The sequence below is a fragment of the Emydura macquarii genome, unplaced genomic scaffold, assembly GCF_026122565.2.
Source record: "Emydura macquarii macquarii isolate MOO-44397 ecotype Brisbane River unplaced genomic scaffold, CSIRO-AGI_Emac_v2 contig_1790, whole genome shotgun sequence".
NCBI classification, from domain to species: Eukaryota; Metazoa; Chordata; order Testudines; family Chelidae; genus Emydura; species Emydura macquarii.
Window position 1 is genome coordinate 9,998,987 of NW_027131927.1, and position 72,089 is coordinate 10,071,075.

The window sequence follows — 72,089 nt, forward strand, 5'->3', positions numbered from 1 at the left end:
CAACTGTCTTATACCACTGCTTTATTAGTAAATTGAAAGACGTGGATGGCAAGCACAATTATGAGCATTTCACAAGCCCCTAGAAATTGTAATAAGCTTTCAGAGAGCAGTTGGCTCTGCATGCTAATCTGAAATGGATATGTTAACTCATTCACCCAAAAGCCAGCGTGCTCTGTCATTGAATTTCTAACAGGGACTGTGACTACAGATAACTAGGCCTTCCAAAACAGAAAGTCATTTAAAATAAATTGCTCTTGCATTTTTTTCATGTAGCTCTCCAGTTGGTAATATTTCTGAAACAGTTTCATTTAGGTCTGGCTTTGGGAAAATGCTCATGTCTCTCTTTTTAATTCCACTATCCATCAACAAACCCCATTATCTCACCCTGAACACCAACACCCCTTTCTGTCCAGATTTGATCTGAATTTTTTTCTGGAACTACTAAGTACTAGGAGCTCATTCAAAGGCCCTAATAATAAACAATACCTCTTTCCAACTTACTTGTAACTATGACATATTCCAGTTTTCTTCTGTGTTTGCTGAATTAAAGATCAAGAAAGATGTTCTCTGCATTTAATTTTTAATTTTCTTATTTCAGTGCAGCGTGGTTTGTTTTTGTTTTTTGTGGATCAATCTAATGCTTAAATTTGCTCCAAAAAAATAACATTCAGCGTATAAGCTGCGAGGAAACCAGTAGGTGGAGCCATAGTGGTGTTGTCAGACAGAATTATTTCATTTCCCAGCTTCTTTTGAATGGGCTCAGACACTTTTGGCATGCACATATTTTTCATATGGAGAAAAAACACCTGGCTTTGCCTGCAGAATCTTAAACCGTATCTCACTATTATCATCATGACTGTATTTAGCCATGGCAGAGAAATATTTCTGCAGGAAACAAGCTAGGTATTTCATGGTGACACACCAGTAATAGCCTCTGCAAGACCCCTGCTAAATATTCACCACCATGCCCCTGCAACCAAATCATGAGACTGGGGTTTGATTATTTCAGACTATCTATGCAAAAGAAGTTCTATACTCCGTCACTCTCACTGGATGGACAGATAGCCATGCACTACATAGGTGGAGGTAGGATATCCATGATAAGCTGCAGAAGCAGGTGACGCATTTCCAGAGCGGCTGAACATCAACAACTCCTACTGAAGTCAGATTTATCATGCCTCCTCTGCCTGCCTCACTTGCACTCTACCCATTAATCCATCTTCTCCCGGTCTCCTGATGATGGGACCAGCCTCAGAGCAGCCCCAGCCAGCTGCCTATTTTAGACCCGCTACCTGCCAGAGATGCTTCCCCTTCTCACCTCCAAAATGGAATTTCCCCCTGAATTTCACTAGACAGAGGCAATACCCAGGCACTAGGAAGGGCAGTCGTCAGCTGGGGACAGTAACAGGCTTGGCTACTTCTTGTCCCATCAAGGCTTGGAATTGGAGATGTCCACCACTGGGAAAGAGGGCGGGTCTCAGCACTAGGGTAGCTGTGGTGGGTCCTGATCGGCTGGACCCCAGGATTAATTCAGCAAAAACCACTGCGCATGCCACGTATTGGGCCTTTGTGGTGGTGTATCTGGGATTAGATGGATGGGTGAAGTCCATGCCCTGTTGCCAGGACGCAGAGCCACTGGATAGCCACCACTGCTGCGCCAGCTTATGGGCTGGGCTGGGCTCACAACAAGGGAGACCTGCAGGAGGGGGCTAATGATTCTGCTCCCAGCATTTAATGCCAGGGGAAACTTATGCTGTGCCTTTTCTATGCTGGTGAGTGCATAATGCCTCCGGTCACCACTACCAGGGCAGTTCACCTCCGCCTGAAGTGGGGCCCACGGGCCAGGGACCAGCTAGCGCTCCGCATTCACACCAGTCCATCGGCTGGGGCCTTGATCTCTCCCAGACGGAAAGGATAGGGCTGCGGGGGTTGCATGGAAAAAAAAAACAACCCAGGTATGAGGATCCACCTCCCCTAGGAACAAGGCAGATATTGCCAGAACTCCAACGAGCCTTCATTTTGTTCTGGTAACCACTGATGTTGGCCCTGATCCTGCCCATGGCTCTGCATCACGTACCCTTCCAGAGGCGTGTGGACTTCCATGAAAGTCAGTGGGGCTCTGTGGGATATCACGAAAGAATGAGTGGTCAAGAGAGGGTGGACCAGGAGCTTCTGATATGCCTGTCTCACAACACAAGAACCAGGGGACATTCAATGAAAGATGGCAAATCCAAAACCAAGAAAAAGAAATACTTTCCCCACACGACACACATTTACCCTGGAATTATTTGCCATGGGTTGCCATTGAGACCAAGAATTTAGCAAGATTCAAAGAGGGATTGGATCATTAAATGGGTAACAAAAGGATCCAGAGTTATAACAGGATAGGGATACAAAGCTTTATGCTTCATGTTTTAAATCATTTTCTAACAATCTAGGTATTAGGATGGGACCCTCATAGGTGCCAGTTATCCACTAACTGCTACTGCAGGGCTTCTTTAGCCTCCCTCTGAAACATCTGGTTCAGGCCACTGCTGGAGACAGGGTATTGAGCTAGACGGACCATGATGCTGATTGAGTCTGTCAATCCCTATGCAGGAGCACAAAGATCTACACATGAGGGTCCAACAGTCGGGGCTTTGGTTCCAGTTCTGCTTTTACTGATGTCGATGGCAAAATGTCTATTAACTGCAGTGGGAACATGATCAGGCATTTTAACTGGCTTTCCACCAATGGAGATATAGCTACTCTAACAGCCATCCGGTCCCCCAAGTCACAATTTTACTGAGGCAAAATGAGCCATGTCTTGATACATAACAGATTTGCTTACATCACCTTTATTCCTCATGGACATAAGATTATTTAATGCTTTAGAGAAAGTGTCAGTACTAACTCACATACTTTCCCCTGACTGTGCTATCAGGCAGGCTGCGAGACAGAAACACCTTTGTATTCCTAGCAGTGACCTGCTACTTTTTATTTGTGTGTTAGGAGCTGATTTTCAGGTTAATTGCTGAATGTAATAGCCTGTAATAAGTCAAACCAAGCTTCGCTGTTAGGCATATGATTTTAAACTTGCCGTCTGAGAAAAGGAGGGAAAAAATACATTTGTAGGCACAAAAATCCCTTGACAGTGTAAAAACGATAGTCCATAACTTCAGCTTTGGTTCATTATTGAAGTCAGTGGAGCTATGTTGAATTAACAGCAGCTGATTACCTGCCCGTTGTTTTCATTCTGAGATGCTGCTGCCTACAAAGAAGTGTTTGGCTCCAGAGGCAGTTGCATTTTCAGTGGTGTCTGAAGTGAATTCCTACACTGGATTTGGATCTCATTTAATGGGGTTTTGTGAAGTGCTTTGGGACACCAAGACATGAGAGACACTACATAAAAGTAAGAGGATGTTACTATAGTGCATTCAAACTTGAGAGGCCTCATTAATTTACGCAATCCCATTTTTGTTAAGTCGGGTTGTTAAAAATCTACTGTCAAGTGCCAGCAATTGTTTTCTATAGCACCTGAATGTGTCTGGATGCACTTAGCACCTCAGCGGTGCTGAGAACAAAGAAATTACCTTTCTAACAACCACCATGTCACCTGAATGCAGAATATGCCGTCTCAAGGTGTTGAGAGCAGGTCTGGCATGGTATGAATTAACTGTTTCACAGCATATATTTTCAGTACCTTATGGTTGGGGCTGCACTGGGGAAGTTTGCAAAACACTTCCCAGCGGTTCTTGGATCAGTGGTAGTCCCGGATGATCAGACCTGTATATGCCATTTGCTTTTCAGCAGGTTTAACAATGTCTAATTAAACCAGTGATAAAAACGACTCTGTCTCTTTGATCCTTATCTTCACTAGGCTTCCAGAGGGTTTAATACTGACTCAGTTGAATCAGTAGGATTTTTTTTTTACTTCCTTAATGTTCTCGGTTGTCTTTGTGAAGCAGGGCCATTGCAAAGAGATCGCGTGTGGGCTGAAAGTGTAGGGTGCAGAACGCTCACAGTTCACATGAAAAACACCTGGTCTTGCCGCTTCTCAGCGTCTTCCCTGAACAGTCCCTAACTAAGTAAGATCATTTCTCACAGCCATTTTGTGATCCACGAATGGATATTTCCACTCTAGCAAACAAGAGATGGGGCCAATAGTAGAACGCCCATTGATTTCAATGGGCTCAGGGTTGGGCCAATGACACTGTTTCTACCAACTGGTGGGTATGCACTCAGTGGACTGAACTATTCCTTGGGTGGGTTGGCTGCGGGACTATTTGTGACTCCCCTGATCAAAAAGGATTCTTCTATTCCCCAGAAAGCTCCTCCGTCATGTCTGCAACAAGGAAACTTATACCCACTGTATCTAAGAGGTGGAAGTGCTAATTAATCTGGTCTAAAGATGAGCTCATTCGCTTTCTTTGGGTGTAGGGGTGTGTGGGGAAAGAGGGGACAGAGGGACAGCAGAATACTTAGTTGGAAACTGATGATTTGGGAACACTGCAATTTGCAGAAATTTCCTCTACTTCCGCCCCGAGTAATTAGGAGCCCACAGTCAAATATCTTTCTAGGTCCTTACTAAATAAGCCAAAGCCCAGCTATGTTTGCCAGCCAACTAAGCCATCTCTTTTGTAAGTGGTGAAAGAATGACAGGGGAAGAGTTGATGTATTCATCATGTTGTTTTCCCTGATTCCCATTGCTCATCTGAACCTGACGGCCTGCAGGGTGGTTGAGCAACGTCCTTTCTAGCTATCTCTGAGATTCAAGGACAGTCCTGTGTTCCCTCTCCATTTTGTGTGCATGTGTGCAGAATCTATATTTCTGAGATTTCTGGGATTCTTTGAATATGTGCAGTTTTCTATCATGCAGGCCCCACAATGCTTATTACTCTGTGGATGTGGATTTTAGGCACGTATGTTGATTTTGGATATTTTGTGATTAGTGTGGATATTAGTGAGATATAGTACGCTTGATTTGTAGATTAATAAGGTTTAATGTGCTAAGTTTTTTATAAATATATTAGTTAGATATAAAGTTTAAAATTAATTATAATATATCTATTAAGTGTGGAGAGTTAAGCAGTTATTTAGAAGGCTGTATATAGGAATGGCTTTTTTTTAGGGGCTTTGCTAAGGAGTTAGTGGATTTTTGTATTTAATTGGCAGTATTATTTGCCGAGCTAGGTGTTGATGGAGTGTGGGCGTTTTTTAAGTGGTGATTTTTTATATTTTTATAAATAATTTATTTAATATTTTTATTATTATGTATGCTAATTATTTATATTAAATTTTATTTTTAATTATATTTTATTTTTATTACAATAATTGGGGTTGTTAAAACAACATTTGGTGATAAAAGGGGCAGAGTAAAAGAATGCCCCTTGGCAATGAAACAGTGTACCCCCAGGGGTTTAAGGGTAACTTGTTTTTATTACTGTTATTTATGTGCCACTACAAGCATACAATATTTATGTTTTGTCTTATTGCATACCATAGTATGCAAAAATAAAACATTTATAAAATTACAAAACAGTTCTTTTTTTTACCAACTAAAAAATATTACGCTACAAAAATTAAAATAAACAAACAAGCAACTAAAACTATACTAAGCCTGTAAAACAATAATCAAGCAACTCAAATTATACTAAACCTTCAACACATACACCTGCATGAATTAAAACACATTTTAATAGGCTGCCTTTGATATTCATCTTCTTTCTTACATGCTAAGGCAGAGAAATGACAGAAAAAATAGAGGCAGCCTACATGTTATGGCAATGAAACCTGGAAGTGTTTATCATACCGCTCTATTCCTAGCAGTAAAGCCCTTTAGAGTCACTAAGAGGAAATCAGAACTCTACTTGCAATGCTTTATGAGGGGTATAGTGTACAACAAGTGAGCATTTTCAGTATGTTTTTTTGCAGTACCCTGCAATATCACATAATTCCTAGAATACGAGAGACAATATTTGATATGACATTAAAAACAAGGTGGCTAAACAGCACCCAGATATCACTGTGATGACTATGGTATAAATATCTAAATGGAGAGAGAGGGCTCGTCCACACAACCTGGGTGCGAATAACAGTGGTGCATCAAAGCGTTGTGCTGTTATTCTCCTGTGTGGATGCTATGGGTGCCAGCTAAAAGGTTCCTAGTTCACATTAACATAGTATTGTTTGAAGAATTTGGTGGGCACTGCTCTTCACCCTCCCCGACTCAGTAGTTTAAACTGTGGGACAATGTAGACATGGCCAGAGAGAGAGACACACACACCATGGTGATGTAGAGTTAAATATAAACACAAACTATTGAGATCAGGGACTATGTGTTTGCACAGTGTTTACCGTAATGGTGCTTCATTCACGATTAGGACATCTGATTGTTATCACTGTACAATTAATACTTTTGGCCTTCACAGCATCTCATGGCAATAAGTTCCACAGATTGACTGTCTGTTTTATGAAGAAATACTTCCTTTTGTTTGTTTTAAACCTGCTGCCTATTAATTTCATTGGGTTCTTGTGTTATATGAAGGGGTAAATACCATTTCCCTATTCACTTTTTCCCACACTATTCATGATTTCATAGACCTCTATTGTATCCCTCCCTTAGTAGTCTCTTTTCCAAGCTGAATAGTCCAAGTCTTTTTTATCTCTCCTCATATGGAAGCTTTTCCATATCCCTACTCATTTTCGTGGACTTTCTTTGTATCTTTTGTGAGGTGGGGCAACCAGAACCGCAAGCTGTATTAAAGTGTGAGCATATCATGGATTTATATAGTGGAATTATGATGTTTTCTGTTTTATCATCTATCCTTTTCCTAATGGTTCCTAACATTCTCTTACCTTTTTTGTCTGCTGCTGCACATTGAGAAGATGTTTAGAGAGAGCTATCCATGAGGCCTCCAAGATTTCTTTCCTGCGTGGTAACAGTTAATTTAGACTCCATTATTTTGTATGTATGGTTGGAATTATTTTTTCCAGTGTACATTGCTTTCAATTATCAACATTGAATTTCATTTGTCATTTTGTTGCCCAGTCATCCAGTTTTGTGAGATCCCTTTGTAACTCTTCGCAGTCATCTTTGGACTGTGTTGAGTCAACTATCTTGAGTAATTTAGTATTGTCTGCAAACTTTGCCATATCACTGTTCATCTCTGTTTTGTGATCATATATGAACATATTGAAAAGAACTGGTCCCGATACAAATCCTTGGAGGACCCCACTGTTTACCTCTCTCCATTGTGAAAACTAACCATTTATTCCTACCCTTTGTTTCCTGTCTTTTAACCAGTTACTGATCCATGAGAAGACCTTCCCTCTTATCCAATGGGTAAGCTACTTACTTTGCTTAAGAGCCTTTGGTGTGGGAACATGTCAAAGGTTTTGTGGAAATCCAAGTTCCCTATATCAACTGGATCACTCTTGTTCACATGTTTGTTGAACTCCTCAAATAATTCTAATAGATTGGTGAGGCATGATTTCCTTTTACAAAATTGTGTTGACTCTTCGCCAACATATCATGTTCCTCTATGTATCTGACAATTCTGTTCTTTACTATAGTTTCATCCAGATTGCCTGAAGTTAGACTTACTGGCCAGGATCACCTCTGGAGCCTTCTTTAAAAATTGGAGTTACATTAGTTGTCCTCCAGTCATATTGTATAGAGTTCGATTTAAGCAATAGGTTACATATCACAGTTAGTAGTTCTGCAATTTCATATCTGAGTTCCTCCAGAACTCTTGGGTGAATATCATTTGGTCCTGTTTAATTTATCAATTTATTCCAAAACCTCCTCTATTGACACCTCAATCTGGGACAGTTGCTCAGATTTGTCACCTAAAAATAATGGGTCAGGTGTGGGAATCTCCCTCATGTCCTCTGTAGTGAAGACTGATGCAATAATTCAGTTAGCTTCTCTGCAAAGGTCTTGTCTTCCTTGAGTGCTCGAACACCAATGGCTCCGCTGGTTGTTTGGCAGGCTTCCTGCTTCTGATGTACTTTAAAAAATGTTGTTAGTTTTTGTATCTTTATTTAGCTGCTCTTCAAATTAATTCTTGGCCTGCCTCGTTATACTTTACACTTGACTTGCCAGAGTTATGCTTTTAGAGGATTTGACTTTCAATTTTTAAAGGATACCGTTTTACTTCTAACTGCCTCTTTTACTCTGCTGTTTATCCATGGTAACATATTTTGGCCTCTTACTGTTTTTTAGTTGGGGTATGCATTTAGTTTGAGCCTCTATTATGGCGTTTTTAAATAGTCTCCAAGCAGCTTAAAGGCATTTTACTCTTGTGATTGTTCCTTTTAACTTCCATTTAACTATCTTCCTCATTTTTGTGTAGTTCCACTTATTGAAGTTAAATGCTACTGTGCTGGGTTTCTTTGGCATTTTCCCCCTACAAGGATGTTAAATTTAATTACATTACGGTGGCTGAACCGAACAGTTCAGCTATAGTTACCTCTTGGACCAGATCTTGTGCTCCATTTAGAATTAAATTAAGAATTGCCTCTCCCCTTGTAAGTTCCTGGAGAAGCGTCTCCAAGGAGCAGTCATTAATGGTGGGTGTCTAGATATTTTGTCTCTGCATCACATCCTGAGTTGACACGTACCCAGTCAATATGAAGATAGCTGAAATCTGTCATTATTATTGTCTTGCATGTTAGTATTAGACCTGTTAGTCTGTTTTCAGCAAAACTACGAGAGTCCTGTTACACCTAAAAGACTAAAAAATGTATTTGGGCATAAACTTTTCTGGGCAGAAACCCACTTCGTCAGCTGCATGAAGTGGAAACTTTAGTTTGGTAGGTATATACCCACACACAAGGATGGATGGTGGGTAGTTAGCAGGTTATAGATTGTTGTAATAATCCAGTTTTTCTATTTAGCCCATGATTTTTTATGTCTAACAGAATTATGAAATTGAGCTCCCAAGCTCATCTTTGGAAGGTGTTATGCAGGTTTTCTTTGAGAAACAAGAACACGGGCTGAAAGGTTATATATGGAACGATCACTTTCTGAAAAGTATTCACCCATGGGCGATAGGGTTTTTGTCTTTTATCATTTTTCTGTGTGAGTTCATTCAAGAATGTGACAATTGTCTGGTTTCATGCACATAGTTGTTATTGGGGCATTTAGTGAACTGGATGAGGTAAATCAAATGTTGTGGTAGGCATGTGTAGGACCCGGGAATCTTGAAAGGTGTGTTGTGGGAGATGTTGATCATCATAGCTGTGGAGATATATCTACAGGGTTGGCATCTTTTGTTCTGGAAAAGTCTGGTGCCACTTTGAGTTGGTGTGTCCTGGTGTATGAGGAGCTTTCTTTTGATGATGAGCTTGAAGATGTTGGAGGAGGAGTGTTTGAAGGGCAAAAGAAGGGGTTCAGGGAAGATTTCTTTCAGGATATGGTCCCCATCGAGTATATGTTGTAACTGTTTAATGATATTGCATATGGGTTCCATTTTGGGGTGGTAGGTGACAACTTCAGACTTCTATTATGTAAGCACATGAACATTCTGTCAATATTACTCTGTCAGGAATCAGGGTCCCCTTGTGTTAGGCCCTGCACACACATCACAAAAGAAATAAAATAATGATAATTAATAATAGACTTGCTGTTGATATGGTTGTTTGTGCATCACTAGAAGCAAATGAACCTTCTCTAAGATTGTCCTTGATGAGAATGAAAGACAATTCTCATGCTCTGCATGCACGTGAAACCTATTTGAACCTGCTGGCTTTTGTGCTGACAGGAGCGGCTGTGGTTGTGTTCATGATTTCATAATGAGATCTCAGCATCTGTAGCACGGTTTTCAGAACGGTGGATCTATGGCTTGAAACTTCTTTTTTATTATTATTTTTCTCTTGCTCTGGGCAGACTCTCCCTCTTGCCCACAGTCTTCCAGGACAGCTGAACTTATTCAGTACTAATAAGCGTGGTTCCCTCTGAGGGTATAGACAACAAAAGGTAATAAAGAGCAGTTCAGCCTTCAAGCGCTGATACAGCAAAGGGACGGATGCAATGAAAACAAAAAAACATACACACCAATGTAGTCTGTCCACAACAATCCCCTACCCCAGTTTGCGTGCATGTAGGGCTGAGCGTGGGAAGAAAGAATAATTGTTCTGTTTTCTCTGGAGTTGCTGGCTTACTGAGTGCAGCTACCCTTTAAATAATTAATGTGTCTCTTTCCTCTGGCTTTCAGAATGATTTTTCCTTGGGTTCTGGAGGCTACAGTACAGTCATAGGAAAGCCTCTATAGTTCTGATGTCTGATTGTGAAATATGATATTTTGTTCCCACCATTGTCAAGAGATATCACTGATATTTTGCCTCTTCCTTTTCTCTTAAGACGCTACGGTGCAGCTGGGATGGAGACAGACACTCACATTGCTTGGTTTCGAATAAACTTTTCTTCATGGGTCTTAAGAAGCTTGTTGATTGCAACTGAGAGGTGTAATTCCTGCTGTCTCTGGCTGGACTATATGTCCCATGAGACACCATGGTCAGGAGACTCAGGTGGACATAGAAATTAATGCCGAGCTGACATGAAATGAAATAATTTATTTCACTTTCCCTGATGGAAAATTTTGATTTTTCAGAAACTGCATTTTCCATTGAAAAAACATTGGCGGACAATGCCCAACAAACCCGGTTGCAACACGCATGGCACTCAGAGCCCCCTGTGTTCTTATAGGGGCAAGTCCCATTTCTATGTTTACATAATACTTACTAATTCTTCCCATAAGAAATGCAAACAATACAGCTACAACCATTAGAGCTGGTCCATATTTGGAATTTCCAGTGTGCGGGAATTTTGGACATTTTGAATTTTGCTTTTGGCATAATCCGAATAAAACGAAATATTTCAGAAATTTCCCACTCCGCAGAATTTCTGGAAAAAAAATTGACTTTAGAAAAGTTTGTTTTGTTGTTTAGAAACTTAACTTTGTAATTTTCTCATTTTTCTTATTTTTGCATTATTTCATAATATGCCAGTAGGAGTGGTATGTAACATGCACTATCACTTTACATATTAGTTCAAATATTCTGTTCATTATTTTCATTTTATTTTTAAAATCCTAAAATGTAGCTGCTACTTAGAACTGATTGAAACTTGTCAACTTTTATACATCAAAATGCCTCCTTGGTGTGCTGTAGTGAAACAATGACACTTTGAAAATAAATGACAGAATATTCCAACTATTATATTATGCACGACTAGTGACACGAGAAGAAATGTAAAACAATAATATAAACTTTCCTAGTGAACATTTCAAAATGTCCTAGATGAAATTGTATTGAGCTGTAAATATTTTCCTTCCATGGGAGAGTTTGACAAAATTGACACCTTTTTCTGAAATGTTTTGACTTTGATGACAAGGGCATTTTAAAAAAAACAAACATAACAATGAAAAATATCTAATCAGACCTAACAGTAAAACTAATATTGAAGCAACGTTCCAGTTGTCTGCTCAATACAATTGTTCTGCACTATGACAACATTTCATTTACATTTATGCTAGGGTCCTCACATGTACCCCCAAGAAATATCCATGAGGTAAAAGTTATGCTGAAGCACATTGTTAGACTCATTCTGACATCTCCACTTCCCTATTGTGCCTACACGGTGACAAAATAAAGTGGTTAATTCTGCACGTCTCTGAGTCTGTCACAGACTGTAGGTGCTAAATTTATCGGGGGAAGTGAAGTAAAGTTTTAAACACAGAACCAGAGACATCTTCACATCGCAGGCTGGAGTCTTACAGGTGGGAAATGATATAAAGTCAGAGTTTTTTCCTTGTACCAATTTCTCTCACTTGCTGCTTTTTAAATGTGAAGAACACATTAGGCTGAAGCTGTCTCACTGAGCAAAATGGGATCTACTGAAAGTATCCAGGGAGGCACTTCGCTGGCTGTTTGGAAATTGACAAGCTTTAGTGGGTACTCTGCTACAAGTTCAAAACAGGCACAGCCCAACAATCAACCTCTGCTGCCTGAGCTGACGTGTGACCCTCCAGTAGCAATCAGCCTCTTTCTTACCTGGGAAGGCTGGAGCAGAAAAAAGCTGCTCTGCTCTCTCTCTGCAGAAGAAATGTTTAATAGCAAAGTGATCAGTATCACGCTATTACAATGAAACCTCATGACAAGGGGCTGGTGTCAACTCTGACATTCACTGGAGGAGGTGCACAGCCACTCATCTCCCATAAACACCACTTCTCTTGAAGTGAATCTGAAGAAAATGGGAACACTCCATGTTGAATGCAGTGCAGGGCAGGGGGGGAATGGCAGGGGACTGTACTGCTGTTATGCTGGGGTGGTTATCATGTTTCTGAAAAGTGACTGAATCTGATGTGCAAAAGAGAAACGAGCAGATGCACTCAAGAGCATTTGAGTTCATCGGGCCCGTTCCTCCACTATTGTACACCAGCAAAACACCATTGAAGTCAACAGAATTATGCTGACTTACACCAACCACAGATCTAGCCCAAGTGTCTGCGAGCCTCACGCACACGATGTTAGCTCAAGGATGCTCACAATAGATTCAACCTAGAAGTTTTCTTTCATTGTGCCTCAGTGGAAACAACTTATATTTTACAGTAACGTAGAGAACGTTCCCTTAGCATCTACATATTATTGGATGTGTGCAGCATTCCAAATGCATCTCCAACATGACTGACAAACTTGCATTCAAAATAAAAGTACCTCAAGAGACACTACTCATTCCGGACAAGCCAGCTGAACTATTTCCCAAGCTATTACTTGTGGTGATGGTGATGATTCAGACAAGATAAAAAAGTAATCATAGTTACTAGTTCCCTTCAATGTCTATCAATGCCTGTCATGAGGACGGTCTGGTAAATAGCCTTCAAAGATGACTTTTACACCCCAGTTGGAAACAAAATGCTAAATAAGGCAACATGGTTCCAAATTTCTGCAGCTAATTTGAGAGGAGGGGCAAACTTGAAGAATTAGTCATTTCAAGAAAAGGCAGTGTGGCCTAATAAAAAGGGTACTGCTCTGAGGGTCAGAAGACCTGCGTTCTGTTCCTAGCTTTGCTTATGACCTTGTTTATATCTCTGTGCCTTTATTTCCTCTTTGTCTGTTGTTATTTAGCATTCATACAGCGATAACACCTCATGAGAATACCCAGGTCGGAACACCATTGGGCGGGATATTCTACAAATGTATAAAAAATGACAGTCCCTACCCCACAGAACTTGCAGTCTGGGAGACAAGATAACACAGTTGAATGAGACCAATAAGTTTGCCAGGGTGGGAGGATGGGGAGATGGGGGTAACAAATGCACGAGTAGTCTGTCATGTCTCTTTAAACTGTAAGCTCTTTGGGGCAGATGGTGTCTTTTAATGAGTGTTTGTACAACCCAATGGGGCCCTTATCCCATTTGGGATCTTTGCAGCTGCAGCAATATGGCTAATAATAACATCTGCATGAACGGAGGAATACAAAGCCATCACATTTAGATTACGAGACTGATTTATGAAGAAATCCAAGGACTAAATCTGTTGCAATTCAATAAAAGTTATTGCATGCACCATTCATCAGAGAGCTCTTCTTTTTTTTGCTCTCCGTGGGTTCTCAGACTCAATGTTTGATCACCATGGCTGCAATCCTTGCCGCTGCAGTAGGGTGGGTTTTCTGCCAAATCCACAGGGCTAAGTTGAAACTCAAGATTCAGTCAGCAAATGTGGCTCATCTCTGTGGCATAGTCTAAAGGTTCTTCAGGTGTGGAGTGTTGCAGAATTCTTGGCAACACCTCTCACCAGCCACCGCACACATTCCAAGACACCGCACATGGCTCATTTTGAGTTTTTATGAAAGTTTTGAGGTTGGCTGTGAAAAGTTAGCCTGAGACACAGCAAGTTCTGTTTCCTGGCTGAACCTGGTGCATTAAGCAGGTGCAAGAAGAATCTAAGAATGGGTCAGACCAGTGGTTTATCTAGCTCAGTATCTTGTTACTTAAAGTGATCAGTACCGGCTTGTTCAGAGGAGGGTGCAATAAACCCTTCAATTAAAATTATGGAATAACCTGCCTATAAGGGAAGGTTCTTTCTCGATGCTGGCAGTTTGTGGATGGCTTCCACTCTGAAGCATGCGGGTTCATATTCCTTATATTATTTTATCTTTGCTCTCATTGCGGATGTTGTCATTAGCCATATAAATATCCAATCCCATTAAACTGTTGGCCTCAGTGATATTTTCCAGGGATGAGCTCCACAAGGTAACTGTTATGTTTAACTAACGCAATGAGTTTAATTGAATGCCAGCTTGTTTTGTATTATGAGAGAGGGTAAATAAGAATCTCCATTCCCCCTTTCTAAAGTATTCAATCTTAAATTTTGCAGTACATCTCCACAAGGAAGCCTTTCCATATGTCTAAAAACGTTCATCTCCCAGCCCTAAAACCCCTCTCTTTCTGATACCTCTTTCTTAGATTGGGTATTCAAGGTGGAACACAACATTCCAGTGGGGAGTGAGGAGAGTGAGGAAGGGAAAATACCATTAGTTTATCATAATTTCCTTTTTATTAGCCATAGTTTATTGCCTTGATCCAAGAACATGGTTAAGCACGTGTTTAATTTCAAGCATTTGCTTAAGACACATTGACTTCAGTGTTAAGCATGTGGTCAAATGCATTACTGATTAGGAATGTGTTCCTGAACTGGGGCCTATGTTTCTTTCCATTAGCTTCACTTGGGCTGGATTTCAGTTTTCTGAAGCCTGCATGATTTGAATGACTGCTTGGACCTGACCATTTAATCATCCTGGAATTATTTTTGCTTTCTTGTCTGTTATGGGGGGTAGTGCTTTCACCCTCTGATTCAGCACGCTTACACAGCCCTCCAAGAGGGTCTACAGTTTTAATTTAATCTGCTTTGGCTTTAGGCACTTTTTGACTCTCTCCTTAATTTGTTCGTTTTATATCTCTTCTTAAAAAGTTCAGTGTCTTCATGCTACCTTTTAATATGAACCCTCCCGTAACACCTTGGGTGAAATCCTAGATATGCTGAAGTCTGCGGAAAATTGCTGTTGACTTCAATGGGGCTAGGATTTCATCCATTGAACTTTTTTTTTTTTTTTTTTTGGTGAAGGTTATGTAACATCTCAACTATAGTTACTTCTTGGCCAAATCTCATGCATTACTTGGGAATTAATTAAATCGAGTCTTTCCTCATGTTTGTGCCTCCACAAAACTGATGCTCAAGGTGTCAAGGAATTGAATTTTTAATCCTTGTTCCTTCATGACATTGACCTGTCCATTCGGTAACTTCCCCATTTTTTTTATAAATGAGTAAAATTCATTGAAGAATGCAGAAAAGTGGAAAACAGCCCTTCCCGAGTCCATTTGTTCCCCTGACTTCTGTGGGAAAGATAACTGCAGAAGGCCAGCTTTGGGATGAGTTTCTCTACACAAAAGAAAAGCAAAAAACCTGCTTAGGCAAGAAAAGAGAGCCTGCCCAGGGAATCCAGTTCTTGGTTGGGGCAGTATGTGCTACTCCAGATAGCATGGCTGTGCCCAGAGGGGAGGGTGAGAGAAACAGAGACCACTAACTTGGGAGAACAAGCCAGCACAGTACAGGGAAGCATCTCAGACCTTTGGGGATGGCGTTAGGCTGCAGGGAAATGTTGTAATAACTGGGCCTACAAAACTACCGTGAGCTCAACTGTAAGAAATAATTGTAAGTTCATAAAATGTCATAATAATCCATAATGGGGAAAGGTACAAAAGGGAGGGGGCAAAAAAGGCTGGGTTCATCCAAACAAATGAGCCTACTGATATAACTCAAGAACTGTGCTAAGATCATGCCTGGTAAACAAGAGAAGGTGGGGCTAGAAGTCAATGGACCAAATCTGTGTGTCAGGAGTTAAGCCTAACTGGTGGACAAAGTAATGAAGGGATGGGCTATTCTACCTGTCATTCCTCCCTTTGGAGTCCTTAAAAGAGCTGGGCTGGGGAATAGAGTTGTTTGACAGCTACTCGTAGGGAGACAGATGAACTGGAAAATTCCTTAGGAAATGGGATTGGACTTTAACAACAGCCCAGCCCAGCTCAACTGACTTCCTGTCCTTGAAAAAAGGCAGTTATTACCTACTTAAACACCATCTAAAAGACTGTTAAACAGTGCTTTTCCCTTTCTAAATACTCTCTCCAGCTAAAGGGCAAGAGGACAAGGGACATTGTTAAAATGAAAGCCTTCCTTAACACTTTACATTTCAAATGCTTTCACTGTTTTACCTTCTTTCTCTGTATCTTTAATAAAAGGTGAAAAAGATTTTGAATGGTGATTTGCTATGGTACTAAGGAGGTCACAGTCTCTGTATTGCAAAACACCAACCCTGGCTTAAAACTCCTAATGTACAGCAATAGTGTCATGATAACACCTCTAACTCTCCTGGCTCATTTATTCCATCTACATTTATAGAACAGAAGCTCAGTTGCAAGTTCTCCTCGCCTTCACACGTGTGTTGGGATCCTTGCTCAGGATTCCGTTCTTCACTCCCCTACCAACCAAGGGGTTGATTTTCCTGGGCAAGGAGTCTCCTTTCTCAAGAGGCCAGAGATGAAGCGTGGTGTCTGTGAGCCCAGTAGAATAAAGTGAAGTGCTAGGTACACTTGTATCTCATGGTGATTCCTGCTGACAGCATACATGCTGCTTCCAGCAACACACATAAGGAGGCTAGAACATGGGCCCAGGAAAACCTGCCTATACTGGCTTCTTTGTCTGAACTCCACATTCACAGAGTTTTGCTGATGCAACTTTGCACAGCACTAATCCAGGTGCATTTAGTTTCTGCTGAATCCTCTAAGCTCTTGGCTGCTGACAAAGGGAAGCAGATCAAAGTCTGCTGACAGCCATATATTTGTGAGTGCTGTTCTCATCACTGGCATGCCCTACCCTACCATGGCCATTTCCCAGGCATAACTCTTTTTTAAAGTGAATTTAGGGTATCTGAAAGGTAGCAGATTTATGACACTGGAAATGAACATAAGAACATAAAAATGGCCATTCTGGGTCAGACCAAAGGTCCATGTAGCCTAGAATCCTGTCTTCTGACAGTGGCCAATGCCAGGTGCCTCAGAGGGAATGAACAGAACAGGTAATCATCAAGTGATCCATCCCCTTTCGCCCATTCGTACCTTCTGGCAAACAAAGGCTTAGGGACACTTCAGAGCATGGTTTTTCATCCCTGCCCATTTTGGCTAATAGCCATTGATGGACCTATCCTCCATGAACTTATCTAGCTCTTTTTTGAACCATGTTATAGTCTTGGCCTTCACAACATCCTCTGACAGCTGTTGCCTATTCATTTCATTTGGTGACCCCTAAGTTCTTGTTTTAATGAGAAGGAGTGAATAACACTTCCTTATTTACTTTCTCCACACCAGTCATGATTTTATAGACCTCTGTCATATCCCCCCTAGGTTGTCTCTTTTCCGTGCTGAAAAGTCCCAGTGTTATTAATCTCTCCTCAAATGGAAGCTGTTGACTTTTTTTGTACCTTTTCTGATTCCAATATATCTGTTTTGTAAAAGGGCGCCCAGATCTGCACATGGTATTCAAGACATGGGCATACCATGGATTTATAAACAGGTACTATATTTTCTGTCCTATTATCTATCCTTTTCCTAATGATTCCCAACCTTCTGTTAGTTTTTTTGACTGCCGATGCACATCGAGTGGATGTTTTCAGAAAACCATCCACAATGACTCCAAGATCTCTGTCTTGAATGGTAACAGCTAATTTACCCCATCATTTTATATTTATAGTTGAGATTATGTTTTCCAATTAGCATTATTTTGCATTTATCAACATTGAATTTCATCTGCCATTTTGTTGCCCAGTCACCCAGTTTCGTGAGACCCATTTGTAACTCTTCACATTCTGCTTTGGACTTAGCTATCTTGAGTAGTTTTGTATCATCTTCAAATTTTGCCACCTCACTGTGCACCTCTTTTTCAAGATCATTTATGAATATGTTGAATAATACTGGTCCCAGTACAGACCCCTGGGAAACATCGCCTTTATCTCTTTCCATTCTGAAAACTGACCACTAAATTCCAGCTCCTTTTTTCCTATCTTTTAAGCAGTTACTGATCCAGGAGAGGACCTTCCCTTTTACCCCATGACAGTTTACTTTGCTTAAGAATCTTTGGTCAGGGATCTTGTCAAAGGCTTTCTGAAAATCTAAGTACACTATATCCACTGGATCACCCTTGTCCAAGTGCTCGTTGACCCCCTCAAAGAATTCTAGTAGAGCAAACATAGATGAACAAATTGTGTTCCTCTATGTGTCTGGTTCAAACTATAGTGAAGACCAGATTTATCAATTTGCTTGGTACTGAAGTTAGGTTTAACAGTCTGCCAAGATAACTTCTGGAGCCTTTTAAAATAATTGGCATCACATTAGCTATCCTCCAGTCATATGGTACAGAAGCTGATTTAAATGATACGTTACAGACCACAGTTAGTAGTTCTGCAATTTCACATTTGAGTTCCTTCAGAACTCTTGGGTGAATACTGTCTGGTAATTTACTTTTGTCCCCTGAATTATAGCATGGGCTCAGGCAGTGCAAGCTTCGTCACTCCATCTAGATCTGTGGCGTGTCCTAATCTATCCAATATTCCCTCCTGGATGTGCCCTGCTACCTCAAACAAAATGAGCCAAAATCTGATGTTAATTGGCTGAACATTATTGAAAGTCAATAGAACTGTGTCTATTTGCATCAACAGGGAATCTGGCCCATTTATGTCCAAACCTGAGTTTATTTCTTCTTTCCTCTTCTGTTCTCGGTCACTGGGAGCGCCTCCTTCCCTCCCTCCATGTTTGCAATCTGGTGTCCTGTTCAACTCAGCTCTTGCTTTCTCTCTTCACCACCAAGGCCTCATGACTCCTTCCTCTGCAGTAGTTCAGGTACACACCCATGGCTCTATTCTGTCAGGAGAGGCTCTGTTTATCTCATACTTTGATTACTGCCACTTCTTGCTTCCTGGCTTCTCAATCCCCCCTTTCCCCAGACAGAAAGCTGCTCTCAAGATCAGCTTCCATTCCTATCACTCCAAACCCGTCTGACTATTTTCAGACTCCCTTACCGGTATTCCCGCCTCATTCTATTCTTTGTATGATGTACCCAGCCAATTGCACTCCTGTGGTGAGGGCTGGGTGGGAAATGATTTCCCCAACCTAGGAAAGTTTGAAATTTGGAAATTTTTCCCCACCCCAAATTGGGATGTAAATTTAAACCATAAAACCTGTCGTGAATCAAAAATCTGAAAAAAGAATTATGCTCAGGTCAAGTGAAATGTATGACCATTGTTTGACCATTGTTTTTTAAACCTTATTTGGTGGAAATTCACTAAAACTTCAAAATGAAAAGCCATTTTGAATAAGAAAAACCAAACAACTTTCCAGTTCAACAATGTTGAAATGGGACATTTTGACAATCTCAAAACTTTGACCATCCCCCCTCCGAATCGGATATTTCGTCAAACCTGATACTTTCAGGAACAATTTTGATTTAGTTTGGTTTTCTGATGAAAAACTTTTTGTTGGAAAGTTCCCGATCAGCTCTACTTCTGGTGCTACAGGATTTCATGAAATGTAATTATAATTATGATGATCATCATTATTGTTAGTAATAACATTTTAAGATGCTAGCAAAACTGGGTTTTCTCCTGTCACCTGATTTATACAAACTGAGGATCTGGCTGAGTGAACTATGTCTTGATTTAAAGTAGATTGTGAGGCCCTTGGGTCCATATGTCTTGTTCTAGCACAGTGGGGCCTTGATTCTATTGGAACCCCAAGGTGCTATCAGAATATAAACAAATAATGATGATTACACACAACAGGTTTGTGTCAGATCACTTACCCATTTTTTAAACTCATGTATTGCGACTGATTCTAATGGCCTTACTCCTTATATAGTCTGAGGTGAGATAACTATTAGCCCCCACTTCTCTTTGGGCTTTACTCCAGCGACTCAGATGATTCAAATGCTGGAGCAAGCAGCTCCAAGGTTAGTCCTGGAAGGACTGCAGGCAGGATGTTTTCAGAATAGGGCTTTGGCTCTAAAATGCCTTCCCATCTCATCTGACAGAGCCCAGGTCTGTTGGTCTTCAAGACATGCCTATAGACTCCCCTTTCTCAGGGGTATTAGGAAGAGGTGGGTATTTGGTGGAGATGAGCTGTATATGCAGAGGAAACAGCTAAGTTTTTTTATGGACAGGTTTGGTTTAACAAGACTGCGTATTGTAAAATCCTACTGTTAATGCACCTAGAAAAAACAACAGCCATGATACAGACTGAAGTATAGCACTGTAGGACTCTTAGAAACTCCATGCATAATCATATGATTCATTCCTGTGTATTCTCTGGGTAAGCCTCTGCATAGTCAGCAGGTAATCTGCTTTTATGGGGGAAAGGAGTGTGCTGGTACCTGTTTGCTGGTCACATGGAGAGCAGTTATTAAAGATAACTGCAAATGAGAAAAGTTGAAAGCTCACCAGCTAACTGAAGGACAGATTTAGTCAAGAGGAAGGCAAGAGCCAAGATCTGGGGAAGATTTAAGGATGCAGAAGTTCCATATCTTAATTCTGCTGAGCACTCTACTTTTTTTTAAAAAAAAAGAAGGAAAGAGAAAAAAAGAAGCTATTCTGAACACTCATCTATTGATTCTTCAACAATACACTCAAAGTTTTAAGCCCTTGTCAGCATAATGGTTTCACTCTCAGATGTCAATGACATAATAATTCATGGGCCAAGAGATGCTTGCCAACAGTTCAGAGACTGACACAGGTTATTCACCAAGGAAAGAAATGAGAAGGTATAATTGTCCACTTCCAGCTGTTTATTGATGTTAGCCTGGCAGCATTACTGTTCGAAAGCACCAAAGCATTATTTTTTTTATTAATAGTGTGAAAAGTTATTCATTAAATAATTTAGCCTACAAAGAACTAAAAAAAACCAACAAACAAACCCAAATCTCCCACTAACGATAATTAGTGTCATAATTGAAGTGTGAAAGCTACATTGAGCAAGTGAGACATAAATGACTTTGACACAAGCTCCTTGAAATAAAGACATCATTTACCTATGGTCACCTGAAAATATTGTTGTTTCCTGTAATTAAAGAAGTCTCTTTGTACAGCTGATGGGCTCGATTCACTGCTGTGTTATCTCAGCTTTGTCCTGGAGGAACCACAGTGAAATCAACGGAATTACATCATGTAAATGTGGAGTAACAGTGATGAATGTCAGTAAAATTTAAGAACATGCTTGATAATGGTGAGCAGCACAGCTATGCTATGTTCTCTGCCTACAAACACAACAATTATATAAAACTTAAAATACTCTTGCTGGAAAGTTGCAACGTAACTATTTAGTCTTAGAATTCAGAATGATAACACACAAGAATGCAAAACCAGTGAGAGACGAAGCAGGCTGCTCCCTAAAATAGAGATGCATGGCTCACCCCACCTTACTCTAATCTATCTGTCTGCAGACAAACTGCTGATATGCCCCGATTGCATGTTTTCCTACAGACCCCCCAAGCCTGCAGAAAGGAGCAGGAAAATTCCTGAAATTCAAAGGGACAGCTTGCCCCTTTAACCCAGTTTTCCGTCCACCACAACTATGACCATAGGGGATCAACATGGAGAAGAAAGCACTCCAGCTCTAGGAAGGAGGGAAAAGGGTTTTCACCATTATTTGCGTCTCTCTGAAAGAAGCAACGTTCTGGAAGTCAATATTATACTGTCTTTTTACTGCTACTACTATACTTGTTTCTCTGTAACAGCCACTTGGGGAAAATCCCACTTATCTTACTCTTGGAAGCAGCTCTGCTAAAGTCAGCAGGACCACTTGTGTCATATGAGCAGGATTTGGCCTTTTGTGCCAAGAGGTAGATCAACAATTCCAGCCTTAAGAATTCTTTTTATTGACTTTATTGCACATTGGATCACACCCTACCTATTTTATCAGGTGCATGGAGACTGGGAGTTAATATGCAGGAGTCTGGGGATATACTAAGGAGTGCAGAGATGTTTGGCCATATCTCACCACGTGTACCTGCCTGCGTGTTTTATCATTCAGTGATGCCATGGCCCTTTGGGGGTTGTGATTATTTCACACATGGAATGCCACGTACTGCCTGACATTCCAGCACCTTGATGGTGAATTCTGATGCTCTATCTTTGTGTCCTGCCTTAAACACAGGAATCTCAATGCACTTTACAAACGTTAACTAATTAAGCATCACAAAACCCCTGTTAGATGGGGAAGGAATGTCATCCCAATTTTATATAGGCACGGTAAGATTAACTGAATTGTCCAAGGGCACAGAAGAAGTCCAATCTGTGATCAGCATATATTTTCCTCCGGAGTGCTGGTGGTAGAATTGCAGACAGAAGCACCTTGGTTCAGGCAGCCAATGTTGTCCACCTTTAAGAAACATATGGAAAGACTTTCAGATGTTAACAGCTCTCACCCCAACTTTTTCTTCAGAGGAGGAAGCTCACAAGATTATTTTTTAATTAGCACTTCATGGGTTACTTTTGTGTGTGTGCTAGTTTTGGATGATCTCACTAACACGCATGAAAGAACGCTAGTTCTTTCTAGCCAACCAATGTGGGGTGAATGTGTACCATAGTCTGCAGCCATGTATCATTAACAATGTTTTTGATGTTGTGCATCTCTATTGTTTATTTAATGAATGTTCATGTGACACAAGAAAATTCTATCAGGATCCAGGCCCTTGTAGGTTAATATATTTATACATTTTAAGACAGAAGGTACTATGGTGATCACTTAGTCTAAGCTCCTGAATAACACAGGCCAGAGAACTTCTGATAGTAATTTGTACACCAAGTCTGGAACTTCTGTTTTGAGCGATAGCACCTCTTTTTAAAAGGGATCCTGTCTTGATTAAGGCTTCAAGTAATGGACAATCCAACATGTTTCTAGGTAAATTGTTCCAGTGGTTAATTACCCTCAAGTCACCTTATTTCTAGCCTGAATGTGCCTTACTTCAGCTTCCAGTCATTGTCTCTCATTATTCCTTTTTCTGCTGTATTAAGGAGCTTTAATCAAATATTGTATGTATTAAATATATAATATATAAAAATATGTATGAAGGAGATTTAATCAAAAATCTATTCCTTATGTAAGTACATGTACACTGTGATCTAGTCACCTCTTAATCTTGGATAAACTAAATAAATTGAACTTTGTTATTCACTGTAAGGCATGTTTTCCAGGTGTCAAATCATTCTGAGAGCTCTTTCTGAAATCTCTTCAATTTGTCAGCATCCGTTTTGAAGTGTAGACACCCAGAACTGAACACAGTATTCCTGTAATGACCATACTAATACCCTATACCAACGTAACACCACTCCCTTTCTCCTATAGTGTGCTATGCACTGTACAGATACATATGAAAATATATTTTTCTGAAAAACCTTTCTGAAATAATAGCTAACTAGCAGGAAAAAAAAAAAAAACTGACTGCACAACTATCATCTTTTCATCTTACAGATGGGCACAAGGTATAAAATGGTTCCAGATTAGAATTCTGAAACTTTTAATGTTTTTGAGTATTTGGATTCACAGATTTGATTCAGGCTTATTGCTAATAAAAAGCAGTTAGAGGTGAAATCTAGTCCATGCAGAAGGCAAGCAATAAAGTCCCCAAAATAATGGTGAAGTGGGCACACAAAGCCCAGGCTGAAGTTTGTGAGAGTTGGGGACAAGGCATTCTTCATGGAGAGGATCAAAATTTCTGAGGAGACTACCATGGGTCACACTGAAAAGTGAACTGTCAGGCTGGAGGGAGATTACTAGCAGAGTTCCTCAGGGATTGATTTTGGGACCAATCTTATTTAACAATTTTATTAATGACCTTAACATTGAAAGTGGGAGTGTATTAATAAACTTTGCAGATGACATAAAGTTTGGAGGTATTGCCAATATGGAGGAGGGCTGAAATATCATATAAGATCTGGACAACTTTGACAACTGAAGTTAATAGATGGGATGGGATGGGATAACATTTCATAGCGCAAAGTGCAAGGTCATGCACTTAGGGACTAACAGGAAGAATTTTTGCTATAAAATGGGGAATTATCTGTTGGAAGCAACAGAGGAGAAGAAAGACCTGGGTATATTGGTTGAGCACAAAATGACTCTGAGTCGCCAATGTAATGTGGCCTTCAAAAAGGCTAATGCAGAGATATTTCCAGTAGAGATAGGGAGGTATTAGTGCCAATATACAAGGCACTGATGAGACCTCATCTGGAATACTGTGTGCAGTTCTGGTCTCCCATGTTTAAGAAAGATGAATTCAAACTGAAACAGAGGCAGAGAAGGGCTACTTGGATGATATGAGGAAAAGAAGACTCAAAGATTTTGGTTTGTTTAGCCTAACCAAAAGAAGGCTGAGGAAAATATGATTGCTTTCTATAAATACATCAGGGAGATAAATACCAGGGAGAGGAGTTATTTAAGTCAAAGCACCAGTGTGGACACACGTACAAATTGATATAAACTGGCCATCAACAAGTTTAGGCTTGAAATTAGATGAAGGTTTCTAACCATCAGAGGAGGAAAGTTCCAGAACAGCCCTCCAAGAAGAGAAGTGGGGACAAAAAACCTAACTGCCTTCAAGACTGAGCTTGATAAGTTTATGGAGGGGATGGGATGATGAGACTCCCTACAATGGCATGTAGCCAATCTGTGACTGCTAGCAGCAAATATCTCCAATTTTTGGAGATGGACACTGGATGGGGAGGGCTCTGAGTAACTACAGAGAATTCTTTCACCAGTGTCTGGCTGGTGGGCTTTGCCCACCTGCTCAGGGTCTGAATGATGTCTGTATTTGGGATCAGGAAGCAATTTCCCTCCCAGTCAGATTGGCAGAGCCCTTGTTTTTTTGTGTTTTTGGGATTTTATTTGCCTTCCTCAGCAACATGGGGTCAGTGTCACTTGCTGGTTTAAACTAGTGTAAATGGTGGATCCTCTGTAACTCTAAGTCTTTAAACCATGATTTGAGGCCTTCAGTAACTCAGCCAGTGGTTAGGGGTCTATTACAGGAGGGGGTGGGTGAGGTTCTGTGGCCTGCAATGTGCAGAAGGTCAGACTAAATGATCATGATTGTTCCTGCTGGTCTTAACATCTATGAGTCTATGAGATGATCAAAGTTCCTGAGCCGATCAGGTGACTCCAGAGTATGACCTTTTTTAGCAAACACCTGCAAAGCCTTCCTCTTTGAGAAAGCCTTTCTAGCAAAAATAAGGCTGGCAATTTAAATACCTCTTCTATTCCTCAAACCCTACTAATATCCCCCAAAAGAACACCCCACCCCCAAACTAATGTAAACCAAAACTAAAGAAAACCCTCAGAAATGCTACCCTGAGTAGATTATTTACCCCCAAAAGGATCATGTGTCAGAATTTCCATGAAATCCACTTGAGACTTTGTTGTTATTAATTTCACATGGAAGTAGCCCAGGTACTATGGTGACGGGTGGTCGGATAAAACACTAAGGTGTAGGCAGTATCTACTGGCTCTGTGCACAAGGGTGAATTTACTCCAGTGCAATTTTTATTCACTTGTATTTTACAGTTGGTTTCCACTGGCGAATGTTCATCATTTGACATTCTCTTGTGTTCTTTGCAATGCCGATATTCCTCATTGGTGTTGTTCCTGATAAGTGGCACAGCGCTGAAAGTACATTTTGCTTTTCCTCCTATAATTGGTACATGAGGCAGCAATACTCTAGCTGAAAAGAGGACAGTCACACACTGCACACTTGTGGTATACAAGAATCCCGCAATTGGAGCACTTGAGATGCTGTCTCCCCATGTACTTTGTGAACAAAATGAGATCAAATAGCTTTTGCTTCAGCAGATTTTAGGAGCATAACAAGCTAAAGTGTGCTGGACAGAATCCAGAAAGAGTCCTGTACATTAAGAATGCTTTGAAAATCTGTGCCTTGTTTAGCTGGCAATTAATGCAAGAGATTCAGAACAGGTGAAAATGTGTTCAATTCACCTTCCATTTAAAGAGAACCTGTTAGCTGCTCCCTGCACCAGCTTGAGTTTATAAAGTGTCTTATCAGTCAAGGCAGCCTAGGGAGCTGTGCTAATCTAATCTCCAAATGACAAAAGCATGGATAATCACTTCAAGGCCTGATAGAGACACAAAAATGGTCACAATCCGGCAATATCCTATAAGTAGTAGAAAGAAAATCTAAGCCATGGAACCTAGATGCTTTGCAAAAGATAAAGAAGGGACTAAAAGAAGCTTCAGGCTATTCATGGTGGATGTTGAGGCAATTTTATTGCATTCATACAGATTAGAAGAAAGAGGGGAAATAACAAAATGTATTTAGGTCTAAAAGAGACAAGTATTTTATCTGGGTTACCTTTCCTATATGTTAAGAACAGAACCGGCCTCTTGTGTCTCCGATCTAGTTGGTCATTTCATTGATGTTGAATAATGTTTGTGGGAAACATTGGTTATTTCTCACTGAGTAGATATTTCCATTCTTACACCATGTCTAGCGCTTGAGTCCACTCACCATTTCTCTGCAGCAAAGTTATGCTCTTAGAATTCCTATACAACCCTCCCTGCTGGATGTTCCCTGTCTAGTCTTAGCTTTTTTATCCCCAGTGATCAAGATCCTAACTCTCCCTTGGCAGGTTATTCCATCATTCTCTTCACCTGCCTATTTTAAAGAACATGTTTTGGGTTTTCATTTCCTTTGTGTCCTTCCTTAAATTTAGACATTTACTAAATCATAGTTTCTCAACCTGTGGTACACATACTCCTGGGGGTACCCGAGACACAGGCAGGAGGTACCCATGGAAAAACTGAGTGAAGGGGAGGTGGGCAGTAGCTGCCGACTTCTGGGGAAGCCGGGAGGCGGCAGCCCGCTTCCCAGCCAGTCCCAGCTCCCAGCTGGGAAGCAGGCAGCAGCTGCCGGCTCTTAGGGGAGGCAGGCGGCAGCCCCCAGCTTCTGGGGAAGGTGGCCGGCAGCCCCTTGCTTCCCGCCTAGTCACAGTTCCCAGATGGGAGGCAGGCAGCAGCCGCTACAGTCCTGGGAAGCTGGGAAGCAGCCCCCTGCTTCCCGACGGGTCCCAGCTCCCAGGTGGGAGTCCAGTGGCAGCCTCTTGAGTCTCACAAGCTGGGTGACAGCCACCCGTGCCTCAGCTCCGAGCCAAGGGACAGCCTCCAGCGCCTTGGCTTGAAGACGGGCAGCAGCCCCCTGCTCACATTCCTGGGTCGTAGCTGGCGCGGAAGCCTTCTCTGCCCCAGCTCGGATTGGGTGGCAGTCGCCGGGCTGGCAGCCAGGCGGCAGCTGCCTGCAACTTGCCCAGATGATATCCCCCCTCCCTGGCTCAAAGCCCAGTGCCCAGAAAACTTGTCAATTTCCCTGTTCCAGCTGAGCAGGGAAATTGACAATTATGACAGACCCAGATTTTACCAGTTACCCTCTTTCCCTGTCTCTCTTTGTCTCTCTCTCTCTCTCTCTCCTTTTCTGTCCCTCTCTCTCACCCCTTCTTCCTCTCAAGTCTATGGTAAAAAATTTGGCACGGCACTTTATATTCCCCAGCATTGGCACACCACTCAAAGCCTCCTAGCTTTGGCCAACATCACCTCTAGCCCAGGTGCATATTTGAATTGTGCACCCCTGAGGTAAAGGTGGTAACCCTACCCACACTAGATCTGCCATATCACGGCCTTATATACTCAGCCCTAAACGTTGCATGGTTGCTAACATGGTGCCTGTGGATACTGGACACTTTGTGATCAGTGTGGATACCAGTGAGACACGGTACACCCAATTTGCAGATAAATAAGGTTTAATGTGCAAGGTTTTCTATAAACATACTAGTTAAATACAAAGCCTAAAACTCTAACTACAGTATATCATACTCACTAAGCCTGGAGAGCTAAGCAGTCACTCAGAAGGCTGTATGCAGGAATGGCTTTCTTCTGGGGCCCCGCCAGGGAGTCAGTGGATCCTGTGGTCCAACTGGCAGTACCTCCCATGGAGTCAGGTGTTGATGGAGTGCCCCCCTTTGTCTAAGTGGTGACTTCTTATGCCCTTCCATAAACATCCCTCACCTAATTATCTCTCTCATTATCATATATGCTAATTACCTACATTGGGTTTCACCCTTAACTACATTCCATTCTCACCATGATAATTGGGGTTGTCAAAACAACATCTGGTGATAGGAGGGGCAGAGTAAAAATATGGCCCTTGGCAATGAAACAGTGTATCCCCAGACGTTCAAGGATAACTTGTTGTTCCCATCACCATTATCTACGTGCAGCTGCAAGCATACAGTATCTGTATTTTGTCTTGTTATGTGCCGTGGTATGCAGAAACTGAGACATCTATAAGGTTATTCAGTAATCCTATTAATCTCTGCTAACTGGGAGATGTCATGCTACAGGGGTCAGAATAGCCAAGCAAGCAACTGAAGCTATGCTAGGCCTAGTCAAGCAACGCAGATTGTATTGAGCCTCCAACAGTGCCCACAAAGGGGACATCCACACTGCAAAGAAAAACCTGTGGAACTGAGTCTGAACTCACTGCAGTGCATTGAATCCACTGAATTCACTGCAGTGCGCTTCTCTTTGCAGTGTAGGAGTACCTTACGGAGTCACCAGGTTCATTACAATATGCATAGAGTCACATTGAGCTGCAATCCAAGTGCTGGCTCTGGGGCGCTCTGCGCTGCATCAGAACAAGATCACAAGTAACAATATTAGCTAGGAGAGGAAAACAAGCAAGAAAAAAAAAGACGTAAATGAGAGAAGTTTAGTCTAACAGACTGAGAAGAGTTCTAAAAGGAGGACAAAGTAACATTCTCTGATCAATAGCCACACCGAGAGGATGGGATGAAGCAGAAGTAGGAAACTAGGACACTTGAGTCAGCATGATGGGTTTAATCAGTGGAGACACAGCATCACAGGCACTGTGCTACGACCTAGCCATAAAACAGACAGGAATTGGTCATCCAAAACTGCTAATTCATATGGGTAAAACCTCTTATGTTTACCATTGCTACAGCAGATAGAGAACATAAAGCTTCATTTGCTTTACTGTGTCGTGCTTTAGGATGAGGATTTATCAGGGTGAGAAACAGGCCAGAATCTATTTGATAAGTTATTTCACTTGCTTCTCCTTCGTCTTTCGTTGTTTCAGTTCCTCTTTTGGGGTGAAATTCACATCATGCAGAGGGACAGCCCAATGTTCATGCCAAAGGATTTAAATGGTTCCTCAGATTTAAAATGATTTTACCCTTGCTTAAAGGGAAACATTTTGAGACTATGTTTGACAAGAAAATACCTGATGCCAATCCACTCTTTTCTGGATTTTTTTTTTTTTTAATATTGTAATTGTGAAATGGTTTCATCTTCAAATGAAGTACTTCACGTTAAATTTCAGGTTTAAAATCTAAAAATGTTGAAGTTCCGTGTTTGTGAAAATGCATGTGTCGATGCCAAAGCCATCATTTCATGACTATGTCCTGAAAAACAAAACGTTGGGGTCCAGAAAATGTCCCAGAATAAAATTGCAAATAATTTCTCAAAAATTCTGGAGAATTTGTTTGTATGATGTTTGCACAGCCCTGATTGCAATGTGTTTGTACTACCACCTTCTAGAGCCTGGCCTGCAGAAGAGATAAGCCCCATGACTAGTGTCAGATAATCAGGAATTGAACTGGAAGAGATATGTAGTGCCATTCTTCCAAGCTCCACCACTGGAACAATTTACTATGGGTCATGGTGGATTTTCTATCACTGACAATTTTTAAAACAAGATTGGATGTTTTTCTAATAGACATGATCTATGAATTGTTCTGGGGACATTCTATGACTTGTGCTATACAGGAGATCAGACTAAATTAACAGTGGACCCCTGTAGCCTTGGAATCTATGGATAAACCAAGTTCCACCCCCCTGGGACATCAGAATGAGATGCCATTCTCCATAATTTGTTCAAATGCTCATAATGTGCGCCCTCTGGCCTCCTTTGTCTTGGCTTTCCCTTTTGTGGATCTCAGATGCCCTGCTGGACATCTAGGGCATGGCTTCTTCTCAACCAGATAATAAAATGTGCAGTGGTATTTACCAGTTTCCACTTCCTTGTGGCACCAAAATGAACATTCAGTTGAGAGTAGATTATGCAGATCTTTGAATTACTCTTCCTTCTTTGATGAGCAGGGAAATAGTGAATGCTGACATTTAAAGGATCATTGGCCTCAGGATTAATACACAGCGCAGAATGGAGCAGTTTACTCTCACAGTTATTGCTCCAGGCTGTTGGCATACTCAGGTATATATAATTGCATCAGTTACAATCCAAGCCCTGCAAACAACACAACTTTTTCTTTAGCTCAAGTAGCAGAGACCTATGTTTTTAGAGTGAAAGGTCTGGTTTTGTCCTGCAGATCATGTTTATATAGTCTATCTGATTACCATAATGTATGTGTATATACACAGACACACAGAGGTCATGGATTTGTTGCAGAAATCATATATGAATTCATGGAACACTAGCAGACTTGTATATTTGACCTCCTGTAATCATCTGATGATAAATAGGTTGGCTGAATATTTCACCTTGGCTCCTCATTGCTGGTTTTCAAAGCTGTAGCTTGTTGTCAGAAGATTATGGGGCTGTAACTATGAGTATATACAACACAAATAGCTTTTTTTGTAATGGATGCAAAACATGGCATTTGGGAAGGGTTTGTGTCTAAAGGCAGACAGCTTTTCTTTGTTCAAACGAGAGCCACACTCCAGAAAGTCAAATCCACCCATAACATTAAGCACTGTTTGAAATCACCAAACATCACTGCACGTGTGAGAAGAGGAAAATGTACTTTTTTAAACACACAGCGCTTCATAATTCTGGCATAATGCATACACTCTTGCTTAATAGGGTTTGTCTTGGTTTTAATTTTATTCGGTAACAAAAATAAAATAGCTGTCTAACCAAAAAAAATGCAACAATTGACACAAGAGAACAAGTTTTAGGGTTTCTTATTCCGCTCCCCTTTTTTTTCCTGCAATTCAATACTTTAGGCATATTTCTTTCAATGAATAGTTTCATACTTTAAGCAACGTTTATTACAGAGACGAAACAGACTTTGCATGAACTCAGATAAGGACATACTGATTTTTGCTTTTACTGCATTTATCAAATTTTGAAATACAAAACACATAAAAATAGATTTGACCTGTAGAATGAGGGCAGTCTTCTTCCAATGAAGATACTCTTTTAAATGCTTCCAACCCGCCTCCCAGTGACTTGTTAGCACCTCCCAGAATTTGAAACTGAACTGTGGCAGAGGACTCCAGCCCTGCAATCTGATTGGTAGAACTCGGGGAGTCGTGAATGGTCCCTGCTTCTATTTAAACTAGAGGCATGGGAAATCATCTGTGCAACTGGGTTTTCCCCTGCCAAGCACTGCCTCCCCTGCACTACGTGCTCCTGCTGCTGACCTCCTGACGCTGACCCCCGACATGCCTTCAATTCTTGCATGGACTTGAACTGCAAGTGGGGAGCCTCCAGGCAGGGGCTCAGGTGTGTTCCAAACAAGACCGGGGCTCAGATTGGTTCCCCATAACATAGCTGAGTCACCTCATTTCCCGGGTTCCTTGGAGTTCATACAGGGCGGGCAGAGATGGTGACCTGATTCGCTGCAATAGGAGTAGAGAGGCCGCATCATCATCATTTCTTCTCTTCAGGAATGAACCATTGCTGGCCCATATCAACTTGCATTGGCTTGGCAGAAGGAAAGACAAATAGGTACTATTAGAAATAACCAAACAGGTTGTCCCTGGGGCGGATTGGGGAGATGGAACCCTTTACTGCCTGCTCGTTCCACCTCAACACTGCGAGTGAGTGACGAAGGGGTTACTTTACAATTCTTTTATCCATAACAGTATGTAAATGCATACATTTCCAGTAACTCCCCATAGACCCTTATTTGGTTACATTGACACCTATAAAATGAGTATTAACAACTACATAATAAATACAATTATACCCGTCCCTGTTTGTTGTTTACAGGATTACCATACAGAGGGCAGGCACATCACCTCAAAACCTATTAATTTTACTCTAACATTCTTTGAAGTAAAGGCATGCCAGGGCGCGGGAAGGAAGATAATGCTATCTTCCCACCAAAGGCCTTGTGCAGGAGTGGCGATAGTCTCATCCCCTGCACAGGTGGCCAGGAAGGGAGGAAAAGAAGAGAGATAACAGACTCTAACTAAAATTCATACCAATTAGCAGAAATAAGGTTTGCCCATGCCATGACCCCATTCCCTGTAACTTAGGCCTGACCATTTGTCCAACTTTTAACTCTTTACTTTCCTACAGGTACATGGGTAGGAGAGTAGCAGGACCTCTCTTTTTTCCTCCCTTTGTTCCCATAACCGATTGTCTCTATGGATGGTGAGATCCAAGAGGGCATCCAGACATGCAGTCATATCCATCTGGGCCAATTAATCTTTAATTTCTTCTCACAGAGCCCACTAGGACGGATCCAGCTGTACTGCCTCATGAGGCGGTGGGAACGCACTGCATAGGAGGCTACGGTACCCTGCCCCGGTTGGACCTTTCTTATGGCCACCCCTGGCATTTGAGCTTGGTTCTGGTTCATCCAATGGCACTGGCATGGCTTGGAGGAAGACCTCCTACTTTGACAGCACTGAGCTGTCACACTCCAGGAAGGGGAAGGCCCCATCTAGTGCTTCCCTGGACAGAAGGCCGATAACCAGGCACACCTTTGCATGATCAGTAATGTAGGATTGAGGACAAATTAGGAACAGGAGGTGGCATTGGCTTACAAAACCTCAGAATCACTGGTGGTTACCATCAAGCCTTTTGAGCGGACAAACTGGGTAATAGGACTCTCTGGGCCCTGTGAGGAGATTGGAGTTTGTGTCACTCAGTCATCTTACTTGCTTCTGGTTCTCTAAGCTGAGCTGGACAACCCAGGCCTACAGGTCTTGGTGGTCCACCTGAAGGTGGGCGGCCCACTCGAGCATGTCTGGCACTCCCAAAGACAGCCTCTGGGTTGCTGGGTCCATTCTGCAAGCACTCAACCCGCTGTTATGGCCCATGTGGTGTGTGCAAACTGTTGGGGCTGGGTCGTGGGTTGTCTTTCCTAGTGATCGGAGCTTGAGTCAAGAGCCAGAGGACAGGTCAAGCCAGTCACTTTTGAATTACAACTACCCCTCTCTCTGAAAATGCACCAGATGATTCATGTATTGCTTTTGAAATTATACACAGAAAACCCTTTCCTTCACAGGAGCCAGCCACCTTTTCTACCACTACCTATGCAGGGCCACGAACATGTGATTCATGAGATCCTGGACTGTAAGCATAAACATGGCAGGTGCTGGTACTTTCATGACTGGGGGGATACAGCCTGGAGGAGCACACCTGGAGCCACTGGAAAGCGTACATGCCCCTGAATTAGTCCAAGTGTCCTGTAGCAACCATCCCCAAAAAGCTCAGGCAGATCGCATCCCTTGGGGAGGGGTAATGTCAGAGGCACGGGTCCCAAACGCTTGCCCACAGGGCTCTTAGGATTGAGTATGTTCAGACTCACCACCCACTGACCAGTTAAAAGTAACCAAAACTCAAAGTTCAACCCTGGCAGAGGATGCCAGTCCTGGGATCTGATTGGTGAAACTCGGTGGTTATGTCTACACTGCAATGTAAGCCCATGCTTGAGACTGAGTTCAAGCCCAACTCTCTCCTTGCATCTACACTGCAATTGCGCTAACCCTGGGCTCACGCCCAGAGTCCCAGGACACTGCAGGACTGGAGGGTCCAAGCTTAAGATAAGCTGGGACCCAGCCGTATTGCCCTGCAGTGTTGACACAGCCCTGCTTGGCTCAGGTCCCAGGAGTCAGCCTGAAGTATCCCACAATTCCATGGGCCACTTCCTTAGTCCTCTCTGTCCCAACAATGTGCAGTCCACTTTACTGAAAACAGAAGCCCTCCTCCTGCCCCGGGGCAAAGGGCAGCAGCTCACGTCAGTGTTAACCCCTGTCTCTCCTGATCCCTGATCTGCCAGCACACAGTCAGAGAGCCTTTTGGGTTTGCCACGGAGAGCGAATAGATCAAGCCTTTTGCAAAGAGAGCTGCTTCCTGGTAAATTGCAGCACGGGCAGTAAAGTTTTCCCACCGTGCACTGCAGTACTAATGCTAGAATGGACATATTTTTGGTGGTGGTGGTGCTAAGGATTCTGGGATATGGCTACTTTGAACTGGATCTGTGCACTGCAGCGTGGTCAGCAGAGCCCTAGGTTCAAGCATAGGTTAGAAAAGTCTTAACACAAGGTTAAAATACAATGTAGATTCTCAAGCCCAGGGTTCCCTAACACGGGTCAGCTGATTCAAGTCCCACTGACCGTGGGCTTACATTGCTGTGTAGAGGTACCCTAAGGGTCATGACTGGTTCCCTGCTTCTGTTTAAATCAAGCAGAGTAAGGCAAAGTTGTCCATGCAGCGGGGCTTCCCCCTGCCTAGGATGGCATCCCATCTGATGTCTGCTCCTCCGGCCTGACCCTGACTTTTGGTCAGGCCCTCCAGCCTGTCTCAGACTCTCATCCAATATCCAGCCCCAGCTGCCCCACTGGCTCCCTCACTGAGCTAGGCTGCCCATGTGCCAGTCCTGATATGCTTTTAGTAACAATGTTTAACATCTCTGTAGCACGCCCATCTTAAAGGCTCCCCGGGGGCTTTAGAAATTGTAGCTGTCTGTCTATACATCTGATCTGTGGTCAAATCTAGGCTGGCCCTGCAGTGAGCTCCCTGTGGGCTGACCCTGTGTCTGCACAGATCACCACCAACGTTCACATTTTGGTTCTTAAATCGGCCCGATTCTCAGCACTTTTCTCACCCAGCCGTTGCCTCTGGCAACCCCTGTGCAAATCAAACCACTCAATTAGGTGTTTAAATATGAATTTAGATGCCTACCTTTAAGCCCTCTAGTTTGAGAAGCTGGGCTAATTGTGAAGTTTCCCCTGTCAGTAGAATATTCCATTAGGAGTTTGGTAGGCTATCATTGATTCTGCTATTTTGAAGAGTATTGAAGACCTGCTGATTTTAAGATAGTCAGGCCAAAAATCGCTATGTCTAGATGCAGGTTTGATCCCAGGCGCTCTGCTTTTATACACAGGATGTTTTGTATAATTTTGAAAGCATGTTATTATATCAAAGAATACCCACTGTCTCTGGTAGAAAGCAGCTCCCATTATGAACACAGCACCCCGGGGGGTTCCAGGAATTAGTTCATTTTATTGTATCTTCTTTTATTTAATTTGTACCAGGTGGCTGATATTTAATGCTGGAGATTTGTTCTGCAGTAGCGCTCGCTGTGAGGAGTGAGTGTTTGAAATGGAGGCAGCCCTGTCTCCCACAGTGGCGAGTTTGAAAGGGAGGTAGCAGCTCAGGACACGTATTAGAGAAGAAAGGCTCCTGAGAGCCGTACGTTTCCATCCAAGAGAGTTTTCTAAATCTGGTTTTGAGGGTTTTAAAGTTTCAAAATACTTTTGTTTTCCCCCTAATATTTATGGTTCTCTCTGAGCCCTGGCAATTTTCTCACTCTTAAGGCTTGAGGACAGTAGAAGTGTCATTCTAGAGGAGGAGAGGGCAGAGATTAGAAACCCAGGACACCATGGTTGGGGTCAACACCAAACTGTCTCTATTTCTCCATTTATTCAGGCCCTTTCCTCATGCAGTATGCCCCCTCATGGCCACTGAGACTAGGGGCTCTACACACTCGCAGCTAACACCACAGAGAGCTGGTAACTGCTCCCTCTAGATTCTGAGACTGCCAGTCCCAGAACCATTTAGCACCTTAACTGCAGAGCAATGGGAAGTCACTCATTCCCTGACACATCTAGCCCTCTTTTCAGCACACTGCTTCCAGAATGGTTCTCTTTGCTGTTTGCTTGGGAGCAAAGCTCCGAGCTTAGTTTTCTAATTCATCCATCACCATGGTTTGTACTTCTCTAGTGCCATCCAAACAAAGGGCTCGCTGTGTCCCAGGTTTCAGAGACCACACGGAATCAGAGCCCTGGTATAGTTATTGTGTACCACCATGCTCAGGGCTGTTCATTGAACCTGACTAGAGTGACCAGATACCCGGCCCTCACTAGGCGCAGTGTAAAACTAGGGAAAGGTTCTCTGAGGGCAGCCTTTCCTTTGGTTGCCTGTAAGTCCTGGTTAGGCATCTGGAAGGATCTCTGTGATATCCTGCATCCTAAAGCACTTTACAAACCTCATCTCTCACACAGGAGTATGCCGCCCAACTGCCAGGTTACAGGCCTGGACTTCTGTTCTTTGTGTAGGATTTGTTTCCTCTGGGCCAAACTTCCTAACCCACCTATTTCAGGTGCCGCTGACCTGAACGCCGGTTACTTTACACTCCTGATTAACCATAGCCCTCCTATTTTCCCCAACACCCAGGACTCTTGCGTAGCTGCACTGCCTCACGCTGAGCATCCCTGCATTGAACCCTGCTTGAACCGGAGACTAACCATCTGGTGTCTTCCAACCTCGGTCATCAGTCATCGTCCCACTGAGCTGCTTGCTGATGCACAGGTATTACTCATGGTAGAGCTTGGGCCATCCGCTGCTACCTCACTAGCTCTAAAAATTAAGACCCAATTAAAACCTACCAGGGGAAAACCCAGTGCAGCCCAAGGACCAGTGTGCTTCTGCAGCAGCAGTGGGAATACACGCTATGCTGACTGCAAACTGCTACATGTTGGGAGAGCTTCCTGGTTCCTGTCCACAAATCCCCTCTGCCCTCCCAGCAGGAGGTTTCAGCCCTGACTGAAGCTGGGAGGATGAGGCAAGCAGGCCGAGAGGTGGATGCTGGACTTTCATCCTGTTCTATGTTTCCTCACAGAACAAACATTGTTCCACATGGTGGAACTAATCTGAGGGGGATACGCAACGCAGAGCATGTCAAGGATCCCGGGCCCAGTTTCCCAAAGAGGTGAAAAAAAGCCAGAGGGCAGACTTCCCCTGTCTTGAACAACCTCATTTATGAGGTGGTGAACAGCTGAGGTGGGGTTTACACCTTGGAGGGGATAAGACTTTCCTCTGTGTCTTTCCATCCCAGGATTGAGATCTGCCCCCATCAGAACACGTGGTTCATCCCAGGAACCCATGGATCTCTGGAAGCCAGCCCAGTAGATCTTGGGGATGTGATGGAGGCATCCATGGACAGGCTTCTACACCAGGTACAGGACAACCTGCCCTCCTCCATCTCCTGGACTAATTATGTCTTCCATCTTTTCCCAAAGGGGGCTGGTGTTCTATAGTGTGGAAGGGGGCACAGAAATCTGATAGTCTCTAATAAAAGTTGTACTGGCTTTTGAGCAAAGCCCAAATCACCTCACCTGAACTCCGTGCAGCGCTCGCTGCGGGATCCCGAGCAAGGAGGAGGTATGATTCCATAGAGGCTGCTCAATGAAAGATTTCCTCCTTCCTTCAGATTCCTAGAGCACTGCCTGCTCTTAAACATTATTACATGTCCCCATTTTAGGAGGGATAGCCAAATATTTATAAAAAGCTAATGTGATATGAAATGCTTCATCACGAGAAATGTGCAAGGGCATTATAGAGGGAAAATTCCTTTTTACACTGATAAAAATCACAGATTACAATAGCAAACTCACCCCTAACTTGTGCATATTAGGGCCATAAAAGATATACTCCAATCATGTGTTTGTGGGTTTATTTGCAGCATTAATACTGATGCCTGACAGTATTATTCATACTGTTTATATGACTATAAAATAGGTTTATAGTGATACAATTAGTAATGCCGAGCTTAGCTAGTATAAATGCTGGTACTGATTGTAACACTATAAACTTAACTTTATAGTGTCATAAATTAGTAATATTTGTGTCATCCTGTTTTATGACATCATGCAAGCCCAGCCTATGAGTAGAGCACAGGGTCTTGCACAGTTTAATTTCACAGCTCTAACACTGCCAAGAAGAACATTCTACTTCATTCTCACCATGCTGAGCCTTACACTAATTTTGATTCACCTTTTAAGCTGCAGGAGCATGTAAAAGAATTGCACAAACAAGACTTTTGTAGCCACTTTCACAAAGTGTTGGCTAGTTGTGAGTGTCAAAGCTAAACTGGCTCCAGAAAGGTCATCTTTACAATAACCAGCATGAAACTCTGTGTAGTCTTCTTTCAGGATGTCCTTCCTTTCTCCATTTTGACCCCATAGGAGAAGAAGATGAATGAAAGGTTGGCCAGCTGCAAACAGAGTTCCAATGCATTTTACATTTTTGCCTCCTTCACTTCATAGCTGACATAATTGATTTTCAAGGACTGCTTGAGAGTATGCTGTGTTATTTGAAATATAGCCAATGATTATGTGATTAAAGACGATGGGCATGGATGCTTGTAAAGTGCAGAGTTAAGGTTGTGCATGGAACCACTTCCCAGTGTGAAACCGCAGCATGAACATCCTCTCCACATTTCCGGTCTTGATCAATGACACATGTGTGACTGGCTCCCACCTTGCTCCTTCCTCTTGGAGTATGCTTAGCTGCGCAAAAATATTCCTTCTAAGGACTTTCAACTACCTCCCCTCCTCTCCTGGACACCATCACTCATGGGCTACTCATGCGAGGTCATAACCAAATCCCTTTCAAGTCAATGGAAAGATTTCCATTGGACCAGGCCTCGCGTCTTTGTGGCCAGCAACCAACATGCTCTTGATCTTCGTGGAAGGGCTAAAGGAACATGAACCAACACCTACAAGCGGGAGTGAATGCATTGCACTGAAAATTACATACTATAGAAGCCTGAAGATCATTACAACCTGCTGAAACACACAGGGCTTGAGCATGATAACAAGCATTTACTTTCCTTTTAATTACAATACAATTTCAGTATAGTGCCGTAATTTTCGTTGCTGAAATAATGGCATTATAGTGAATTGGTTATACTGTGTATACAAGTGTTACCTGTGAGGAGGTCCTGAAGGAAATTACTGATCTGTCTGAGAGCTCAAAAGTGTAATTAAAAAAAAAAAAAGGAATATCAGTTTGAGCTCACATTAACATGAAATTTCAGGCCTTATCTTGCAGCTGCTGTGCATGCAAGATTGTTGCTATGGTCAATGAAGTTTTGCCTATATAGACACTGATAAAATCTGGCCCTCGGTTTGTAGTTTATTTGAGCAAATCTCATTTTTGAGAGAGCTGGGTTCTGAGATGAAGAGTTTGGGCCTGAATCAGAACTTCCCAGTGTCTGGATCAGCTTGACTTTTTGAAGGAGTAAAGAGCAGGCAGTATGACTTTCTGCTCATGCAGAATCCCTGCACATCTATTTCAGCAGCATTTTAAATCTCTCAAATGAAAAAAATAATGATAATCCCTGCGTTTGCTATGGAATTAGCCTGTGACAACAGGCAAATGCCCCATATTTGTTCTAGGGATACATTTTGTTGTGATTCAGTCAGTAATATGTGTGTCCAGTACTTTCTGATAATGTATGGTCATAGCACGCTGCATGATCTCTCTGTCTCACCCCTCCATCTCCCCCATATGTTGGTGGCACACAGGGCGTAGACATGGAGCTGTACTAAGAAGTGCGGCTAGGTGGGTACGGGCAGGGGTATCGCACAAGTATACAACAGAGCTTTCTGTTCTAGTGAGGAGAATACATCATGGAGCAGAGTGAGCATGCTGTACATCAGTCATGAATGCCAGTAGCTCCCTGCATTTTTCTCCTTTGACGTGTTTTGATCCTCTTTCGAGATGTCCAGTGCAAGAGCAACTCCAATCTTCAGCTCTCCATAACTCCAATCGATAGGGACTTTCTCAAAGGCCAAACCTAGGCATAAGAGAAGTATGGAGTAGCCAAAGGTCCTACACTTGGGGGGCTGTTGTGCATGTTCTATAAGAGAGAGATGTCTATGGGTATGGAAATATTGAATAGATAAGTTACCTGCACATAGAGCTGAAGAATATGCAGCACTGATCTGGGATTTTGTAGGACCAGGAAACTTGCTGTTTCTGGGCACGACAAAATGACTTGGTATGTGGCTCTTTTACATGCATCACTGAACAGCGGTCCTGAACAGACATTTGTGTGAAATAACCTTTTCAATAATTATTTTCTTCCTCTGAAATTGCCTGGTGTTTCTGCTTTATTGAAGGCAGCGTCATGTCATGACATTCTGGAAATTTCAATGGGAGTCTCTTCATTTCATGGTGCATGGCACGTATGAAGCTGTCTCCCAATTCCAGTGGTAAAGCTAGGATTCTCAGTCAATATATAATTTAGACAGTTCTCCTGTACAAAGCGCATTGGTCACTTCTCTGCTGTTTTCATGGTGGCCTCTTTCATTTTATTATTCTTTTTATGAATACCATTAAAAGCTTTTAGAGACTTTCTGGCTTGCTGGAGGGTAATGAATTATCTGTGGATCCAAACTAATCAAGGATAATAGGCTTTCTAGAACATTTAGAGGCAAACCAAAAAGAGTAGCAGCTAAGGAAATCCAGAGAGTTACATCAACACTAACATGCATTTACATAGTATAATGTTTGTATTACATTTATATGCTTATGTTACTGATATAACAAAGTGAGAATGAATTGTCTTTAATTGAAGTTGGTTGTGTTAAATCAAATGATAGTGCTTGGAGCACTGGATAAACAATGCTGACTATCGTGAGAACGTAAAGGAACTCTAAATACTTATTGTCACCATTCAGGATAACTGCACAGGTATTCTCCCTCTGTGCTCCAGCCAGAGTACCCACTCTTAGCATTCTGGTTGCCTAGCTATCACCTGTTCCAGGTGGAGACATGCATTTACTGGGGTTTTCCCAGGCTGGACATTTCCTTGCCTTCCCTGTGAATTCCCCAGCAAGTCTGTCTGCCTAAGCAGGCCAGTATCTCTTCCTTGCTTTCTCTTTGCAGGCAATGAACAGGGTAACTGCCCATGGTTCTAAGCTACCGCACAGCTTTTCCTAAGGAAACACAGCGATTCTTAAGATAAAAGCATTATAGAGAAAACATTAAAAGCAATAAAAACCTACACGTATGCTAATAAGCTCACCAGGGATCATCACTGTGCTGTCGCCACAAAGGTCAGTGTCAGTCCTTCGAAACTTTCTCCAAGGCTTGCACTAATCCCCCTTGGACAGAAGGCCCTGTCCATTTGCTGGCTCAGATAGCAGGCTATGTCACAGTTTAAACTCAGGCTCTTATCCCAAAGTCGTTTCTGTGTCTTTGGAGAATCCAGAATATGCGAGTTTCTCCAGGCGGTGATGCTGCTCGGATGATGTTACAGCCTGAGTGAATTTGTCTACTCACCCCCCACTGTCGTTAGTTCTGGAAGGAGCTGTGCTAACCCTCCCCCATGGAATTACAGACAATCCCTGGCCCACAATGATACATACACTCGATATCGTGACATCTCTCAATGATACGGCAGGAATCTGTCACACTTCCATTCAAAACCCAGGTGTTTAAAGAACCCTTTTGGTAATTCATTCTTCCTGTTCAGGATGAGCACGCCATCTTGGTTAAGTCATGAATGTCCTCTCCCACTTCCACCATCACCCATCTTTTAAATGAGTTTAACCCAACCTAATCCAAATTTTTGAAGATACAGAGACGTATGAAAATGCCACTTTACACAAATGTACATTGCAGAGGCTTCCCCAAAACACACCCACCTTAAATTCACCTCCCTGTGGGAAACAAGTATCAGAAAGCAGGATGCATGGTCTGAGTATCTCTGATCATGACAAGTGTGAGAAGCAAGTGACCTGAGGACCTTAAGCTCGGTTTTTACATGTTACCCAAGTACTGAACAACACAGCCGCTATTTTTAGCCACGGAGTCCGAGCCTCATGAGCCCAAATCAATTGACCTGGGCTCTGAAACTCAATTCCACAGGCCTTTTTATTGTAGTGTAGACGTACCCTGAGTCAAACACCCAGGCCAATGGGAGAGAGGCCTTCATGCCACTAACCTGAGAAAAGCTCTGAAGACGTCTGAGTAGATCTGGTTGAAAAATGACAGTTTTTCTACTGGAAATTTTGAAAAAATTCCTGCAAATATTGTTTGCTGAAAACATTTTTGAAAACTGACATTTTTTGGGGGAAGGAGTTTCATCTTGGTCTTTAACCAAAGTTATTTAATAAAACTTTTCAGTTCTCAAAAAAAAAAAAAAAAAATTTTTTTTTTTTTTTTTTTTTTATACTGAAAACAGTGTTTTGTTTGGTTGGGTTTTTTTCATTGAAAATTCTTCTCGGAAACTGAAAAGGACTAACAAACGTTTTTGGCATTTGATTTAATTTTTTTTTTTTAATAAAAAAAATTGGAACATTTTGATCCAAATGAAAATTTGGTCATAAAGCCCCTTTTTTCCCCCTAAAATATTTGGATGAAAAAAATTTAGCGAGCTGTAGAAAAGAATCCCGTCTTCTGAATTGTTTATCTGAAGTGGACTAGAATTCCTGAACTTTTGAGGCATGCTCATTGCTGTTGATTAACATAAATGCCTTTGCCTGCCTTGGCACATAACCCAGACTATGATAAAACACCAAAGGTGTGTCTACACTGCAATTAAGCACCCTGACTCAGGCTTGCAGGGCTCGGGCTGGGGGCTGTTTAATTGCAGTGTGGACGTTTGGATTTGGGAAGGGCCAGACCCTCCTCAAGCCTGTGCGTCCACACTGCAATTTTACAGCCCCACAGCCCAAAACTGAGTCAGCTGACACGGGCCAGCCACATGTGTTTGATTGCGGTGTAGACATACCTGATGTGTCTCATCTCGTCAGTCACTTACTTCAGGTTTCACATGGCCATATTGCACCAGTCTTTGTCACCTTAGCTCTTGCTCGATTTACAGTACATCGGTGTTTTGGTTCAAGGTCAGTGGCTGGAGGGAATTGTTCTGAAGAAACCAGGCTCCCTAAGATCATTGGAATTTCCTCTTGTTTTGTTACTCTGCAGCCTTCCACATGATATTTTGGGACAAGGGATTTTCAGAGGCAAAGCTCTTTCTGAACTTCAGCCTCTCTAGTTGGGAATATGTCCATGCAGTGGATGTCTTGAATCATTCACCTGTTTTTGTCTCTCCTTTTTACTAAAGACACTTGACTTGTGATTGCAATATAGCACAAGTGAGGGAGTCAGTTTCAAAGTCCTCGTGATGATCTTACAGGACTGATTGCGTCAATATTGATGTGGGAATAGTTTGAGGGTGACTGTACTGGGGCATGGTACTCCATGCGTGAATAACACAGGGTCAGACTGGTTGCTTGGAGTGTTTTGGAGTCAGATCACCATTTTGTGTTGGCCAGCTTCCCGAGTACACAATTCCTGGATTTCTTTCTTTTTCAGATACTTCATGTGCTCTTTGAATGTCAGCATTTGATCTAAGGTGACCCCTATTTTCACAGATATTCATAGTGACCCAGAATTGTACTATCCCATGATCTCTGACATTTTCACTTGGTCTGATGGTGTTTCAGGTAGAAGACCCACACTTGTGTCTTTCTAGGGCTGACATTCAGAAACCACGTGCTATAGTATTTTCTAAGTATACTCAGAGAACCAGTTAGAATGCTCTCAGCATCCTCCACTCTTTCCAACTGGGTTGCGATGCAAACATCACCTACATAAATGAATCTTCGCACTTCAGGGATCTCTGGTTGGTCATTTGTGTGGAATGTGATGAAGTTTGCAAAATTGCAACTTCTAAATAAATAAATCATCACTGCAGCTAACGAAGATATCCTGTTCAGGGGTTGATTCTCAGCTGGTGCAAATCAGTGTAGTTCTGGTGATTTCAGTGAGTAATGCTGATGTATACCAGCTAATGGGCTGACCTATTTTGTGTGTGCTTTGCAACGCAGCCCTCAGACTGCAACTATTCTGGGACCGATGACCGTAGCTGTCAAACAGAAGCAGTGTGCAATCACTCTTGTTACATATATTATTTCTGACTGTAAACATTTATGAAAGATCTTAACCTAACGTGAGCAATCCCATAAAAGAGTAAGCCAGACTTCTATTTGCTCCAGTGTTTTAGGGTGTACAACATCAGTGCTATCGAGTATTCAGCCATGCAAGGCCCAGGACTGTTTTTGTTTTATGATTTTTGTGGCTTTTCAGTTGTGTATCCTAGAACAACACGCTAGAAAAGGGTTAAAGTGGTGACTTAATTGCTTTTCTTGCAAATGGAAAAAAAAATAAAGAAAGCAGTGTGGCCGTATTTACTAATTCGTAGTTACAAAAAAGAACTAATTCTTTTTTTTTTTTTTTTTTTTTTGGGCAACATTGTTCTGTCTAAATTTCCATGATGGCCTGCTCTAGGGAATTGATGGTCAACAGCGTGTCAAACTCAATTCCCACACCTCTGGGGAGATATAGAATATTTACCTTTAACCAGGGGAAATTCCATTAAACCTGCCAAATATTATTTCTGTCCTAAGGAACACCTCCAGGCATTCTGAAGAACTGTATGTTGAAAGATCCGACCCACTCATTTTCAAAATCTCCTTTTACTGGTGCTGAGTAAATGAAAATGAAATAATATCTAGGCATAGGTGCTAGAACTAGGGGTGCGACACCCCCCCCCCCCAGCTTGAAGTTGCTTTCATTATATACAAGGTTTACAGTCTGGTTCAATGGCTCTCAGCACCCCAACTATAAAAATTATTTCAGTACTCCTGTGTCTAGGGCTTATTTTGGGGCAAATGTGTGACTCTTCTAAGCATGGAAGATATGATAAGTATGGACATTATTCAAGCTCCTTTCCACATATGGGCCATAAGCTTAATCGCAATTTTTGCTCCAAACTTCCTGTGGGTTCAGAAAGAGTTGTGCATGGAGAATGAGGGCACAGTATAATGCTGGATCTATTAACTAAGCAGCAGCTGTCAAATGCAGTGATGACTGGGTCTGCTATATCAATCTACACAAGGAATTCCATTAATTTCAATGAGGATTTGGGTCAAAAACCATGGTGGTATATGGCCTTAATGAGTTATTTTAAATGGTGAATTTAGTATTTTCATTCGTTAGGTTAAAAACAAACCCCAAAGATTTTCTGAACATCTTCTGTGACTCTTCCTATGTGGCTGGAAGAGATTTTTTTGCTTTCACTATTTGTTTGATACAATTTTTGACAGCTAGGATGCGGAATGGATTAATGGAAATAGCCAGTGCCAAGTTTTTGAAAGGTGACTGGCAATTTGGAGGGTCTACTCTTTTTAGGAGGCCCCCAGCTTGAGCTAAATTATAAAGGTCTGAATTTCAGACCTGAGCAGCCACCCTTTAAAAATCAGGCTTCTTCCTGGTGTCTCAAGACGGGGCTCCAAAATCACTAGTCACTTCTGAAAATCTTGACCTATATTTGTGTGTTAACAGAGTAATATGTGTTGCATTTGTTTACTTTAGTGCATTAGTTTTTAACAATCTTTTGCTTGTTCCTTGAGTTCTGATTTGGATTTCCAGGTTTTCTTGAACTACTCATTTTTTAAAAGAATCAGTGCTAAATTAGAACCTGAAATGAAACCAGCCACAACTTTTGTGAGTTCTCCCACTCCTAGAATATTTCCCAGAAATTCAGTTGCGTTGCAACACAGCAAGCATATGAAGACATTTACCTCCAATTACCCTGCAGTGATCTAGGTGTTTGTGTGTGCAAAATATTGACATCTTAAAATATTTATGTTTTAAATAGGCAGAGGTGTTTCACATGGGATGCTTGGAAATGTCCTGGAGAATATCTTTAAATATTAATGTTTCCCAGTGCAGCTTTCAGGCAATCTACGTTTCCAGTGACAAGACATTTCAGCTTGTTATAATTTTGCTAAAATTTTATCCCTCCATTTTTCTTTTCCCTCTTGACTTTCCACACTATGATAATTGCACGTTGTGGAACAAGAATTCATTTACTATTTCAACTATTTTTCTTTTACAAAGAGAAGGAAAGTCAATATATATATATTTAAAAATCTTATTACTGTCTCTATTTGTAATTATATATTACACATACATAACGGTTAATTGCACAGATAACCAGACCAAAAACAGCACCATAAGAGAAATGCTGGGAACAGACGTCAGTGGATTACACATTATGTAGCAAACTACTAGATAGTGGTGGACAAACCTCAATAAATATATTCTTGGAACATTTCTCTGAAATGTATTAATGGGCAACATTTCAAAAGCACTTTGAGTGACTTAGGAGCCTGGGTCCCATTGTTTATCAGTGAGACAGACTCAATGGGAGCTGGTGCCAACTAACAAATCACTGAGTTGACTTTGAAAATTTGACTATACAACTAATTGGGATGGAAGTGGGGTTGTTTCACATTTCCAGAAGTGCGCCACACCCGGCAGCTCCTATTAACTTCAGCACTTTTGAAAATAAGGCCACTTTTTGATATGCCTGCACCTGGACTTTGGAGGCTGACTTGAGGCCATGCATTTGTGAAACACATGTCCCCGATATTTTAAGCATGGACTGCATCAGAAGTAGGAAAGGTTTCAAGACACTTCTAAGCCTAAACTGCAGGATTGTGATTTTGCTATGAGGGTGTTCAAGATTTATCATTCCAGCTTTCTTAAAATGTGCATGGGGAGTTGATGCTATATCTATTTGATTAGCCCATATTATTAGCACTTGAGCAGACATCCAGATTGTCACCAAATTACGTAAGAAGAAGTGTACTGATCTGCATATACAAATACAGATTTAGGCATTCTACTAAGATACCCCATCTTTGAAAATGTGGCCCAAAATATATAAAATGTATGCACTTCTAATTCTCTTAGATGCCGCTTTTTCATAACGTGAACATTATTGCAATAGTGCATTGTGGTGATTGTCCAGTCACTTCTCCTTACCAAACAAAGGGATCATTTTTGAGACAAGAAAATGTGCCTCAATAAAAGCATCCTCTTTCTCTTCCAGTTGGAAGTGTGGAGTCAAATATTAGTGAACGATGATCTTCAAGCACTGACATCTGTCTCCTTATCACACCATACAGGCAGTTGCTTTATCTGAGCTGCAGTTATCTCGGAGATCTGTCAGAAGATAGGTTGCCCAAGAGTTTTTGCTTGGCAAGTTTTATTGTGCTACTTTAAAAAAAAAATCTTAAATGCTGACAGGAATTTGTGCACTTTATCCATGAGAGAATAAGACCCTGTACTCACCTGAGAAAACAGGTATTTTAAATGCCTTCCTATGACCTAATTTAGCCCTTTGAAACATTCATACCCACCCTCTGGTAGAAGTAGACCTAGCTTTGTTAATTAATCAGGACAAATCTTGCTGGCCTCGTGAACAGCACCGGGCAAATCTCAAAAGGTAAGGCTGGATTGGCAGTTTACACAAACTAGCCACATCTTTGGGAACTGACACTGGGCTGGAAGTGTCATGGACAGGGCCTTATGATGTTGTCAACTATCAAGAGTCTTGTGGTATTCAGGGTTTTCCTGAAAATCACTGGAGTTGTGCGACAATATCAGCTTTAGGGGTTTTTTTGAGAAGGAAGTTTCTAGTCCTTCTGGCCACAAAAAAAAGGAAAGAGTGACCCTTAAAGGATCAAAACCCAGAAAGCAAATCAAAATCTTAACTGTCTTATTAAAACGCTCGTGATTGTCAAGCCAACCTCATTACTTTTGGGGGCTTGACTCATTCTTCTTGAACACTTAGGTTTAACAGTGCCGGCCTGCCTATACTGTCCTGATTATAGCCAGTGGTATACTTGCACTGGTATAAATTACAGTTGTGGCCAGACTAACCCAACACTTCTGAACCTCATCCTATGCAGAGGTAAGTGCTATCAGCCCAAATGGCACCTTTTGCTGGTTTATATTAACAGCTGGTCATCGATGTACATAACTGAAGCAAATCCCCAGAGTTGACCAGGCCTTTGTCATGAGGGTCTCTGACACCGTCTAAACCAGAAATGCAGTGAAAACAGCCTTTTGAGCTCTTTGAGTTAACAGCAGTGGTCCTACCAGCAAGGCTGGCTATAGGAGAGAATGGGAGCATGAGACACCCTAACCACAACTCCCAAGAAGTCCCATGGTGGCATTTGCAGAACAACATTTTCTGTGGTTTTCAGCTGAAATATTTCAGTTTTAGGCTAAAATATTTCAGTATTCAAATGTTTGCCACTCCTTGAAAAACAAAAATCAACATTTTATGAGGGGAAAACAAGTGCCCCGTTTTAACTGATACATGTGAACTAGTTTACCCAGATATGTATGGTAATAATTATACTGTGTTCCCATAGGAATAAGACCACGGTCAGGCTGCTACACAACCAACACCTTCTCTCCTGTTTTCACTGAACTTAATGGGGGAGACTTTCAAAGGTGCAAAGAGCAGCTAGACACTCAACTCCCATTGAAAATCAGTGAGAGCTGGGCACCAAATTCCCATTTGTGCCTTTTTCAAAACTTCCCCTCCTATGTTCTTTTTAGAGCCCCCTTTTCAGCCAAGCAGTATGTTCTGGCTGGACCTCTCTAACATCTTGTAATGGGGTTCAATCCCTGCAGGAACATCTCATTGTGGCCAAGCATTGCATAGCAGCTGTCTCTCTTTATGGCACCCCCCTGCCAATGCCACTTTCTCACCTTAGTGGTCTTAGTGGTCATGCCACTTAACCCTCTAGCCAGGTCACACTTCAGTCCACCCCTTTGGGGGTAACAGAGAGTCCAACCAAGCTATAGTCCAATGACCTTACATCAGGTCTTCCATCCACATCTTGGTACATGGTCCTTACACATGTTACCTCAGTGGCTTTCACCCCAGCTTCCTCAGTGGCTAGTAAGGGGATCCAGGCCCTCTCTCTTTGCTGGATTCCAACCCAAGGACTCTGTATCTGGCAACCAAGGTCTTCTCCCTCCAACTTCTTGCTGCCTCCCTGGACCACTTCCTACTTCTTCTATCCCACAGATTCTCTCCCAGCTACAAACTCTCTTCAGTAGCTCTCTTCTGCTACAAACTTCCTGGCTTTATAATCACCACCCAGTCCTTCCCCAGCTAGTACTGCCAGGTATGTTAACTGGCCCTTCAGGCCCACATTATCACCTTCAGGCCCTGTGCAGGCACACATCCCTCTCCTTCATTTTTTCCCCCTTATGCATAAGCAATAAGGAGAATTGCAGAATGCACATTTCTGCTCCGGGTCATTGCAGTCACCTCTGAGCTTCTCAGACATGCTAACCAAAGAACAAGGAATCCAGATGTTCAGGATAAATTTAAGCCGTAAGAATATTCAAATCCCCAAACAGAGCAAGAATGGTCAAACAATTACTTTTAAACATCTATTTTTTCTAAATAGTTTATTTAAAAAAAAAAGAAAAACAAATAAACAACACTGGACAGAGTAGTGGAAACCTTGACTGTTTAGGTTAAAACCAGATGGGTTCATTTCAATTCCCAACTAACTCTGTTTATTAACCTATGGAAAACCAACCCAGAAGTTTCTCACACAATGATTTGATTGTAAAGTTTCATAAAATACCTGCCAGCTATTTATGTAATCGTTCTTTCCTTACAATATAAGTAAACAACAGTAGATGATAGTACCCATAAAAATTAAATCCCAGGTTTAATATAACAGAGACTATTGAAACTCACTGCACAGATTAGTCTCATTGCTAATCAATATTTCAGTCAATAGAGAAGAAGGAATGGCTACCTGAATTTAGCTAAAGGATTCTGTTACATGACTAAGAAACCACCATGGAAAAACACTACACACCACAATTGTCTCCATAAACTACAGCACTGCAGATAAATCGTAAAGGCTATTAGAAGTCTTACATCAGGACAGATTCTGCTACTACAACATCCTCACCATTAGAGACTTTTCAGTAATGCAGACCTGCCTTGACTAAAATCCCAAAACACTGAGCAAGAGACAGATGGGAAAGGCTTAAATTACAAATTGCATCAATATGTTGATTGGAATAAAAATTGTACAAATCTAGATGAAAGCGAAGCTCCAACTCTAGGAAAACCCCCATGGCTGAAATCCCAAAGGTGGCCACTGATTTCAGCTTCCTATTTTATATTAATATCGCCTGCTCCCCTAACTGCATATTAGTGTTGGGATCTGGACATCACTAGACACAAATAAATATCTGAAGCAGTAAGAAATTCAAAGTATCATAAGACTAGAGCTGGACTGAAGGGTTAAGGCCTATGAATGAATCGATTTGGTTGGAAGAATGAATACTGAAAGCTCCAGTTTTCAAAGGAGCACATTCACTACATACTTAAGCCTATGGTTTCCAGCTAAATAAAGCAAAGGGTCAGTCAATTTATCTTCCCACATGAACCCATTTCCCATGCCATTGCAGGCAGCCTAGAGACTATGTAAATACAGCAAGGGGTTGATCGTGCTTCCATAGAAATCAAGGGGAATAATGAATGCACATCAATTAAATGGGATAACCTATCATTCCTACAGCTAGCTCAAAAGCAGGGACCACAATGGAAATGCTGCCATAGGAAGATATGAGATAATGCAGGGATGGTAGAGCCAGGAAGTGCAAAGGGGTGATAGCAAGCATCCGGGCTGGGGCACTGGTCATTGGTAGATGGCATAAAAAAGGCCAGCTCAGAACCAGATTTTAAAAGGAGATAGGGAATAAGGGGAATTAAGCGAGGCAGGGGGCATCCAAAAGACTTTGATTGCATAACATTTGAATGAAAGGGTTGTCTCAGATTGCGCCTGAGAATGTCAAAATCTTCTTCAGGGTAAATACATTTTTGAAGGATTTGTATCAATTACTAGGACCCTCTAGGATTAGCTGAGAGGAAGGAGGGTTGAAAGCAAGAGGTAGATGGTAAAATGATGAGAGAGAAAGAAATAATGACTCATTACTGAAAACGGCAATGTATAAATAAAAGTTATACAAGTAAATTGACAGAATGGTATTGCTGTCACCGCTGCCAATGCATGGGACTTTTCCCCCCTCCTAATTATATTGCAGGACAGTTTTCATTAAAATGCCTTCTTAGCTCTCTAGAGTACACCAGATTATTTCATTTTACTGCACTGCCTCCAGATTTACTGTAGAGCAAGATGGTCACACCTTTATTAATAGCAGTGCTGGAAACATAACATCCAGGCTTTATGGATGAGTATCTTGCTGCCAAGTACCATCTGATGCAATTTCGCTAGTGGATCTCACTTGATTTTGTGGCTAATGCAAATGATGGGGAGTCAGGAGATGTGGGTTCCATTTCTGCTTCTTCCATGACTTCCTGTGTGAAAAATCACTTCACCTCTCTGATTCAGTTTCTCCATCTGTAAAGTAGGGATCATAATACTTTCCGACTGTCATAAGGGTGACACACACAGGAGTGATGGTAAGAGACAGGTCTTTATTTCCTGGGACCAGTCATATGACATTTGATAGAATGTACAAAAGGTGAAAACCCTATCACATGGCTAGGATCAGTATCCACTGACTCCAATGGCTATTACTACAAGTCCCAGCCCATTTTTGGAAGGAAGAATCAAATGCAGATGAAACATAATATGAAACAAAACAACAACCACAAACATACACCTCTAGTTAATAAAACATACAAATATCCCCAGGACAGAAGATGGCTATGTATTCTGAGGCCTCCTAACAAATGAAAGAATTATTCTGACTTTATTAATTTATCTAAGTGCTGAATAGAACTGGTTTAAAAAAAATAATGAAAAAACTTTTTAATTAAAAATGACTCCCAAAAATCAATTTCTCATGCAAAATTATTCTGAAAGTTTTCACAACAAAAATGGTGTTTTCGCAACAAAGTTTTGATAAACATTTTTAGAACAATTTCCATAAAATTGTCTAGAAACACTTTGTGAAAAAACTTCTATCAAAATTTGTCATTGACCAAAACCCTTGGTCAATGGAAATTTCAATAATCGTGTTGATGAAAATGTTGTTCTTCATGAAGATGTTGTGAAAGGTTTTTTATTAAAAAATTTACGACACATTTTGAAAAAATGGCTCAGTTTTGAATTCTACAAAATGGGGCTTTCAGTGCACATGATCACTTCTTGTCCTCAAGACAACTCCTTCTGTTACATACAGGGTCTGAGTCAAATGCCTTTGTAGTTTTTCCATCGTTTTCAGTGGACTTTGGGTCAAGCTCCTAGCCAGCCTGTGTTTGCTAATCTATTTTAGGTATTTTTGTGGTCTATACAAATAGAATATTTGAGCACCTCACCATCTGTAATGTATTTTCCCTCACAACACACCTGGGAGCAGAGTTGTGTGAATGACTGAGTATTTCATTTTCTGGCTGAATTGAAAAATAAAAATAAAATGTTTTTGGTCAGCCTGAAATGCACATTTTTCAATTGGGTGGTGGGGGGAGGAGGAGGTCATAAACCAAAAAGTGAAAAAAGTTTCAGGACAAAATATTTGTCTAAATTATTTTAATCTTTAAAAAAATTGGAGTAAAAATGGTAAGTCATTGCAAATAAAAAAAATCCAAAAAGTGTTGTTTAAAAAATGTCAGAATGAGTTGTTTTTCATTTTTTCCCCAGAATTTATTTATTTTGTTTGCTTGTTTCAAGTGAAACATTATGTGAATTTTCAGTTGACCCAAATCTGCGTTTTATTGGTGAAAAAACCTTTCCTCTGAAAAAAATTGCACCCAGGGTTGCCTTGTGAAGAGGAGAAGGACTATTATCCCCATTGTACAGAGCGGGGAACTGAGCCATGGAAAAATTAAATGATTTGTGCAAGGTCACCCGGGAAGTCTATGGCAGATCAAGGAACTGAATCCCAACCTTCCAAGTTCTAAGCTAATATCGCAGCCTCCCTGCCTCTCTGTGCTGGTACTCTTCATCGTCACTGAGTGGTGTTAGCTTTATTTAATGAGCACTGACAGTAGCATTTTTAAGCAACAAAGAGCCAGTGCCTACCTTGGTTTTGATTAGATATCTTCTGTTCTTCCAATGGGAGACAAATGTACACATTTTCAGGATTTGATTTGACCCACTATTTAGGCAGGGAATAGCTGTAAAGTTTGGAGCTGGGTCCTGATATGAGGTGCACAAAAGTATTATTGGGGGATGGGGCAGAAAGAGCCTACAGGTCTTGCTTTGGGCACTTCTACTAAACGGGCACAGTTGAGAATTATACCTGCTTCCAGTATTTCTTGTGATGTTTTTTCACATTGCCTGGAAAAAAGGTAGATTAAGTCACATGATTTCGCTGTGATTACCCTCTGAGTTGTTCCTAAATATGTTCTTTTATGCACTGAGTGAAGGAGTGTTTAGACATAATGGTTGCTGGATGCCTGCTTAATTAGAGATTGTTGGAAAAAGAGTGTTTACATCAAAGTAAAATCCAAAGAAAATTAATATGGATCCTGAAGATTCAGGATAAAAAGCCTTCTTTATACTCCCCACCATCCCAAATATGTGAATCTTCAAAATCCTCTGCATTATTTAGAATTACTCTGAAGTTTCAATTACATGGTTTCCTTCCCCTCACCTTCCCTCCCTCCCCCCAAATGTGTCTGTCTACAAGATTTTCCCATAAAAAAGTGATTTCTATGTTCTGTGATTTCCAGTGTGCTTTGAAGATTGTCTTAACTGAATCATTTCTTTTTTTCTGTTGTCTAGGCCACACTAATGTATTATAGTTATACAATGTTCTGCTCCAGTTACAACACTGCAGAGATTCTTGGGGATTAATTTTAAGATTAATTGACAAAGTAGCATCCCCACCCACCACATGCTCTAGTCCAAAACGATTCAGCTTCCTTTCAAAAAGGACTAATAATAGCCACAAATCCAGTGGTAACCAGCCAAAGCATAACCCTTAGTTTGAAAGAGTACAAGAGTCCATGGCCCAGATTTTCCAATGGTAGGTGCATAAATCGCACACAGAAATCATGCCCACATGGTTCCAATTGGGCGATTGTACATATAAAATATTATGCTGTCTGGACAAAATGGGTAATTAAAAATAAAATACGGGGCAGAGCAAAGTTCATATCCAGATTTAAATTTCTTCAGCATTTTAGGGGTGTTCTGATTGAGGGGTTGGGCCTAGGTCTCAGTTTTCATAGAATCCTAGAAGATGAGGGTTGGAAGGGACCTCAGGAGGTCATCAAGTCCAATCCCCTTCTCAAAGCAGGACCAACCCCAACTAAATCATCCCAGCCAGGGCTTTGTCAAGCCAGACCTTAAAAACCTCTAAGGAAGGAGATTCCACCAGCTCCCTAAGTAACCCAGTGCAGTGCTTCACCGCCCTCCTAGTGAAAACTTTTCCTAATATCCAACCCAGACCTCCCCCACTGCAACTTGAGACCATTGCTCCTAGTTCTGTCATCTGCCACCACTGAGAACAACCTACCTCCATCCTCTTTGGAACCCCCCTTTCAGGTAGTTAAATGCTGCTATCAAATCCCCCCTCATTCTTCTCTTCTGCAGTTTTTCCTAGAAGTGGGTGACTTTGTCCAAACAGAGAATTAGACTGTGCGTGTGTTTTGAACTCCCAGCTAACTTTGGGTTATACGAGGCTGATCTGTGGAGAGAAGATAGCTAGCTGACCCGGTGTGGTATCAACTCCCTCCACCAGGGTCACTTTGCTGGGGATGTGGAGATCAGTGCCATTTCACTTTTTCCCTTCACACTAAAGGGATCTCAGGTGAACTGGCTGGGAAATGATTCCGTTCAAAAAATAATTTCAGTGAAAAATTAGAAGGGGTTATCATACTGAAAATGTTTAAAGTTTGTTTGTTTTTTAAATGAAAGCCTGAATTTTAGTCCAAAAAATTGTGATAAAATTTGTTTTTGATTAACACCTCTTTTTGACCAGCTCATGGTTAGATGTTGAAGTCAATGTTGTGAAGGGAAAACCTTGGTGGGATTATTTGTACTAGCCTATCTGCTCTATAAATCAGAGTTACCCAGTAGATAATACACCACATGGATCTGTCAAAACAGTAGCAGATGGAAAAAGTGGGACATAGGAAAGCCCACGCATACTGCAATTACAGTTAAATGAAACTTCAGGTAGAGTGCTTTCTTGTGTAACACCATTATGAAGAGGGATTGGGGAAATTTTTTGAAAGAGGGACACTTGCAAGAGACCTTCAGTAAAACAGAGACTAGGATAACAACTGGAGAAAAGTATACAGAAGCTGTGAGAAGGCAGGCCATGCTCTATGAGATCCTAGGATTGCATAGAAATATCAGGGAAAGTAACCAAACTTTGGCTATCCAGTTGTTGTAATTAACTAGATTATGTTTCTCTGGGGTTATACTGTATTTAGCTAGACTGGACTGATGTAAAGAATACTCACTTATTTTTCCATTTCAAACATGTGACTTACATGCAAATAAATACATTTGTGTAACACTGTCAGTTTCAAATATGGCTGTACTTTACATGTAAGCACTGGGTTACAGAACATGCAAATACATTAATTGGATGCTGACCTCATCAGTGTCTACTGCTGAGAAGTAGCTCTATAGGGCTTGTTACCCCTAGTCGGAGTCTCCAACTACAGTATAGACGCCAGATTTAGGTGCAAACATTTGCAAGTGGGTTTGTGTCCTCACCCTCTCCTCTTCAAATCCAATGTTGCCTTTACTGCTCTGCAAGGCATTGTGTGCATGGGATGGGGAATGGGCTGTGGGCAAAGCCCAACACAGCATCGATTCTGGAGTGACCTTCACATTACTTCTTTACATAGTTTCCTAGCACAAAAGAAGTAATGCACAACCTGGACCAAGTTATAGGCACTGGATCTAAATCTACGCATTTGTAATGCACATCACCATGAGCTCCTTTCCCCCCATTTGATATAGTGTGTTACTTTGCATAGCTTCATCTATACTGAGAATTGAACCACCCAGTGATTGAGGTCTCCTGGACATGACTGATTGAAATGTTTCAGGAATCATGGAATTATTCAAAGATTTTAGCTTCAGAGTTTTAAAAATTCCTTCTCTGGGGTTTTGCTTTGTGATTGCTGTAAGACAAATTAGTGCTTACTTGAAACGATGAGGCATAAAAAAGGAGATTTGCAAAGAATACATTTTAAGCAACTATTTAGGAGCAATGAAAATCGGCTATGTAAAAAAGAATTGTTTTCAGAACTGAAAACATAACTTGTGCTACTGATAGCAAGGGATTTTCACTGCAGAACTCTGCACCTATGTGTTCCCGGTTATGTGTCCAACCATTTAGCAGCACTTCAGTTCATTCAGGCAGAAGATTTTTGCACATTGATTGATATCCCCTTGTTAATTAATATACATATCTTTAATAATTTTCACTCTCATTTACACTGTGTAAACAGTTTCCCAATGGTTCTTTACTTAATCAAACAATGGCCTTAGTAATCAAGAAGGAATTAATGAAAAGCAAAAGGTTATTTATAATTATGCTCAAACCCAAATTGTTATTTGAGGTATGAACACTATATGAACTGCTTTTATCCAAATCCCCTTTAATTCCTCGCAGATGTTAATTATAGTTTGTCATCTCCATACCTCAGAATTACTTCCTTCTTCAAGAGAATTCCCAAATTAGCCTTTTATCTCTTTATCCTTTTAGGAAGGGTATGACATATTTTCTTTCATCTTTCAGTCCCTTTCAAAGTCAATGTAATTAGGCACATGCATAATTTTAAGCACATGAGTAAGCACTTTAGGTACACACTGAGTAGTATCTTACTCCACGAGTACTTATTGTTTTCAATAGGACTTTTCTTGGAGTAAAGTACTACTCAACTTGAATTATAGCAGCAGAATCTGGTCCTTAGTTATATAAACCCCAATTCGGGAAGCTAACTTTAAGCACATGAGTAATCCCATGGATTTGAATGGATTTACTCCCAGGCTTAAAATTGTGCACGTGCTTAAGTGCCTTGCTGAACTGGCCTGAGGCCTTGTGTACACTATAAAGTTAGGTCAAACTAACTTCATCACTCAGGGCTGTGATAAATGTCATGCCCTGTGCCATGCAGCTAAGCTGATCATTGCCCAGTGTAGACAACTCTAGGTCAATAGAAGACTTCTTCTCTCAGCCTAGCTAGCCCTTTCGTCAACAAAGCAAGCGTCTACACTACAGTGCTACAATACTGCAGCTGTGTTTCTGAGTGTTTCTAGTGTGGACACTCTCTTAGTTATTTTTCACAGCACTCATGGCTGTGACATTTGGACATGACTACAACAATTAAAATAAGCAGAAAATAATATCAGCAAAAGTAGCCATTTGAGGAATAGATTTTGAAACCTTTAATTATCTGGTTCTTACACAAGTGGACCAATTGTAGTTTAATTGTGTGTATATATACACATAGGAACATAGGACCTCCTGGATCATAAACTCCAGGCCCCTCCTATTGCAGGCAACCCATTCATACATTTATCAAGCTCCATTTTAAACAAGTTCAGTTATCTGCTCTTCCTCCTATTGGAAGGCTGTTCCAGAATCTCACCCCTCTGATGGACACACACCCACTATGGGTGAAGTCCTGGCCCCAAAATCTCACTGACTTTAATGCGGCCAAGATTTCAACCTACCGGCTTGACCCTGCTTTCATTGAAGTCAGTGGGAGCTTTGCCATTGACTTAACTGGAAGCAGATATGGCCTGTATATGTATAATAGAAAGCAGAAAATGATTATTTATTGTGATGTATGCATGCAGGGAACTGAGGGTGTGCAGGGAACTGAGAGTTGCAGGTGGAGGAGGTGAATAAACAAAGGAGTCAATTCATAGGCCAAATTGCCGTTAAACTGACTTATTTGGAGATAAAACATTCGGCAAAAGAAGGAATAACTTGGTCACAAGATTCAATTCCTCCTCTTTGTTCTCTCTCCACCCCTCTTTTTCACATCAAATCCCTCTTTCTGAGTTCGTCCCTGAATGATCTGAGGTCAGACTGATTTCACCAAGATACCTCACGTGCAGTTATGGAGAGATATCACTACTGTGTTACAGTAGAGATCCAATGATATGAACCATCTATCTGGGGGCAGAGCAGAGCCCTTAGCTTGAAATGTCTTTAAATGATCACTCATTCAGGGTCTGGGCTAATGGTGTCCTAAATAGGATGCTATTAAAAAATAATACAAATCATGGAGAACAGGAGCAGCCGTCAGCCACTGTCACAGCACAAAACTCTAAACAGAGAGATTATTAATAGTGCTTTGCACTCATTCAACTTCTTTGCCCCGAGGCACTGAAAGCATTTTGCAAACATTAATGTGCACAGCATTGCTTTAAAATTGCAATGGATTGTTGTCGGTGTAACCCTTCTGCCAGGGACTGAGGCAGTAACGAGGGCCAGCTTCAAAAAGCCGAGGTCCTTTGTGGAAAGTGAGGCAGGCAATGGCTCGAGCCCCCATCTCGGGTCTTACTCTATTTCAGCTCTGGGAAAAGTAAGGTAAACTCTCCCAAGTCTCCTTCAGCAGGCAGCTCTCATGCACTGGCAAGTCCTCTGCAGTATGGAACTTAGTGTGTATATGTGCAGGAACAAGAAACCCAAATCAGTGTGCTGGGAGTTTATGCAAACCCCTAACCCTTCTGAGTCAGCAGCCGGCAGGCCACCCCCCGACCCACACAAGAACCCCACTTAAAACCCTAATCACACCTAAATCCAGCTACAAGCAGTAGCTCCGGACATCCAGGAATGAGGCACTCCTCTGCTGGTTCCCGTCCCTTCACAGCTACTCACTCTGAGACACGCCCACCTTGCCCAGCTCTGAGATTGAACTTGCCACAACGTCGATTGGGTCAAAGTGCCAAAAAAATCAGTTCAACTCACCTCTGCCATTCCTGCCACAGAGTCAAGTCTGCTGCCACTGTTGTTGGCCTAGGCAGGCCTCCACGGGCATCAGCTCTCTGCTCATAGACCCATAGACTTTAAGGTCAGAAGGGATCATTATGATCATCTAGCCTGACCTCCTGCACAATGCAGGCCACAGAACTTCACCCACCCTTCCCATAATAGATCCCTAACCTATGACTGAGTTACTGAAGTCCTCAAATCATGGTTTGAAGACTTCAAGATACAGAGAATCCACCAGCAAGTGACCCGTGCCCCATGTTGCAGGGGAAGGCTGGCAGCGTAGGGATTTCTCTTGACAGGATCTCCAGATAAGGGAACCCAGAGCCATGCCAGGCCATTCTCCAGGGTCCCTGTTCCTTGGGTTGAAGCTGCTGCCTCAGAGCTTCCTCCACCTCCTTTCGCTGGGACCAAGCTTTATGACCCAACCGTAGTTTACATATTGTGCAATCAGGGTGACCTCTTGGCCAAAGCATATTTAGCACAGTTCTTGTGCCCTTTCCAAGCACAACACAGATGGTTACGTATTATCACATCCACATAAACAAATCCTGAGAAAACAGCAAACACGTATGTGGTGAAAGTATGGAAAGCTAAGCAAATGAAGTTGTCAGAGCTGGCTTTTCCCCTTTTCGCTAACAGAAGGAGCAAAAGGAGTTCTATCCCTCTAAGTCATCTGGCCATGAGGCTCACATATATATTGTGCAGATGGGTGGACCAAAGCACATAGATAAGATTTTCAAAAATAGAAGCTTGAAGTTAGCTTCCTAAGTCCATACTTCGATGTGTTTGAAAATTTTGCACTAAATGCCTAAGTGAGTTAGATGGTTTTGAAACTGTTAGTCTTTGACCCTAAGTAAATCATAGAAGATTAGGGTTGGATGGGACGTCACGAGGTCATCCAGTCCAACCACCTGCTCAAAACAGGACCAATCAGAACTAAATCATCCCAGCCAGGGCTTTGTCAAGCCGGGCCTTTAAAACCTCTAAGGATGGAGATTCTACCACCTCCCTAGGTAACCGATTCCAGTGCTTCACCACCCTCCTAGTGAAAAAGCTTTTCCTAATATTCAACCTAGACCTCCTGCACGGCAACTTGAGACCACTGTTCCTAGTTCTGACATCTACCACCAGTGTGAGCAACCTAACTCCTAAATGGCCTATGGAATCTCATCAATATCAATAGGAACTCTTGGGTGTTTAGTCCTTTTGAAAATCAGGTTACTTATTTAAGATCCTAAAGGTGTGATTTTCAACAATGCTCAGTATTGGCCTAACTATGCCCCCAATGGAAGGTAAAACTGCAGTGGGAGCAGAGTTAGGCCAGCCCTGAGTTCTTTCAAAGATCACATGCTAAATAAGGATTTAGGGCCCAGCAATACAAAGCTACTTACACAACTAAACCCCAGATGTAGGCACCTAAGTCCCAATTTTAGGCATCAGTGTGATCCACTAAACCCTTGTTTGGCTGCCACCCAATCCTGGAGGTGCCTAAGCTAACTTGGTGCCTACATTTCCAGGATAAATGTTTCTTAGGTGCCATGTGTTTCTCCCTCTGGTCATGTGCTCTGAAGCCCCACCCCAGGTGTCCAGGTGGCTATCTCCCACCCAAAGCCCAGAGGAACCCACAAACTATGGGAAGATAGACTGAGGAGCCTCTAGCTTCCATATTGGGCCTGATCCAATAGGCATGCACACACTCTGCCTAGCTTTACACAAAGTGACTGGGATGGGGGGAGGTAACCTCCCTCCTCACATCTAGCCCGGAGTTCACGGGAGTCACCTGGGGTGTGGGAGACCTCAGTTCAAGTCCCCTCTGTGCTTGACGTGGAGAAGGGATTTGAATGGGGATCTGCTACCTAACAGGCAGGGCCGTAACCACGGGGTACTCTGATGTGTGCTTCTCTCCTATTGATGTTGTTCCATGTTTATTGAATACCTAACTATTAATTGGGTCAGAAAAAAGAGTGAGAATCACTCTATAGTCCACTGGGCAGGGCACTCCATGGGGGTGGGGGCAAACCCTATTTAAATCTCTTCTTAGCAGGCAGAGCAGGGACTATGAACCAAGGTCTCCCAGCTGAGTGTCCTAACTCCTGGGCTAAAGAGTATAAGGAATGGTACCTCTTCCTCCCCAGCCACCTTCCATGAAATAAGGCAGGGGCTTAATTCATCCTTCCCAGAAGCTACTTAAGCATCAAAGTCCCTGAGTCCCAAAGAGGGGAGAGTTCCCTGCTGTGGATTGCAAGGATCAATAGGCAACTCCTTTTAGCCCAGACTTAGGTGCTGAACTCAGAGAGGGGTGTTTTTTTTTCACTTACCCTCACATTTTGTGGCTCACATTCTGAGGCGCCTCTCTCCTATTCCACTGCACACTGAACATCCAATCTTGGTTCAAAAATTGGTGGTGATGGAGAATCCATCACAACCCTTGGTAAGCTGGCTCAGTGGTTAATGACCTATACTGTTGAAAATGTGCACCTTATTTCCAGTCTGAATTTGTGTAGCTTCAACTTCTAGCCACTGGACCTTCTTCTAACTTTGTCTACTAGACTGAAGAGTCCTTTCAGTGTTGTAAGTTAGCATTTGCAGCTGATGACAGGATATACGCCAGCTGGCTGGGGGACTGGAGATGTCATCTCCATGCTAACCCTGCCCCCATGGCAGATATATGTACCCATCAATAGGGATGGCTGAAAAATGCCTGTTATATTTTCCAAGAAATTTTGCAAAACTTGTTTTTTCTTTTTAATTATGAAAAAAAGGTGGATTTGATTCAAAACAATTCTTGTTTTCATTTCCATTTTTTGTGTTTGAGAAACCAGAATGTTTTATAAATTTGTCTTTTGACCCAAAAGCCATTTTTTAATCACCCGCCTCCAGACATTTTGATGAAAACATTTAGAGCAGTTCCAACCTGTCCCATTGCAATGGAAGAGTCAGGTCCTGCAGCTGGCATTGTAGGAGATGAGAAAAAAGAGGCTTTTTCTGCACCCTTCCCTAGCCTGTCTTCTTGCCCGCTGCATCTGTGACATTGACATCATCATGTTGTAGTGTTGCATCATGGCATCCCAACGCAAGGAATCAACATGATGTTCTTAATTTTTCCGTGAGCTAGGTTTGCAGTGCATGGCACAAATCCATGAATTTCAGGATGAGGTGTTACTTTATTCCTCAGTAACAATGCTACTGTAGGGTTTGAGGCAATTATTGATGAACGCTGCAGGAATGCTGCAGTAAGTAAATCCAGATGTAGGGCTTGAGCCAACTTCCCTTGAACTCAGTGGGAATGCTTCCTTTGATGTCCGTGGAAGTTAGATCAGAACTATTGTTATTAAGTCCACATCAGGAAAACAGCTGGAGAAAGTGTTGCTCATCTTTTGCTTCAACTGCGAGTTGTTCTAACTAAATACTTTGGACAGAAGGCACTGGAGCCCTGAGACATTAAAAGCTCTGAAGGGACTTGGTATCAACGGGAAGGGATGTTCACAATGCCCTTAAGGGCTGCTGAGAGTAGATTCCTCTGATGATTTCAGTGTCCTGAGGGATTTGATTTGAAAATGAAACAATGCCAGACTGCTGAGCATGACCTCTTTTCTACCCCTGCCATGTCAGTTCCTTCAGCAGCTCCTTAGAGGGCGAGTTAGCCCTGGGGGCTATCCTAGCTTTCGCAAACATCTAGCTTGCATGGATTGTTACTCTGCACGTTGACAATGTTGCTAACATCTTTGTTCCTGCAAAGTGCCAGCCATAATCTGGTCCAAAGGATGGGACCACATCCCCTCCTGGGCTCTGCATGGGCTACAAAGGCAAACCCTGGAGCACAAAGGCTCCTAAGGCTAGTGTCCCCAAGGTTACACTCTCCAAAAGGCGGAGGAAGAGGTACTTATAAAAAGGGTGAGAGCTGAGCGGCAAGAACTTACCTTTTAGATTTCGAGCCAATGGCTATTTAAGTCATTGAGTGTCCCCCCCACCGACTTCATTCCACACTGAACCATGTCCTTAGGCCATAATTCTTCATGCAGCCTTCATTAAGGAAGGAGGTCTGATGACAACGAGCTGGAGTCAGATGTAATGCAAGTTCTCCTCCCATGGACCCCAATCCTGGCATGGCACAGTCTAGGGCCTTTCCTAAACCAAAGCTCTTCAACAAAGTGGTGCCAAAGCTTCAGAGCTGAACTTTAAACTCAGATAAAGGTAGACATGCGACTTCTGCACAACTTTTTCTGCTGCTGAATTTTTTAAGCAATGTTGCAAACATAAGTGTGTGCTCTCAGATAAAGCCTTTCTACTGTATTCCACATCCTGGGGCTATGGAACTAACTAAAATTCTAGCCCATCGAGGATTGTAACCTGATCTACATTTTTGTTGGTTAACAGCAGCGGGCCATTCTTATGCAAGTTTGTTTCTGTATAAATGTCTGTGCCAAGTCACCCTGTTTAAATTGCCTTAGTACAAAACGATTACAGACCGGCTTTTACATTTTTTGTTATTTAATTTTGTTGTTTCTAATTGTTACCACCTTATAAATAACTAATGAAACATTTCTCATAAAACTTACATGAAAAGTTATTGCTTCTAAGGAGGCTAGATTTGCATGTTTTTTTAAATTATTCAGCTTGCTTACCAATGTAAACGCCAGTTTAACTATTAATGATATTGATGTGACTATGTATTATGTACAAGAATTTACTTTGCTGTCAATGTACAGAATATACCGTCGAAAAGTATAGGCACTGGGTATGCCACACACTTTGTGGATGAGCAGAAAGGGAGAATAACAGCAAGAGAGCCTTTTAACAGCCTGGCCTACTTAGAATGTAATTTAACGTAATGGTGCTTAGAGACCTTTTGCAGGTCACATTTCTCTATACAGCAGAGAGGGGATATGGGCCATGGAAACGTGCATAAAGCTCAGTGGGGTAATTATGCCTTTGCAGGACTGACCCTTCGATTTTAAATGGCTGGCTATGGCCAGTACACATTGTTCAAATGCCAGAAGGGCATTGTTAGTAAACTGTGCTCCAGATCTTCTGCAAGAAAAGCAGGTAGATTGAATTATCCACATGAGACCTCTCAAATGGTTACGTTGTTGAAAAGCTCAGCTTTACTTCGCAATGGAGCTGGCTGAACTATTGACAGTGAATTACCCATATTGTCAAGGGTAACAGGAAATTCAGCCCCTCTTTATTCACCAAGTTGAGACCTTTCCTCCATGTAAATTGCTCCTGAGGAGACTACAAGCTGTAACAATGTGTTTGTTATTCAGAACTCTTTGACAAATGGCAGCCCCTGAATTGGTCACAAACAATTTGCTGCTCCAGCTGCATCATTGGGTTGATAAGTCACATGGTCCTGGTCCTGTCTCCTGATTGGATAACTTTACCTTGATAAGTTGGAGGAAGGGCCTGAACACCTCTTTGAACGTTGGATTGTGTCAGGGAGAGTTTTGGAGCACGTTAGGAGGCAATTGAAGGCATTTCCTCTCTTCCACAAAACAAAACAGGATAGTCACTCTACAGATATGGACTGTAGACGTCTCACTGAGGGGGAGAAGGAAACCAAACCAGCTTATTGGCTATTTAGTTGGCCTTGCACTCACTCTTCTCTTGACATGCTATTTCTCTTAGCTACTTATATGGTCCCTATTACCTGAGCACCTCACAATCCGGGAGGCATCTGCCTTCCAACACCCCCGTGAGGCAGGGCTGTGCTGTTATCCACATTGTACGGATGAGGAACTCAGGTACAGAGAGACTAAGTGACATACCCACAGGAGCATGTGGCAGAGCTTGAACCTGGATCTCATGAGTTCTAGGGTACCCCAACTACAGAGCCATCCTTCCTGTCAGTCCCACAAGCTAATTGTGTTTGCACACCTGTGCACAGCCCTCTTTGCAAAGACCCTGGCTATGTCCCCTTGTCTGTCTCATTGGATTAATTGCCTCAAGACCACTGGCGGGGGAATGACCGCACTGGAGAATGGCTGTGCGTTGTGTCCCCTCCCCTACACACCAACGTTTAACATATCTGCCAAGTGACCACACTGATTTTACTGTTGTTCCTTTATGTCACCACCTCTCCACTTTCAGTGCAATCAGCATCACACTCACATGCCACGGAGTGATTGTGTATGTTAGGAGGACATTTGCATAGCCTTAGCTAGTTTGTTTGGTTAATTGCCAGGGGAAGTGAGGGGCTGCCTGTGGAACTGTGGTCCTTCCATTGCGAGAAGCTGAATGAATTCTTTCCATCAGTTTTCACTGCAGAGGAGGTGGGGGAGACACCCACACCTGAGCTAATCTTTTGGGGTGACAAATCTGAAATACTGTCCTCCATTGATGTGTCAGTAGAAGAGGTTTTAAAACACACAGCTACATGAAACAGGACAAGATGGTATTCAAGAGTTCTGAAGGAACTCAAACATGAAATTGCAGAACTACTAATAGGTATGTAACTACTACTAATAGGTATGTAACATATTGCTTAAATCAGCCTCTGTACCAGATGGCTGGAGGATAGCTAATGCAATGCTGATTCTTTTTAAAAAGGCTCCAGAGGCGATTCTAGCAATTACAGGTTGATGAACCTAATTGTAGTACCAGGGAGATTGGTCAAAACTATAGGTAAGAACAGAATTATCAGACATAGATGAATATGATTGATGGGGAAGAGTCAACACAGCTTTTGTAAAGAGAAATCATGCCTCACCTATTGAATAGAATTCTTTGAGGGAGTGAAAAAACATGTGGACAAGGGTGATCCAGTTGATATAGAGTACCTGGATTTTCAGAAAGCCTTTGACAAAATCCCACATCAAAGGCTCTTAAGCAAAGTAAGCGGTCATGGGATAAGACAGAAGGTCCTCTCCTGGATCAGTAACTGGTAAAAAGATAGGAAACCAAAGGTTCAGTGGAGGGAGGTAAATAGTGGGGTGGCCCAAGGATTTCTACTGGGATATGTGCTGTTCAACATATTCAGAAATGATCTGGCAATCAGAGTGAACAGTGAGGTGGCAAAATTTGCAGATGATTTAAAATTTCTCAAAATAATTAAGTCCAAAACAGATTACAAAGAGTTACAAAAGAACCTCACAAAACTGGAGGACTGACAACAAAATGACAGATGAAATTCAATATTAATAAGTGAAAAATAATGCACATTGGAAAACATAACCCCAATTATACGTTCAAAACGAGGGGGTCTAAATTAGCTGTTACCACTCAAAAAAGAGATGTTGAAGTTGTCATGGATATTTCTCTGAAAACATCCTCTCAATGTGCAACAATGAGCAAAAAAGCTAACAATGTTAGGAACCATTAGGAAAGGGATAGATAATAGGACAGAAAATAACATAATGCCACTATATAAATCTCTGGTATGTTCATGATTATTGTGTGTAGTTCTGGTTGCCCCATCTCAAAAGGATACGGAGAAGAGCAACAAAAGTGTTTAGGGATATGGAACAGCTTCTATAAGAGGAGAGATTAAAAAGATTGAGACTGTTTATCTTAAAAAAAAGATAACTAAGCGTGACTAGGCTAGACATCTATGAAATCATGAAAGATGTGGAGTGGATGACTCAGGCCTGGTTATTTGCCTGAGATGGAATTTTGGGTTTGCTTGCCTGCTTCAGAGCTGAGGACTTTGAGATACATATGTAAACAAAGAACAAAGACACTGTGAGTTGCTTCTGCCTACCCTACAGCCAGATGGGTTTTTTTATTACTATGAGAAAAGATAAGGGATATAGTTAATGTGGGAGTGTGATACGTGGACTTCTCTCCCAAGACAGGCACCAGAACAAGGTCAGGCAAGCAGCTGGGAGGAACAAGGAGTATGGGGGTATGTGAGAAAAAAACACTAAAGCCAAAGAAAAGGTGACCAAGGCTGTAACATAACCACACTCCCTATCTACCCCTTCCATGGGGCACAAAAAGGTGGCACCGAAGTCCCCAGACTTAAGACCCTTCGGAATGGCATATGACCATACATTGTGGTGATGGTATCAGGGGTGGGCACTACAGCTATAATTAAGCCTATCTAGAAGGAGGGGGAAGGAAGCTTTACTGGTGTGGAGAACTGTGGTTTATGCTTGCTTGTTAACCTCAATAAATATCGCATCACCCGCACTTTGAACTCTGGCCTCCCGCTTTCTGTCTGTGAAACAAGAATTGAGAGAAGGGTGGGAGAGCCCTAACATAACATGCTCTGAAAGACCTGCCGTTGGTCACTGTTGGAAGACAGGATACTGGGCTATATGGACCATTCGTCCTACCCAGTATGGCCGTTCTTATGTTAAATAACAAAATTCTGTAGATCTGTCAAGTGCATTGATTGGTCATCTCTCTCCATTCATCCCTTTTACAGACACACAGAGCTAATTAGGAACCAGGGGTTCATGTTAAATCCCAGTTACCAAGAATGTGGTCAGAAAGGCCTATAGGATAGTGCAGCGAACCCAGGATATCTGGGTGTTTTTCCCTCCTCTGCTCCTGGCAGGGTGGTTGATGTTGGGAAAGTCACTTCATGGCTCTCTGCCTCAGTTTCCTGATCTGTAAAATGAGGATACAGGTATTGACCTCCTTTGGGAGGTATGGATGAAAAGTACTACAGAAGAGCTAGGTAGCTCACTAAATTAATTGCTTCACTGCTAGCACAATCATCCACAGGAAAGAAATAATGATGAAGCAAATTGGAGCAAGGCTCATGTTCGCTTTCGTGCTTGTACGATGCATAGCACCCTAAAGGCCTGATCCTGACCAGGTCTGGTAGGTGCTACTGACATGTAAATGTGTTACTAGAATTGGTCCAAAAATGGAAAACATTTTGAGCAATAAATAAAGGAATTAAAAAATTGAGAAGTAATTTTTGTTCACAGATTTTTGAAAAGGAATAATTTGATTTTTTATGACTTTTATTTAAATGTTTTTTTCAGTTTCCCCCCTTCTTTTCTCCCCTTTCTACTTTGCCACTGAAAAAGTGGTGGTGGAGAGGGAGATAAGGGGGACAAAGGGGAATTTTAAAAGACTAAAAAAAAAAACCCAGGTACACACAGAAATTCCTTTTCTAGTTTCAATGGAATAATGGAAAATTTTGAAAAACAATCAGTTTTTCTGTGTGAAAAGTTCCTCTGGAGGTCTAGGAGAAGCAGAAGTTTGTTTTGTTGATGATTTGGGGAAGGTGATGGCATTGGGAAGGGAGGAGGAACTTGCCAGACCAACTGCTGCATCAGCCTAGAAGAACATGCATAACATCTTGAGCATAGGGGCATAGTTGGCTCAAAGGTCATAGGAAGCAGTAGGAAAGCTGGAAATTTCCATGGTGCTTGTCTGCATTGCCCCACTTCAGGTTCAGTAAGACATAGTAAAGCAACTGGTGAACAATAGCAAAGCACACAATAATGGACGTAAGGATGTTTTTGCTCCAGTGTCAACACAGCAGACTCTTCCCCAGAGGAATGAGATGGGCCAAAAATCCTTCTTTGTATGCCCAAGGCCCTGTTTCTTAATGTTCTCTGAATGCTTTCCTTCTCCCATGAGAAGGCAAGGGCTTCTGGGAGGTGATGCTTGGTGACACTCCACAGCGGGTGGTGCTAAGCCTTTCTTTTTCCAGGAAGGCTCTACCAGAGCCGAGCCAAGCTGTGAAGGTTGCAGTGCAGCTTGTCCTTGAAAACCATCTAGGTGGTGTGGAGGCTATACCTGATAATGCATGGACCAATGGTCAAAACAGTTATTGCATGTCTTAGCATTAACTGGGCTCATCACAGCAGCAGCTGCTTTGGACGTGTCGCTCTGAGGAACAGGGTATTGCTCTCATTACTTTGCATAAACCAGGTACTATCATAGCAGCATGGGTGATGGTGTCCTCTCTTGACCCTGGCATGTGGACCTCAGACCAAATCATGAGGAAAGCAACACTTGATAGTTCTTTCCTGTTTCCAAATATCCCCTTTCCTGCAGGTCTTTGAACTTTTGAGGCAGGATCTCCTCACAGACAATGAGAATGTAGCTTACTCTCTGTTTTCTGGTGTTAAGCCAGAAGGGAGCAACAACTAACTTGTAAATATTACAAATGGCAGTTACCAGCTTGCAAGGTGAAGAGTGTCTTTAACTTGGCAGAACCTATTGTATTGGCTCAGTGCACAAGTGGTAAAGGGCTACGTCTGGTCTCTGTGCCCAGCTGTATTTTGTTATTTTAGTTGATTTCTTCTTCACAAACTTTAACCTGATGAAATTGAAGTTTTGAACTTTCAGCACTGTCAAACTGTAGAGACGCTTTCATGAAAGAGAGGCCAGATGCCGCAAGGAAAGAAGCTATTGTTTTTCGCCTTAGCCATCAAACCTTTCCCATTTGAGATCTCTCTCTGTTATGGAATTGGCCCCTTCAGGTTGTGCATTTATCTCTGTGGTGTGAAGTCTGGCTGGGTTACCATTGTCACGCTGTCTGCAGTGGCTCATGACCAAGAAGATCTATTTCAGGGCAGCCTGTGAAAAGCGGGCAGGCACCCCAAGCTGGTGGTGTGATCTACTGTTATATTTCATTGACCTAGTAACAAATGTGAACTCCTAAAGTACTACAATAGTCTTATAATGAAGTCACAGACAGTCCCCTTAGACACTCCAGCCTATCTTGCCACCCAAGCAAGTTGGACTATGTGATGGATGGTCACTTACACCAAAAATCACAAAATATTCAAGGTTACGCCCAGCCCAAGAGACCAGCCATTCTTCCAGGTTGATTTGCATTCTCGATGCAAAGACAATCTTGGTAGCTAATTCTGTAGTAAACCAACTTAAGGTTTATTGGTTAAGAAAAGGAAATGAGAGTTACTGAGAGGTTAAAACAGGTCAAAATATATGTGCAGGTGAGTCACAGCCTATAATTCCAAATGGTAGCAGAGATGTAGAAGCTTGCCAGTTTCCCAAAAGTCTCTCAGGGCTGCCCAGAACATCTCTGGGTATCTCTATCTTCTAATTCAATTATTCTGCTCTGTTAGAGTCCAGACATGAAGATTTTTTCCTTGTGTCCCTACTTATAGCTTCTTCTCACAGAAAACAAGTTGTCAGGGTTACTAATTACCAGGGCTCTTTCTCTGAGGACAGAGAGTGAGGAATGCATTTAGAGTCTTTGATCTCTGATCATTACACACAATGACCACTTGCTTCAAAATTAGTGCTTTTCTGTTAAAGTCCTTCATTTGCAGTCCAGGAGGCTTCTTTCTCATGCAATGAGCTATTTAGTTACAGGGTTATATGCAATGCAAATCTTTGCTATTGCATTATAACCAGATACAGACAAGTGAAAACAAGGCATTTTCATGAAGTTCAAACAGCAAACACATTCTTATACCTTTAACAATCACTGTGCTGATACACAAGGGAATTGGCCTGGTTTCCAGCTGTGCATTTATAAACGTTCAGTGAGACCTGGGGTGTTGGCCTTAGCTGGCACTTTGTCTGCCAGCATCACAGCTGTCACTGTGCTACGATGATTTGTGAGGACCATTCCAATATCACTGGTGCACTATGGCCTTCATTTTTTAAAGTGCACATTCACCTCCAGGCATGCAATTTGTGCAAGACACCCAAAGTATGTGCTCAAGGCAGGACTGGACGTATATGCCAACAATGGGTGGCTAGTGCATGTAACTCTGGTGCATGGCTTCTGTTAAATGTGGGGGTGAGCAGTGTGGGGGATGAGCATTCATCTGTACATGAAAACATGGCTCTTGATTTCGAAGATGGAGTATTGCAATGTCAAACGGGAGCTGAAGCTTTCAATGAACCCCCTGGGAAGGAGTTATTGCTCCTCTGTTGGCTAGGTGTGGTGCTGTGGGTCTCTCCCTGTCTGGTACCCGCTGCCGATGGGTGCTTTTCTGGAAATTCAGCCCTCCTGCCAGGTCATGATTTAGTCCACTCCTCCCGGGGCAGAAACAGCATCCGTCAGAAAAAGTCTGATGTCTTCGCAAAGGACTTCAGCCCCAACTCTGGGCCCTGGGGTTCTTGTGGCCTCTTGGGTCGTTGCAACTCAGTGTTCTGAATATCCTTATTCCCTTCTCAGGTGCCTTCACACAACCATACCAGTGGCTAGTAGGTGAACTCAGGTCCTCCCACCACACCAGGCTCCTGTCCAGGGACCCTATAACTAGCAGCCAAGGTTTTCTCAGTCCAACCCCTTGATACTGCTTCCCAGGGGTTCTTCTCACTCAGCCTGTCTCAGACTTTCTGCCCTGCAATCTCTCTTGGTTAACCCAATCTCAGGTCTGGGACTGTCAGGGCCCTCCGTGGAAATTCCCTCACAGACACCCAAATCATAAAAAACAAATGTAAACAAACTTCTGCCCTCCTTGGTATCCACTTTACTCCTCTCTCGGTTTTTCTTGCACTGGTCCTGAATGAATGGAATTAAAGTATATGGTTTTAACAGTGACAGTAATTCACCACTGGGACGAGGGTGGTGGTGGATTCTCCATTGCTGGCAATTTTGAAATGAAGATGGGCAGTTTTTCTAAAAGCTCGGCTCTAGGAATTATGCCAAGGAAGGCCTGTGTCCTGCGCTGCACAGACTAGATGGCCACAATGACCCCTTCTGGCCTTGGAATCTGTGACTACCCCCCAGGGCTCTCTCCCTGGCATTCCAGTGCCTGCTCTTTTGTCAGGGATTCCCACTGGAGCCATCTTCACCCTGGTGGCTCCAGGACTGGGCTGTGTACCCTCCGGCTCTTGCCAGACCTCTCTGTTCAGAAGAGGATCCCAGGTCTTCCTCTTCCCCCAATCTCGCTACTCTATTCCCAGAAAGTGACTGCAGACTCACTCTCTGCAGCCCCTTCTGCCCAGAACTTCCTGATTTTTTTTTTTTTTTTGTAACCCCGCAACTCTTTTCCCAGTTGGGACTCCTGTTTAATTAAGTCTGGCTCTCCCTTCAGTGCAGCCCGGTAACATAGCTAGCCTTTAAGGGTCTATGTGTGGTATACACACAGTCACACTCCCCTACGGGGAGAAAATGTCACAAGGCCAGTGGTTTTTGGTGGAGGTAGAGTGGCCTCATAGCTAACCAACTGGACTATGACTCAGGAGACACAAGATCTTTTGAGTAGCCTCATGGGTGAGAATCTTGGGCAAGACATGTCCCCTCCCTGCGACTCAGTCTCCCCATT